The sequence below is a fragment of the Crocodylus siamensis genome, chromosome 5 (assembly GCF_052110815.1).
Source record: "Crocodylus siamensis isolate JL-2025a chromosome 5, ASM5211081v1, whole genome shotgun sequence".
Lineage (NCBI taxonomy): Eukaryota > Metazoa > Chordata > Crocodylia > Crocodylidae > Crocodylus > Crocodylus siamensis.
In genome coordinates this window covers 70,545,394-70,617,482 of record NC_143399.1, presented here as the reverse complement: position 1 = coordinate 70,617,482, position 72,089 = coordinate 70,545,394, and the positions used below count along the sequence as shown (strand labels likewise).

Genomic DNA, 72,089 nt, shown 5'->3' with positions numbered 1-72,089 from the left:
GAAGTGCGGCACCCAGAACTGGAGACAGTACTCCAGCTGTGGCCTGACCAGCACCACATAGAGGGGGAGCAAGACCTCTCTGGATCTGTTAGTGATGCCCCTGTTGATGTATGACGGGGTGCGGTTGGCTCTGCCTATTGCTTCATTGCATTGGCGACTCATATTCATCCTGGAGTCAATCATGACTCCAAGATCCCTCTCTGCCTCTGTGCTGCCGAGAGGGTCAGCCCTTAACCTATAACCATAATGCTGGTTCCCTCTCCCCAGGTGCAGCACCTTGCACTTGTCCTTGTTGAATGCACTCTAATGATATCAGTGGCCAATTACTCAACCAGTAAGAACTGTTTCTCTCAAGTGTGATAGTGTCAGTTATTTTGGGCAATTCATCTGACACAAGTTCTGAAGTAATTGTTCTCTTTGTGAGTCCTTTTGCAGATCAGGGGGTGATATGATTCATGAATACACATAACAGTTAGAAGGGTTTAAATCTAAAGCAGATAGACATACCAGCCTGTTAAAAGAGTTCAAAGCTTCCTGGAACAGGCTGAAACTATACCTGGAAAATTAAGTACTGTTATGAACCAGTTCAGTGTTATGCTTGGGCAACACACATTCTGTGACACTGGTCTGGTTGGTTCCCCAGGCATCCCCTAGTGCATCACTTCTCTCCACTGCTGGAAGTGGATGCCATGGTACACAGCCAGAACTCTACTGCCCTCTTTTTTCCTCTTTTGTTTGCACTTTTATCAATGAGTTCCTTTGCACTCGTTGTTTATTAAAAGGTATCTTTCTAACAATCAGCTGTGTCCTCATTCCTTACTTGATCACATCTGTTCATTTTCCCAACCCCCCTCTGCCCTGGAAATAAAAAAGCATTGTGTCCAAGCATTTTCCCTTGTACCACCATAAGTCAGGCATGCACACAGTAGATTTCAGTCAGTGGCACGCTATGAAAGTTTGTTAACCTCATGTTTAAGGGAGAAGGGAAAGCAATGAAAAAGTGAAACACTCCCATCTGTAGGTCACTCCCTGGAGCTGCACAGTATGGGGACAAAACCTCTCCCCACATTTACCACTGAACTAAGGGCACTCATGCCAGGGGTTTAATCCTGAAGGTTTTATTCTGTGCCACTTAAATTGAAATAGTGGGTCATAGAATAAAACCCTGAGGACTCAGCCATTTCAATTTTTCCATCATGTTACAGTGAAAGGCCCACTCCTTTCCTCCCTCCCTTTTTTTTGTCAGAGCTGGAGCCCGCCTACAGCTTGGGGGTGAGCTGCTGGCGGGCTGAGCATCCCCTGAGCTGTGGGGAGTCCTGGTCCTTCCTTATCCAGTGACAGTGCCTCCTGGGGCTCTGCTGGTGAGCTTCTCCAACTGTTCCCCAAGCTCACCTGGGGAGCAGCACCCAGTGGGTTTCCAGTGGGTGGGCTCAGGGAAGAGTTGGATTGGGCTAGGTGTTGCTTCCAACCTGGGGCAGCATCTGGCCTGCTAGCAGCCCACCTGGGTGGCCCCCGGTGGTGCTTCTTCCATGGAGGGAAAGAACAGGATCCCCCACAGCTCAGGGGACACTTGGGTCACTGGCAGTTCACCGCCCCAGCCATGGGCAGGCTTGGGCCCCCTGCTGCTTCTGCCTTCAGCAGGCAGCTGTTGAAGGGAGAAGCAGTGATGGGCCCAATCCTTTTTTGGGTAAAGCCTACCCACCTTTTCCACAGCCAGGGGGTGAGATGCCAGTGAATGGCCCCTGAGATGCAGGGGGCCCTGGTCCTTCTCTTCATAACAGCAGTGCCCCCCAGGACCACCTGGGTGGACTGCTAATAGACCAGGTGCTGCCCCATCTTAGAGGCAGCACCCAACCCAATTCAACTCTTCCCTGACCCCAAGCTGGAGCAGCATTTGGCCTGTTAGCAGCATGTCTGGGTGGCCCTAGGGGGTATCTCTCCTGCAAAGGGAAGGACCAGAGTCCCTCGAAGCTCAGGTGTCATTCAGCCTCCTGGCAGTTCACCCCCTGGCTGTGGGAGAGGTGGACAGGCTCCACCAAAAAAATAAATGGATCAGGCCCTTGCCATTTCTGCCTTCAGCAGGTACCTGTTGAAGGGAGAAGCAGTGAGGGGCCAACCCTTCTTTTCTGCAGAGCCTGACCATTTCTTCTGCGGCCAGGAGGTGAGGTAATAGCTTCATTGTTGCAATTTGCAAAGTTGCAAACTAAACTACATCCATGTGTTGTTAGTTTGCAATGATGCAAAGTCATTTAAAACTCTCAAAAGTCTTGCATGTATACACTGTGATGGCATTAAGCCACACAAAGTGACATTTCCCCCCCATGTACATGTTAATGGAATCACTTGTAAAAGTGCCCTAAGTGCTCATTCCTGCTCCCTGATGTTGAAGCCACAGCACTTTGCACAATTGTGAAACAATTCCCAATTAGCAACAGTTGGGAATGGTTTAGCTATGTGTCTCTATACCATGTCCTGCAAGAATTGTGAACTGACTCTAATCACTGGTATTTTGGAATGGTTCAATTGCTATGTGTGTCCTCACTTTTAGTCCTTAATTCTTGACTGAGATTATACCTTTCTCTCTAACTTCACATTTTTGGCACAACCTTAGGAAAGTGGTTTCAGCTTTCACAAGTTTTAGTTCATGGTTTGTTAAAGCCATTGCTATTTTCTGAATAATCCTAGATTCCTCTTAGAAGAAAGTTCTGACATGTCCTCAGAAAGACAGCTGGAGGCTACTTAATCTTGCTCCATTAAAATCAAACTTTAAATATAAAATATATCATTGTTCACCTTGAACAGACAAGTATATTCTATATTGCAGAGAGAGTCAGCTGTAGCATGGTATGAGAAAAAGAAAAAAAAAGCCTTTTTTACTTTGCAGTGAAAGCAGTGATAAATTCTCATTGTAATTAATATATTTATTTTGGGAGAATCAAACATTAGGACAGCTACCTCTAGATCAGTGGTTACCAACCAGTGGATCCCAATTGACTAGTCAAGGTGGAGGCTCAGGAGGCACATGTCCTTCTTATGTGTGCACAAGGCTCGGGGCACAAAGCCCAGTGTGCAATGGCAGCTGCCTCTGCCCAGTGCACAGATCCAGAGGGCACATGGTCCTGAGGCCTCTGCCAGGCTTTGTGTGGCACAGGAGGTCTCCTGTCCACCTGGATGAGCCACCTGGACTCCAACTCTCCCCCAGCTCAGCTGGGGCCCCACTCACCCGGGGCCCCACTCACCCGTGTCCCACTTCCTCCCTCACCACAGGGCAGCGGGGTATGCAGGGAGATTGGCCCACTCACCCAACCCAGCCCTGGTGGCAGGGGGCATGACTCAGCCCAGTCACCAGCTGAGCACATGTGTGCTCAGCCCCCTCCCAGACTGAGATTGACTGTTAGAGTCTCCACAATCGGGAGCAGTGGGACACACATGCAGAGCGGCTGGGACACAGGACACACGGGGCTGGTGTATGTAGCAGCAGGAGCCCCCCCTCCATGTACCTGGATGAGTCTTCCAGTCTCTGACCCTCCCCTGGCCTGGCATGACTGGGGCCCCACTCACTTGGTGGCAGGGGGTGCAAGGGCATAGGTGGCAGAAGGGGGCAATGAAGCTTAGTCCCCCTCATATGCAGGGGATCAAAAGGGTGGCAAGGCAGCCTGGCTGTGGGCTTCTGGTGGCTGCAGAAGGGGTGGAGAGGGGTGCGCGTGCAGCAGTGAAGGGTTGAGTGGAGCAGGGGCCAGTGCTGCACAGCTGGGGTGGGAGCAGGATGGAGCCATGAGTGACTTATCTGAGGGGCACAGGGAGGGGGGCACACAGCCCAGGAGGACACAGTGGGGTATGTGCCCCAAGATCTGCATGCAGAGCAGGCTGGGGCTGGGGCAAGGCCAAGCTATTCCTGGTGCAGGTCTTTGGTCATGGAGCTCTCTGGCCAAATGGTAAGGGTGGCATGAGGAGGGGGCAGGGGGTGACAGTGAATTTTCAGGTGCCTGCAGCTCTCCCTGTACCCTGCTCCCAGTACCACTGCTGCCTAGCTCAATAGCCACATGGCCAGAAAGCCATGCCAGAAAGAGCCTGGCACTGCCCCAGCCCCAGTCCACCCTGCCCCGCCACACCCTGCCCTGCGTTGTGGCTCCCCATGTGCAGATCCAGGGGCATGTATCCCCCATGCCCTCCTGGGCTGCGTGCCCCCACCTCCCTGCGCCCTCCCAGACAAGGTCCTCATGACTCTGTCCTGCACTCTCCCTGGCTATGCAAGGCCATCCTGTGCTGCACTCCCTCATTCACTGCCATTGGTTGGGGGAGGGGGCAGGGCAGATCGAGGCCCCAGTGGTGATGGTGGGAGGGGGCACAGGTGGGAGCAGGGGTTGGGGGGAGTGGTACATGTGCCTCCAAGGCCTTCGCTTGTCCCACCACCTGCCCCAGCCAGGCCCACTCCCCACAGCCCCTGCTCCTACCTGTGCCCCGCTCCCTCACTGCTGGGGCCTTGATGTGTTTTAGTTCCAAAGTGCACCACTACCATTTTTTCAGCACTGACACACATTTCACCATTTATACAAATGTATTTCTTATAATTTTCCAGGTATAGAATCTAATTATAGGAGGTTTGCCTTTAATTTGTTCCCCTCCCACTGCTACAGTAGGGAAAATAAACCTAGAGAAATCAGGTAGCCCCCTTTCTCTCTGTAACCCTTCCCCTCATGAAGTTCTTCTCAATGAAGTCCTTTTTCCCTGCACTTTAGTCTCAGACCCTGCTCTCCCAGAATATGTCAGTGCGAGGCAAAACTGAAAACACTGTACAGAAATAAACATATTTGTAGTAACTTGCATATAGTCAAATTACTACAGGTAGCCATAGACTTAGTTCATCCAGAATTGATGCATTTCACCTTTTTTTAAAATTCTGCAAGTTTTTGCACAAGTAGTCCATAGACACATTTTTAAGCAGCATTTTTATATGTGCTTACATATAGGACAACCTATGCATGTTATTAGTCCAAAGCCAAAAGGCTCATTATTTATTATATAGTTCCTGGGGCTGTGCCCCAGAAAAGTCAACAGTGTCTCAAGCCACTAGTGACCCCACAGCTCTGCACTGTTTATTATATGTGTGTAATCTAGAAACACCCCACAAAGGATCCATGTGCTAATAAGCAACCCCACTCATGTCTGGAACCAGGTGTTTTTGTCATGAGTCCTGCCATCCTCTGAAAATTTATGGGCAGATGAAGCACAGGGGAAGCTAGTCTAGCTCTATCTCATGGAGGGTAGGGCCACATTAATCATAAGCAACAAGATGAGAGAGGGGGTGACAGAAGGGATTCTGGGTAAACTGTTTGGGGCACCATTTGGTGATGTTTGCCAGACATTTACAGCTAGTAAAGAAGCAGGAGTCATTGGAAATAGAAAGTAAAGGTGAAACTCCATTGTGGGAGTGAAGCAGAAATTGAAACATATTCAATGTAGTGGCTCACCATGACTTCAAAAAGGGTTAGTACTAAGGAGGAATGAACAATGAGTACTACTATATATTTTGCTAAAATGGGCTGCATAACCTATCCTTGTCGTAAATTCCTATGAGTGGCATAGCTTATCTGCTGTTCTGCTGTGGCCAGATAGAGACCCAGCTTTACTGCCTTGATTGATGCCAGGATTGCTGAGGGGATAGGGATAGAGTGCAAGCATGGAGCAGGGGATAGCAACAGAGGTGGTTTTTGAAGAGGAGTGTGGCAGTTATGAAAGGAAAAGCAGACCAAGAAATGAAAAGTAAATCAGAAAGCAAAAGTGAAAATTGAGAGTCTCTGATGGAGGATGGATGAAGGGAGGAAGGAAAGGTGTGCTCAGATCAGTGGTTTTGAAGGAGGGTTTCCTGAAGGAAGCAATGAGGGAAGGAAGGAAGAATAGGAGGAGAAGAGGTCAGGAGAGGGAAATAAGGAGGTACACAGTGAATGAAGGGAAGAAGAAGACTAGTGGGAGGAATAAGCCAGACCCAAAAAGAGAATGGAGATGGGAGGAACTGAGACAGAGTGGCAGGTAATTTATGCTTGAGAATAAGAACAGCAAATTCTTGAGAATATTCATATTGGAGCTGAGAAGGATTTTTTGAAGACATATGTGGCAGTAGAGAGAGAGAATTTAAAAGGGTAAGATTTATTGCTAGAGAAAAGACAAGAGAAAGAGCAATAATTATTTGAAAGTATGTGGATATGCTTGAGATGGGTGAGACAGAAAAATGGTTGAAGAATTATATATGAAAAGTTATGTATGTTGAGAAGATACATGATAACTATGGTATTGTGGAGAGCTTGAATAGTAATGAGAGAAGATGAGAAGAGTCCCAGTGGTATAATTTACTTACTGTTAGTAATATGAGTAGGGCTACTCCAAGGGTTTTCAATGTATTTTGGACAGCCTAAAGTCTGTAGCATGTGTGGGTAGGAAGGACACGTGGCTGCATACTGCTGGTATACAATATGATACAGATGTCCAAGAAAAGGGCATAGGGCAGTGGAATGCAAAGAAGTACTGAAGTGTTATTTGTGGAGAAGAAGGACACGTACGGGGTGATGTTCATGGCCCTTATCAAATAAAGCTAGAGCTACACAGAAGAAGCAGAGACAGGAAAGGGAAAGTAGGGAAGAAGATGTTGAGTCAGATTATACAACAGCAGCAAAGTTGCCACACAAAAGAAGAGCTGGGGAGGAAAAGAGTGAAATCTCAGTAGTTGAAGCAGCAAACCTAACAACATAGGAAGGAAAAGAGGAAAGATAAGAACAAGTGACTTTGAGACAGAGGAAAGAAAAGGGAAAAAGTAGAGAATGCTACTGGGAGAAGAAGGAAGTGTGGGGACAAAGCAGGAGGAAGAAGAATAGATTCAAATTGGGAAAAGAAAGAAATCACACACTATGAATTTTAGGAAGAATAAGGTAGACAAAGAGAGAGATGGGGAGGGAGACATGTTGATGAAAAACTTATTGAAAATAATGTGGTGTGGGACTAACAGAGAGGGGAGAAGAGAGCAAGGGAAACAGGAAGTGTGGGAGAGGAAAAGGGGAGTCTTTCTTAATATCAAAGCAATAAAACAACTAGCAAAGACTATGGGGATGTGAAGATGGGAAGGATTATAGCTGACAGTGTCAAGCAGCAGCATAGAAGATTTATATAAGTGGTAGAGCTGATTTAAATGGGCAAGCATGGCTTTGTGCATTGCATCTTTACATGTCAGAAGTGTGTTTTCGAGGAAGAGGTGGGTAGAAGTCAAGTAGTGGTGAATGGTTACTTGAGCAACGTGTCCCCCATACAAACACGGGTAAGACAGGGATACCTGCTGTCCCGTCTATCTTTTTTGTGTGCAATGGAACCATTGGAACAGAGAATTCATGATAATAAGCTGATAATCAGTGTGAAGATACCAGGAGAAATTAAATGTACATTATATATGGATGATGTGAACATAATGGCTTAGGATAACATGTCAGTTGAGAGGGTATTGAAGCATACTGAAGACTATGGTGAGGTGTCCAGGGCAAAATTAAACAAGATGAGAAGTATGTTGATGGGAGTGGGGAATTGGGAGAATTTACAGAGTTTTGGCCTGTGCATGGTAGAGGGTGTAATCAAGATCTTGGGAATTTCAGTGGACACTGAAGTGAAAGTAACAATGGTGTGGGAGAAGTTAGAGGTAAGATTGAGACAGATCTTGGGAATGTGGCGTGTTAGAACATTATCTTTCAAGGGTAAAGTGGCTACGATGAAAATGGTACTCTTGCCAATCATGGGAGTACGGTATCAGGGCAGCAGATGAGGAGGCTACAGTGGCAGATATGCTTTTTGCAAGAGGAAGTAAAAGAGAAAGGGGAGTCAGAATGGAGCTCTACAAAGCCAGGGAATTAGGAGGTTTGGGAATGCCAGATTTGGAAAGCTTTGTGTATACTTACTTTATAGGTATGTTGTGTAAAGAGGCAATGGAGCAGGTAGGGAAGACTGCATCTTTCTGCTGTTACCTGACAGAAAGAACATTAAGAAGATGAGGCATGTACAGAAGAGACTGGAAAATACTATGGGAGTGGCAGCTACTGGCCCACTATGCAAAGATGGAGAGTTTCTTAAAGGTAAATAGATTAGAGCAAGTGGGATTAGAGTGCTTGAAAGACTGTAAGAAGGGGATTAATATGATAAGAAAAAAAGACACGATTACAATAGTTGGGGATTTGGTGGAAGGAACGGTGGCAAATGTGAGAAAAGGAGTGACAGATAATAGATATAAAGGAGAATGTACAGCTATCACATCGATGATGATACAGAATATTCTTCCTGTGAAGGGCATTCAGCATAAATGGGGTTTGATAAGATGAGCAGCATGCCCAAGAAAGGGATGTGCAAATGAAGAATCTGTATCTCATATATTTTGGGACTTCCCTTTTTGTGCAAGGGGTATGAGAGGGGGTGCATTGTTTTTTGAGGGCAATCAATATAAACTGTGGCTTAACATATAAAATGGTGTTGTATGGGTTAATGCTCAAAGGACTGCAGACACGGAGACTGAGACCCATACTACTTTGTACAACAGTAGCGATATGGAAAGTGACTTGGTCAATGCGACTGACTTTCACCAGAAGAGAATGTTTGAAGTTTGCCATATACGAACTGAAATACTACGTGGATCAAAATGTGGACAAGATGGGAAAGAATAGAGATGGAGGAAAGAAGAATGATAGCATTTCTTCCAAAAGGACAAAGGGACAGATTGAAAGTTTTTGCTTCTTCCTGGCCTGGGGGTGGTTCATGAGAGGTTAGCGTGTTAATGGTGGAAAGGGGTGTATTAAGAACAAGGTTTTGTTGTAGGAGAGGTTGTCAAATTTTGTGTTAAAGTAATTTATTTTAGTTATTTTGTAATACTACTACTACTACTAATAAAGGTATCCACCAACATTTTGGGCACTATGGGAGGGTGTTAGAGCTTGCTCTGGCCTTTCCAAGTGCTGGCCTCGTATTACAGTATATCTAGGCCCAGTGCCAGCCTGCTATTGCAGTACCTCCAGGTCCAGTGCTTATTCCCTCCTCGTGGAGCAGCTATCTACTTTTTTTAAGCTCCCCGCCCCCAACACAAAAAGTTCAGTATGTCTGCCCAATATGAGCCATGTGTTTTATAGTCATGCTTAATGTCGTGTGCATATAATCAACTACATAGTTGGTTTCCATTACTGGGCACATACTATTTTGGACAGAAGTTTAATGATAGACGAGCTATTTAATGAGGTTTCATTGTGTGCAAGCGTAAGATGAGCTTTTTTCCCCATGCTGATTGAGGGAAAAATGCCACCTTAGATTTGAGTATTTATGGCATCTTTTAGCCTGAATGTACAGAGAAATGATTCATTATATTGAGTAGCTTAATTTAAAATCGTACACACAATCTAAATAAAGCAAAGTGGTAGGCGGCCATAAGGGGCAAGGGAAAATAAACATCATAGTGATGGCCGTGATAAGATAAGCAGGTAAAATGGGGAGGAAAAATCCTTTTGAAGCTTTTGTCAAAAAACATCCTTTTTGTTCCAAGCCAGAACTTTTGGCAAAAGACTATCCTTTCAATAAATAGTTTGTTCTTTGATGAAAAAAACCAGGGGAAAACATTCTTCAGATATTCATAAAAATACCCAGAACAAATCTGCTATTTGTGTACGAAAAGCTCAGATCAGCTCTGCGAGAGAAAAAGAATGGTTTTGCTACTCTAATTCTATATAAAATAAATATTCTGTTATGTCTTTAAGGAATATAATGGTAAATAAATTCTTTACCTCTTTACTGATGAATGTTCTTATATTTGCTTTCTCACTAGCCCTTAATACTCAAGGTACCTGCTTTTTCTGTTGTATTAATTTGACCAACTCTATTGGTTTCCTTATAGTTAGTCCTGATTTACTAAAGTGAGGTGTAAGTGAGGGAGGAATCACTTGGGTAAATTACTGTTTCATCATTATTGTTTTATATATGTTATTATATATACATATGTTATACTACATATACTAATTTGTATAAAATTACAAACTTCTTTGTTTGTTTTTAGTCCTGTCACTGGGCTCCCTTGACTCTACTGAACCACTTTATTTTGCACCCATGCCATCTTGGATTAGTAACACATGCTGTGACAGAAAAAGTCAGATTCTATAAACATTTGCTACCTGAAGCTGTGTGCTAGATGTTCAGACTGCTTTCCAGACTTGGTACACACAAAAGTTCCATTGAAATGAATAGGTCTATTCATATGTGAGGAGAGGGAAAGAGCTATGCAAACCCTTAAAAGAGCTCTCAGTCCATTTATGTATCTTCCTACAATAGTCATCAGTTTTATTTATACACAGCACACTTTGCTATTCTAATTGTTACAGTACTTTGGCCCTTTGTTGTTTCCCTTTCATGTTTTAGGCCCCACTAAGGTTTGTTTTTAAGTGTGTCCCTTACTGAAACAAAGTGCACTGTCAGCACACTACAAGAAAAGTTTTAAAAACAGTTCCAGTTTTCTAAACCTTTATGTACACGAAGAATTTTACTCAAAAGTAGAAGTCAATGAAACTAAAGTGTAATCGCACTGAGATGAAGTGTTATTGGTGAGTAATTTGCCACTAAATCCCAGTTAAATCTTAAAACAGCAAACTTTGCCATTAAAGCCACCTAAATAGATACACATTTTTGAGGTCTGATCTACATATATCAATTTTTTGCAAATCTGTTTCTTCTTAAGTGCAGGAAGCCAAAGCAATTGGAGTATCTCACTATAGCTGTAGATGTATGAGTTCTGAACCTTACTCCAGACTCCTGCCTAATGCCACCCCACACCAACAGAGCTATAAATGTGTACATGGTCATTTAGGTTGAGGAGTCAAAGGCAGTCAGATAAGACAGTAGTCACACATTAGATACATGATTCCCTTTCAGTATTAATCACAGTAGACCAGTGGGACATTAGACATCTGTATTACCAAACAGGGACTACAACTGTGGGAGAGAAGGTATGTACAAATATATTGTAAAGAACATATGACCCCATGGCCTTTTAACTCCTCTCCTTGCTAATATTTGGGATTTATGCAACTCCAATAAATAGTATAACATAAAAATGGATAATAGATGTTAAAAGTGGTGCCCATCATTTGCACTGGTAGGTTTCTGTCATCGGAGGTGAATTAGGAGTGTCCATAATGTGCCGAACAGGAGTTTATCCTGTTTAGTAATATTAATGCCTAGATTAATTGATGTTTACACCTCTCAACATACCAAAGCTCACATGTGAATATAATCTGAGAGAAAGGATCAAAATGATTAACTTAAAAGTGCTGCCTGAGTCAATCTTTTCATGTGCGCTAGTCTTTCTGTGCGTTAATTTTTTTTCCGGTGTAAATAATTATCAGTAATAAAATTGAGAGGAACTTGCATTTGTGTGTAATATTGATTTCTTGTGACAAATGACTATTATGCCTCAGTGCAAGGGGTATTGAGAGGCATACTCATGTGAGGTTTCATCTACTTCAGTATGGTTCTCATATTTTATGAGTCAGATTTCTTGTATTGCTGTTCAATATTAATCATTTCCACATTACAATTCTGAATACAGTTCTTTTTTTCTAGTAAGTTTGAAGTCAAGCATATGTATTCAGATCTCACATCAGGTTGAAAATAGTCTAAGAACTTTGGCATTGACAAAAAAAACCCTCTTGTTTTGCATTATGTGGGCATGTCCAGACGAGTGCACACATGCCTCTTCCAGCACCTCAAACCAGTTTGAAACACCGCAAGAGGCATGCTGAGAATGAAAAGATGTTCCCTGTGCTGCATATTTGCAGTGTGGACTCAAAATGTAATACCTGGATTCAGGTATCAAATAAAAACACCCCGGAAAAAGGTGGCACAGGGCACAGTTCCCCACGGTGCCCTGAGGCAAGGTGGGCCTTGGACCTCCAGAAACGCTTTGGCATCCAGCCAGAGCATCTCTGTGGTCCCCCCCTGCTGCCCTAGCATGCTGCCTTGCATGTGGGGCAAGCTAGGCTGTGACCTGGGAGCTGTCCCCAGTAATTAGGGACTGGAGGGGTGGAGTTGCAGGTGAGGGAGGGCTGTAGATGTGTGGGGGTTGTGTGGGGGTGGGGGAACTGGTTGGGGGACATGGGTCCCCCGAAAAGCCCATGACTCACCCCCACAGCAGCAGTGGCCATGGGGCACTCTGGACTCACTGCGCCCAGAGTCCCCAGCAATGCAGCACGGACCCAATCGCCTCAGAGCTGGCACTGCTTGTGCCACTTGGCCTGGGTGCAGCCTGGTTTGGCATGGCACTGCATGGGGCTGTGCAGGTTCAAGCAGCCCTGGGGCAATTCAGACTGTCACCTGGGGCCCAGCCCCATTCAAAGGGACGCAGGGCCTGTATAAGTAAGACCTGGTTTGGCTCATCGTGTAGTCCTTGTGAGTGAGGCTAGGCCCTGGGTGACAGACCAAGTGGCCTCGTGGCTGCCTAAAGCTACGTGGCCCTGTGTGGTGCCATGCCAAGCCAAGCTGCAACAGCACTGAGCAGCACAGGCAGCACCAGCTCTAAGGCGATCAGGGATGCACTGAGCCACTGGGGGCTATGGACGCAGTGGGCCCTGGGTGCCCCACGGCCACTGATGCTGCGGGAATGAGTTGTGGGGTCTGGGAAGGGAGGGGCTGTGGCGCTGTGGGGGGCTGGAGCACTGTGGGGGGTGCATGAGGGCCCTGCAGATGGGCTTGAGGGCCCTGTGGGGGCACATGTGTGCTATGCAGGGGGCGCGTCAGTCCTGTGTGGGGAAGTTGTAGGACCTGTGAGGAGGACCGTCTGTGTGCTGTGCAGAGGAGGTGCAGGGGACCCACCCCTCCTGACAAGCCTCTCTCACACAGCCTGCCACACACCCACAGTCCCGCCACAATCCACCCACACCACCCACATCCCCAAGCCACCCCCACAAACCTCTCACCCACATACCCGGTCACAAACCCCAAACCTCACCCCCACAAACCCTACACCCACCCACAAACTCCCCCAACTGCCCCACTCCAAATTGCTTTACAGTTGTAATTATATCAATAAAACATTGCCAAACTGGTCTTTCTCTGTATAGTGGCATTTCATTTTAATAGAGGAAGAACACTATTTTGGGTATTTTAATGAGAGAATTGAGGGTTTCTTATCAGAGTATTTGCATTTCATAAGCAGGGAACACCAGGATGTCTGCTGGTGAGACAAACGGTGATACCCATGAAGAGGAGCTTGTCCAGGGCCAGCACTGCAGACCCAGCTGAAGGATAGACAAGGTGGCTGACCTCTTGGCCATTTGGGACCAAGAAGACATGCTTTAACAGTTCAAAGCAGGCCACCACAGGGAGCACATCTTCTGGGTGATAGCTGCCCAGATGGCAGGGGCACCCATTCCAGATCTGGCAGGGGCTCAGCCTTGTGGCCGCAGGTCCAAGGGGGCATATTCTGTTGCAGGTGGCAGCAAGTCACAGCCAGGCAGCAGCCCCCACTGCCAAACTGCTGCAGTGGGTAGAAGGGGTAGGGGCCACTGCAAGTTAGGGCTGCTTCAGCAGTCCAGTTGGCATGAGGAGTAGTGTCACCAGATACCAACTGGCTTGGCCACAGAAACTCCTGTCTATTTGTGTCATCCAATTACTGTGGGTCCTAAGGCCTGCCCAGCTAACTAGTAACTCCTACAGTATGGGGCCAATGGGTGAATGACACACCAAATTTGTGGAGACAACAAAAGCAAAAAATAGAACAGGAGTGATATGAGGGTCAAAATGTGAATATGAGTGCTCCTGAGGGGGACACCAAGCAGGGCCCCCTGGGCCACATCCACCAGTCTCCAAAGATATTTAAGGAGCCAGTGGACACCTCCCAGTGGTGCTCTGCTCGGAAACGCGTACAGACCACTAAGAGGAACATGGCCCCACAGTCCTTGGGCACCTTCTGGGCCAGAGCCTCCTTCCTGGTCACAATCAGGGCCCACTTGGCCAGGGCCAGGAGGAGGCTGACCAGGAGGTCTGGGGACTTGGGGGCGGGGGTCATTAATGTTGTGTCCTAAAATAAAAAGCTGGGGGATAAAAATTCATCCAGAACCTCCTCCTGAGGTTCTGGAGGTGAAGGTGGAGGTGAAGGGGCTACAGCCTGGTGCACTTGAGCACCATGTGCACCAGGGTCTCTATCTGCCCACAGGAGGGGCAGGGCTGCAGGGTGTTGGCAAAACTTGCCACATACATGCCCATGGTGATGGCTCCATGGATGTGGTCCACCAGAAGCGGTCTCCAGTGGCTTGTGGGATAAGGGTGGAGTACAGGCTCAGCCACTGGGGTGCCCCAGCTATGCCCTTGCTAAGCAGGTCCCACCACTTGGTTTCTGCGCAGGACGCAATGGCAGCATGGTGGATCATGCAGCACACAAGTGTGTAGCGGTGGTGGTGATAGACAGTGGAGAAATGCATTGGTTTGGTGTCCTCCAGCCAGATCAGGTAGTGGAGCAGGGATCACTGCAAGTCCAGGCAAGGTACTGGCCCCGTGACAAACTCTGATTAGCTGGAGGACATGCGGGGGAGGCAGGGGCAGGGACTGCCATCACACAGAACTTGGTTGACAAAGGAAAGGGTGTTGGGATGTAAGGCAGATTTCACCTCCCGGACTAGGCAGCAGGTCGCACACATTGTGGGTAAACCCATGTGCCAGACCAGTTCAGTGGGGTCTACCCACACCTGCCTATAGTAATCCAGAAGGTCTCCAATATGGATGACATTACCCAGAGACAGCCTCTGTCACAACCAGGGAACCTCCACCATTGGCACCTCCAGCTGGGGGTTACAGAGGAGGGGCTCAATGAGCAGGTCAGTGCCCTGGGTGAGTGTCACAGGAGACCTGGAGGTGGAGAACAGCCTCCAGGCCTGGACAAGGCCCTGCTAGAACTCTGGCAGCCCTTGCAGGCCCTGCAGGGAGAAGTCCCACAGGCTGAGGAGCTGCCAGTCATACCTGAGCCCCCAGAAGTGGCAGAGGAAAGTGTACCGCAGGTGGCCCCAAGTCATACAGCTACTGACAACATATAGCAGTGACTGAAGGGCCTGTAGGCAGAACATCAGGACCTGACTGCGCAGGCAAAACAGGCCCTGGCCGCCCTTCCACAAGAGGAGGCTCAGAACCTCATTAGTGACCCAGTGCTCTTCTGGCCAAAAAATCTCCAGTTCCCATCTCTGGAGTCTAGCCAGGACCTTGGGGGGCACTGGCATGGTGTGGAAGAAGTGTCAGAGCATGGATAGGACCAGCTGGTTCAACATAAGCACTCTCCTATGCAGGGAGAAACAACACAGCAGTCCCAACCATGCCCAGAGCTGCTCCACTACCCTTGCCTCCAGCTGGTGCCAATTCTCTGGTGGGGAGGGTTCTTTGGGGAACAGGTAGACCCTCAGGTACAGCAGTGAGCCCATGCTCCAGCAGATCCCTCAGAGCCCACCTGCCACTCTTTATCTACCGTCAGGCCAGAGCTCTTGACCCAGTGCACCCAGGCAGAGAAGGCCATGGAGTACAATACCTGGCTGGCCTCCACTGTCTATTGGTCCATTCAATTACCATGGGCTCTAAGGCCCACCTGGCTAACTAGTAGCCTCTTTTCATGGAGGGCTAATAGATTAATGGAACAACTAAAATCTTGGGACAACAAAGGCAAAAGCAAGATAGGACTGATGTGAGGGTCAAAGGTTCAAAATGTGAAAATAACTGCTCCTGAGGTAGATACCGAGCAGAAGCCCCTGGGCTGCACCCACCAGTTCTCAAAGGCATCCAAGGAACCACCAGTGGTGGTTCATTCAGAGCCATGTGTAGACCAGTGAAAAGTGGCCCCATAGTCCTCAGGCACCTTTCTGGCCAGAGCCTCCTTCCTAGTCATGTACAGGGCACACTTGGCCAAGGCCAGGAGGAGGTTGATCTACTATCCTTGCTTCTGGCTCCCAGTTCTGCGGCAGGGAGGTGTCTTTGGGGGACAGGTAGACCCCAGGTAGAGCAGCAAGCCCACTTTTCAGCAGATCCCATGGCGCATGGTTGTAAGTGAGCCCACCTGCCAACCATCACTCACCAAAAGGCCAAAGCTCTTGATCCAGTTGACCCGGGCAAAGGAGGCTGCTGAGTACAATGCCTGGCAGGCCTCCACCCACACCAAGTCGTCCGGGTCCTGAACCATGAGTAGTAAATTGTCAGCATACACTGACAGGGCCAGCCATAATGACGGCTCGCAGAACACCAACCCCACCACCCACCTCAGCAGGAGGACAAGGAAGGGCTCCAGGACCAAGGCATACAGCTGGCCTGACAGTGAGCAGCGTTGATGCTCCCCTTGCCTGAAGGGGATGGACTCTGTCAGGGTCTAGTTGAGCTTGACCAAGCACTCTGCAGAAGTGTACACCTGGAGAGCCAGACAAAGGGATTTTCTATCCAGGCATCTAAGCTGAGCTCACCTGGAGCTTCACAACTCCACTGCAACCAGCAAGCCTCAGGCCTGTCAAAGACGTGATGTGTCTGGGCTTTCCCCAGCTAGGATTGTGCGCATGTGTGTGGTGGCTGGACGTTATAGCACCTTTCATCAGGTGGATCCCTGGTTCTGGCATTTCCTGGGGCTGCTGCACCACTGGCAGTCCCACCAGACCCACTGGCAGTCCCACCTCTTGACCCTGGCAGAGTGTAGTTTTAGTGGTCATGCCTAGGACCTTGGGGCCTCCTCCTTCCCCATAGCCCCATGCCATACATCCAAGTCCCTTCTGCCCTGGCAGCTCAGCAGGAACATGTTCTTCCTCTGCTGGCTGGTGATGCAGTGAGTGCTGCCTCCAACTCTGAGAGAAGTGATTACATGATTTAAAAAAATGAAAAAAGGAGATAGGTGTGGACAGACTGAGGAGGATGGCACTCACTTTGTCTGCACCTGGAGCTTGGGGAACCCCAGCAGTGAGAAGTTCACCTTGAGGAACACCAGCTGCTCCACCAAACCTGAATCCAAGGAGTGGTGGTGAGGTGTCACTACATCACCAGCCATGCTGAACACCCTCTTGCTTGGAACACTGTTCAGTGGACAGGACAGGTGTTCCCAGGCAACTGTGGCCAGATCCAGCCACATCTGGCTACGGCTTGCCCATTAGGCCAGTCACACAGCAGTGGTTCCATGTCCTTGGTGAGATAGGCAGCCACGAAGGCCTGAGCACTACCTGCCTAATGGTGGGGTCTGCTGGTTCTGGACCCCACAATGGAAGCTGTGCCCTTGGCCCACATTGGCAGCATCTGTGGTGGAGAAGGAAAGTGGCTGGTGAATGGCATGCTGGCATGAGACAATGGATCCCCCTCTTCCACACCCCTCCACCTCTGCCCTTCTGCCTCCCTGACTGAGTTCACCATCACCTCTGTCAACTGGTGTGTGTGGGTACTTGGAAGGATGAGGCCATGAGCATCATGAGCTGCCTGAACCCTGGCCATAATTGTCAATTCATAGTGGGTGCATGCTGGTACATGGGCACCCCCTGAGTATGGAGGTGCACCCCCTATGAAAAGGCACTGCCAACAGTGTTGGAGGTGCCTACAGGTGGTTGCTGCTTGTCACCCCCCCCACACACATATACACTGCCAATACCACCAGCAGCATCTGTGGGCGGTCAGCAATCGCCACTGGCTGATGCTGATGGTGGCATCTGCGAGTGGTTTTCAACCCCTGGATGGTGCACACCCCTCCCCCCCACCAATGGCACTGGTGGCATCTGTGGGAGGTCCCCACTTACCGCTGCCACACTCCTGCCATGACTGCTGTGCTTCTGCCACCGCCATGCCCCACCCCCCAGCCTCTGGGGGTATGTGTCATTCACACTGGCTGCTCAATGAAGGAGAAGGGCTAGCCATCCACAGCAAGTATCTTCCCTGTGCTCTGGGTAATCTTGCTCACCTTTGCAAAGTGCCCCCCTTTCTTTTCACCTTTCCCCCACTGTTCCAGGATGGAGTGCCTCTGCTTGGGGAGGCATGGGGGCTTTGGAGTGGGAGAGTGGCTTCCCTTTGGGCATGCACCCACTGGTGCCAGGCTGAGGAGGTTCAAGGGCAAGGGAGTGGTGCCTGTGGAGATGCATCAGCATCCCCGTGGTGCTCATGTGTTTTGTTCCCTTACCATGGCTGGCTTTGGCTCAGCAGTGCAGGCAAATAGCATACATGGGATCATCTGCCAGCTCAAAATGGTCCCAGACCACACTACCCGCTCACTTCTGGGGTGTGGATGCACATGTGGATGCTGCAATTTCCCCCTCTTCAGCAGGCAGAGGCACAGCAACAGGAGGAGTCAGCTGAGTCATTTGCCTCCACACCCTCTACCTCAACCTCCTCTGAAGTGCCTTCTGGGGACGGAGACCTGGCTTTAGGGGAAACGTGAGGGGTGTGGAGCACAAACTCAGATGATTCCCCCTTCTTTCCCAGAATTTCCCTTGCTATGACACTCAGATCCAGATCCAGCTCTTCTTCTGGTACTGGAAGGCTCAGCACGGGAAGTGAAATGGGGGTGGAGAAGACTCTCATGTGTGCTGGTGCTGCTTCTTGTTGTTGTGGTGGTGGTGGGTCGGGTTATGACTGGTGCTTTTGGAAGGGATGCAGACTCAGACACAGGCAGTGGCACTGGCACTGCTCCCCTCTCCTTGCTGCCTGTAGAACTAGTGGAAGCCTCATGCCTGCTTGTTGTAGCAAAGAGGCTGCATCTCAGTTTGGGCGGGGGGCAGGGAATTTACAGCTTTCCCTCTACCCCCTCTTTTGCCTGTCCTTGAAGGCTTGCCATCTGCCTTTCCAATATGCTTCATGGTGTGTTTCATAGTGTGTTTGCCTTGGTGTGCTAGAAAATCTATGTGTTCTTCTGTAATGTTATCTGATTTATATAATATATGTAGATAATTGTATATGTATGTGAATTTATGTATTTATGTAATAAATAAAATACAAATATATAAATGTAGGTATGTGTTCCTATATAAATTCTATGTTATAATATGCAATATATGCTGTACTTTCCTGCACAGTGAATAAAATGCACACTATGAGAGAAAGCACAGATTTGAAAAGAACTAAAATAGACTAACAAAAACAGGATTTGGGGGGAGAAATAAATTGAAAGGAATAAATTAATATAATAATAAAATAAAAGCATAAAGAAAGCAAAAGGTATTGATAAATCCCAGTTGCTAGGCTAGCAAGTAGGAAATGAATGGTAGCCTTTGTTGTCTGACACTGCTGAGCTGCTGGAAGACAGCTCAGTAACTGACCCCAAGGCAGAAAGCAGTCCAGTTCAAACAGTGCTGCTTTTTATGTGTTTTTTCCATCCCTCCCCCAGAGCACCGGGATTGGAAGGACACTTAAGGAAGGATCACAGTTACTGGCCAGCTACACAGTCAATATCAAAGCAGTCCTTCCCCCCTACTCCCCCTCCCTCTCCTTACTTTCTGTTTCCTTGCAAGCAAGCACAGCTTCAGCTTCAAAACTCAAAACATTTAAAAACTTTCAAAATGTTTCAACTGCCCTCATTTCATTTTGAGGCTGTTTCAAAGCCCTTCATTTCATTTTGATTTCACTGTTTCAAGCTCAAAACAAGTTGAAACAATGTTGAAATGAAACAGCAGGTGAAATTTCACACAGCTCTAGTAACTGTGCTTTACAGGCTCCAGCATCCATGCAGACAAAGAAGGCACTAAAAGGCATTCACAAAAAGTCATTGAAAGCCTTTTGCCCTTCAAACATAGCTGCAAGTGTTGATATGTACATTCTCAGAGGAAATATAGATTTTCCAACCATCTTCCTGAGCAGGGACCGAATCAGTGCCCCCTGCCCCCCCCCCAGACCCTCTCAGGCCCCAGGGGAGATGCACCCAGGCCAAGGGTCAGTGAGGATCTAGTCAGGGAACTTCTGGAGGGAGTGGATATATTTAAATCAGGTGGTCCCAACGATCTCCACCCCAGAGTGCTGAAGGAGTTAGCTGAGGTCATTGTGTGACCCCTGGCATGGCTTTATGAACACTCATGGTGCTCTGGTGTGGTGCCAGAGGACTGGAAGAGGGCCAACATGGTTCCCATTTTTTTAAAAAGGAAGGAAGGAGGACTCAGGAAACTAGAGGCGAGTTAGTCTTACCTCGATCCTGGGTAAGCTTTTTGAGAGAATTATCCTGATGCATGTCCATGAGGGGCCGGGGGAAGGTTATGCTTAGGGACTACCAACACAGGTTCATTAGAGGCAGCTCCTGTCAGACCAACCTGGTGGCCTTCTATGACCAGGTCACAAAATCCTTAGATGCAGAGGTAGCAGTGAACATAGTTTTTCTGGACATTAGGAAGGCCTTCAACACTGTTTCTCACCCCATTCTCATTAAAAAAACTAGGGGACTGTGGTGTTGACACCTACACGGTCAAATGGGTCGCTAACTGGCTGGAGGGCCACACCCAGAGGGTGGTGGTGGATGGGTCATTTTTGACCTGGAGGGATTTGGGCAGCAGGGTCCCCCAGGGCTTGGTCCTCAGGCCCGCACTGTTCAACATCTTCATCAGCAACTTGGATGAAGGGGTAAAAAGCACCCTTTTCAAATTTGCTGATGACACTAATATGTGGGGGGATGTGAGCATGCTAGATGGGAGGAATAGGTTGCATTCAGACCTAGACAGGTTACAGGGGTGGGCGGATGAGAACTTGTCAACACTGACAAGTGCAAGGTGATGCACCTGGGGAGAAAGAAGCAGCACCATACCTACTGGCTGGGAAACTCTCTTCTCATCAGTGCAGAGGCAGAGAAGGATCTTGGAGTCATTGTTGATGCCAAGATGAACATGGGCCGGCAGTGTGTGGATGCAGTCAGGAAGGCCAACCATATCTTGTCATGCATCCACAGATGCATCTCAAGCAAGTCCAAGGAGGTGATCCTCCTCCTCTATGTGACACTGGCCAGGCCACAGTTGGAGTACTGCATCCAATTCTGGGTGCTGCACTTCAAGAGGGATGTGGACAACATGAAGAGGGTCAAGAGGAGGGCCATTCACATGATCAAGGCAGGCCCTATGAGGAAAGGCTAAGGGACCTGAACCTGTTCAGCCTCTACAAAAGAAGGCTGAGGGGGGATCTAGTGGCATGTTACAAATTAGTCAGAGGTGACTAGCAGGCATTGAGGGGAGTCCCTGCTCCCCTGAGCACTACCAGGAGTGACTAGAAATAATGGTCACCAGCTGGCAGAGGGTAGATTCAGACTAGACATCAGGAGGTGCTACTTCACTGTCAGGGTGGCTAGGATCTGGAACCAAGTTCCAAGAGAGGTGGTGCTGGCTCCTAACCTGGAGGCCAGTCACAGAAACCCAGCTGGCTAGCCTCATACTGTGGCACCCTGTCCCATCAGCCCCCACTGCAACACATGAAGCAGAAGGCCAATGTGTCCCACTGCAAAGTGCACAGACAGATGGCATACACTGTAGCACAAAGTAGCAGCACAGATTTGTGCTGCTACTATTTGTCCTGCTGCAAATGCATGCCCCTGCTCAGGTAAACATGGTCATTCTGCTATTGGGGTTCCTATTTCCATGGGTCTCCCTCCCCCTGCAACTGAGCTGGAAGTAAGCACTCCCTAGCTGTCAGCCATGTGAATTCCATGGCTGGACCCAATGTCTAGAAGTCATGATCGGGGTTGTCTATAGACCCTTGCATCCGTGGCAATGCATAGGGGGTGCATGCACAGGCACTGAGAACGCTGTTGCACCTCCTGACAGGCCACACTCAATGCTTAGGTGATGGGTGGGGGGGTCAGGTTGGAGCAACAGTGCCCCTCTCCCGTGAGCACTGGCCGAGGGGGCTCCAGGTCAAGTACCACTGGCACTTCTGGAAGCACTGCAGCCACTTCTAGGAGCACCGTGGCCACTTACTGGGCAGCGCGATTGGCCATGGTGGGACCCATCCCCCAGTTGGCAAGATTGGTCGTGGGGGGACATGCCCCCCCCCTCTGGTTGCTGACTGGACACTGGGGGGCCACATGCCCTCCTTGACTGAGGTGGCACCAGTTGCCCATGCCTTGCATAGTGTCAAGTAGCAACACCAACCAGGAAAGTGTGTGGTGAGACCATGCTGGATCTGCACCATGTTCACAATCACAGGACAGTGCCAGCTGGTTGGCATATGTTTTCAGGAGAAAGAAAAGCTTTAGGAAGAAAAAAAAATCAAAAACAGTTTGTCTCCCCTGGCCCAAGCACACCCTTTTCTCCCCTCCCTATGTTTAAGAGTGTGGTTCAGCAGCTCACATTTACCAAAGAAAGCAGCTTCCACAGGAGCAGCTTGCCCTGTCCTAGTCCAAGCTCTCCCTATATTCCCTCCTTGTGATAGGAGGCCAGTCTAGCAGCTGGCAGTTACCAAAAAAGCAGTTTCAGCAGAAGCAGATTGCCTGGTCCAGTCCACACACTCTTTCCTTTCCCTGTGCCTGGGATGCCAGCTCAGCAGCCAGGGGTCATCCCCACCCCCTACCAGTCCCCATGGCCACAATATAGCTTGCACAGAGCCATAAAAGGTTGACACAAGCATCTTTTGTTGGCACCAGGCCTACTCAGCATGTCTACCATGTCCAGTGCCTCCCTCCAACACCCTCAACAGCAAGTTGTGTTCAAAATATTTAATCATGAACCATAGGCGATCTCTCTATGTGGCACTATGCCAATCATCAGCCTAGACTCTGACAAAGTGGTCTGCCAGTGCATTTCCGTATACACTACTAGGCAAGTGGCTTCTGTATGACAATCTGTGGGCATAGTGCTGTGGCTGATGGGGGCTATTACATTTTGACTGGTCATTGGTTAGGAAGGGCCTCTCTCTAGGTCAGGGGATTTTCAACCTTTTTAAACACGTGTACCTATGACCTAAGATATGAAGTCTGCTATTTCATCAGGATACATGAGATAAAATTTTAGCTGGAAATAGTCCCATTGACATCAGAGGGACTCAGATCTTACCCATGTTAAGTTTCCATGTTTCACACAAGTTTCCTTTGATTTTTATCCTTTAAATAGAATTGATTTAATTATTGCTGCTTGACAACAGGAATATCAGAATATTAGTTATACTGTTGTGAGATTCTATTTTTAAAATCCATTTCAGTAAATTATATATTCATTTAAATGCCTTAATGTGTGTGAAACATACAATCTGATTTTATAAGAACAGTTTCTACCTACTACCTATTTCTTGGAGCACATATTTTTATTAATAAGTAATGTGAGGCTAGGGGCTAAATAAATTCCTAGAAGTTCTTTCAAGTTCTTCAACAAAATGCGGGTATGAATTGCATACCTGCTATGTAATTTCAACAGGCTTTTAAATGAAGTTCTTTAAAAAATAAATCTGCTTTCTCTCTTTCTGTCCTTCCTGTGTCTCCTGAGTTAAGGTCTGCCCAGGAAAGGCAGTTCTGCATAACAGAATTGTGTAAAATTAAGAAGTCATAATATATTTTCCATGAGTGATGAGTAGATGTAAAAGAAACTTGTCTTGTTTGGATAAAAGAGACATATATATAAAGTGCTGAGCAGATAAGAAGTATAATATAATTTACATTCATTAAGAATTGTAATTCTTTAGTTATATTCAATGTGCTTATAAAGCCTGCCTGACTTAATACAGTGTATGAGACAAAACAATATGCTACTGATTTGAAAGGTCCCAAGAATAAGGCAAAAACTAGACAGCTGTATTAGGTAGTATGATGAAATTACTAGTAAACAATGCAATTTAAAAACTCTAAATATATAAACAAAATGCTTTATCGTTTATTGATAATATAGGCCCCCAGTTCAGTTAGCTGCATAGCTTTAATCCATAAATGGTCCCATCTAATTTAATGCCACTATTCACATGCTTAAGCTATCTGCTTCTTGAGCTAGGGGTGACCAATCTGTGGCATGAGTGCCACAAGTGGCACAAACAGCCTCTTTGTATGGCACGTAAAAGATCAGGGAGGGGACAGGCAGCACAATATCAGATAGGGCAGGAAGCAGAAGGCAGAGCAGCAGATCAGGCAGGGATCATAGGAAGTAGAAAACGGATCAAGAGATAGGGCAGGGAGCACACTGTAGGGAGCAGAAAGCAAAGCAGAAGCTTGGCATTAGAAGGGGATCAGTGGTGTTGGGCACTTGTACATGTGATGAGGGCTTAGTCCCCTAAATTGAAATGGTGGGTTTTAAATTGCAATTATTAAAAACCCCTATTTCAATTTAGGGACTTCCATCACTGTTACAGCAAACAGCCTAATCCTTTTTTGTTCCTGCAGAGACTGTCTGCATCTCCCATGGCCAGAGGACAAGCTTCTGGCAGGCCACACTCCTTCCCTCCATGGTGGTGGTGCACCCTGGGGCTGCCCGGGTGGGCTGCCAACAGGTTAGATGCTGCCCTAGCTCAAGCTCAGGGAGGACTTGGATCAGGCTGGGTGCTGCATTTGCTCGCTAGCCACTCGCCCAGGCAGCCCCTGCGGGCACTGCTACCACAGAGGGAAGGAGAGGGGACCCCTACAGCTCAGTGCCTATTGGTAGCTGACTCCCCAGCCATGGGAGAGGTGGGCACGCCTTGCAGAAAAACAAAGGATTTGCCCCAGGTCACTTTTTTTTTTTCTGGTGGAGCCTGCCTGAGCAAGCTGCTGGCAGTCCACACAGCTCCTATGTGGTGGGGGAGTCTGGCCCGCCCGGCCCTTCCCTCCATGGTGGCAGCACACCCTGGGGCCACCATGGCAGGCTGCTGACAAACCAGGGGCTGTCCTAGCTCAGAGACAGCACCCCGCTGGATCCAACTCTTCCCCAAGCCCACCTGCTGGAAGCCTGCAGGACGCTGCTCTCCAGGCAGGCTCAGCAAAGAACTGGATTCAGCAGTGGAGTGCTGTCTCTAAGCTGGGGCAGCCCCAGCTCACTAGCACCCCATCTGAGTGGCCTTGGGGAGCCCTGCTGCCACTCAGGGAAGGACCGGGTCCCCCTGCTGCTCAAGAGCTGTGTGGCCTGCTGGCAGCTTGCATGTGCAGGATCTGCCAGAAAAAAAAAAGCAATAAGGGGCCCAACCCTTTTTTTTTTCATGGTGTCTGCCCATTTCTCCCATGGTTGGGGGTGGATAAATTTCCAGTGGGCCATGAGCTGCAGGGGGCCCCCATCCTTTCCTCTTTGATGGTCGTGACCCCCAGAGCGCACCCTACCCAATGCAACTCTTCCCCAAGCCCTAGCTGGGGCAGCATCCAGCCTGCTAGCAGCTCACTTGTGTGGCCCCAGAGAGCACTGCCACTGTGGAGTAAAGGACTGGGGCCTGATGCAGCTCAGGGGCTGCTCAGCACACCAGCAGCTCACCCCCCAGCAGTGGGAACTGCTGGTAGGCTCCATGGGAAAAAAAAGGATCAGGCCCCTCACTGATTCTGCCTTCAGCGCGCCTCTTCTCCTGGAGGGGTGGGAGGGATGTCAAAAGGCTGCAACATTACAAATAGCTACGTTGCAAACTTAACTACATGGGGATGTGGTTTAGTATGCAATGTAACAAACTAATTTAAATAATAAAAAACTCCACATATGTACAGCATGACACAGGTAAACCGCAAAACCTAGCAATCTTTGTCATGTGTACAAGTGCCCATTATTATTATTGTGGTAGTATATGTAAGCCTCTGGTAAATTATATCCTCATTGTGCTAAGTGCCTTGAAAATCCTTATAAGCCTATTATATGCAAGTGATACCAAAGTGATGTAGGAAAACTAAAAAGCAAAGGAAACAAGAAAAATGTTTAGTCATAGTATCTTGCTTCAAAGTGATGATGACAGTATATTTACTTCAAGTTATCATTATGTCAAGGGTTGGGGGAGATGGTAAAAAAAAAGCAAAATATAATTTTGCATGGTGGGTGTGAGTTGCTTCATGTTGTACTTCCTCTACCAAAAATGGTACTTTGCCAGGTTAAATTCCAGTCTTCAATGGCAGCGCTTTCTTTTTTTTTGTAGGTAGCTTAAAAACACAACTACCAAATGTGAACACATTTGTAAAATGTATTTTACATTTGAGCAGAATCCTCTTAACTGCAGAGAACAGAAGGCTGATTTTAAAAGTCTGTTTCCACTCAAGGATTCCAACCTTTCATTTTGCAAAGCCTTCTGGGAATACTTTTTGCCTGGTGTGCATTCCAGTAGCTTTTTTATTTCCTGTAGCTGTGTCAAAAGCAGTAATAGCAAGTTTAAAGAATGGAACAGGTTACCTTATAATATATATACCATATGGCTTTGCAGCCTCCGTTCTTCATTTGTTTGGAAATGATTGCAGAGGATAATAGTGACTGTGTTCACTAATTGCTGTCCCATGTGCAAGATCCATATAGCTGACGTGGATAAATCCATGAAGAATTTAAGCTTTCTTTTCAAAATGTATTATAGATCATTATATGATCAAAGTAGCTTATTTGCAAATATTTAGAAAACTCTGGCTCAAACAGCAATGCCTTTTGGATAAGCATCAACTCCATACAGTATGTATGTGCTTTGAATTATTTATTGCTTATGTTTTTAAATCCGCTTTGCTGGAGAAAAAATGTCATATTTTGCTTTCACTATTTTTTCTGCAGTGTACAGAGCTCCACAGTTTGACTATCTAAACTGACTCAGAAAGAAACATTGACAAGCTGGTCATTTACAGAAGTAGCAACACATTTTGATCACTATCGATTTGGAAGCATGTATGTATAATGTGCTTCTCCTGGATCCAAGATACGTATTATTTGCAAGCACTATTAAAATGTTTCATTACATGGAGTTTTTAAAAAATAGTGCAAAATGTTAACAACTTTTTCTAAATTATTACACGATCCACTGTTGTCATGTAAAGTAATTTCCAATTGATCATAAACCATTGCATTTGTTTTTTAGGAACATAACTGTGTAGAGTATCCAGTAATATAATGTATAGTTTAAAAGGCTTATGTATACCACGGGAGCCAAAGTGTTCCCCCTTAACGTGGATTTTTATTTATTCTTCTCTTTAAACTGTATTTTTTTTCCAGTGCATGATATAAGTTATATTGGAGTATCACTTTTTGCAGTACATAGTGTACATTTTTGAGTTTTTGGCTCTCCAGAGAGAGTTTTTCTGACGGTTGAAGTTGGGGAGAAGCAGAGAAGAAATTTTAGCATGTTTCAAGTTCTGTACAGCATAATTGCAGGATAAACATTCACAGTGCAAAAGGGAAGGACCAAATAAGAGACAACACTTAGGAGAGTTTTTACTGGGAAACTTAAATAGAGAAAAGAGGCTGAGTAGCTAAGAAGAAAAATGCGTGGAACAACCCTGTATTTATTAATTTATTTTAAAAGTTGGCAGGGCTAAAAAGAGAGTTTGGTGGTCCTAAGGAAGTAGTTAGGATGAGGGAGGGTATTTGTTAAGAGTTCTGGGTGAAGAATATTTTGGGGGTTTTTTTATTTCTTTTTAAATTTAAAACCAGAGCATGGAGAATAAAGTTCAGGGATAGCACCATGAAAATAAACAAAATCTTACATTTATAACACATCTTTAATTCAGACAAACTGCCAAAGAAATCTACAACTGCTGAAGTGTAGCTCTGGGAGAGAACAAGGCAGGCTTTTAAGACCAATACAGCATTAACCAGCGAGGGTGGGAAACTGTGTATCCGGATATTGGTGGGAGGAGGTGAAATGATTTCATGGCTACATAGATCCACGCTTGTTAACTGGACCACACTCTCTGGCATGGATTTCACAGTCATGATGCTTAAGCTAAACTGTTCTAACTTCTTCAAAAATGTAACCTCTTAGTGTTTAAATCAAAGAAGAAAATCAGTCAGTTGTTTTTTTTTAGTCTTCTTGTATGGTACTCACTAGACAGTGACAGGATCAATAGACTAATATTTCAAGCAAGGGAAGACAAGATCATGTTTATACTTTTAGTATAATTTTATTGTAATTATTTATTCCTAAAATACCCCAAAATATAGTAGGCATTATGCATAGAATGATATTAAAGGTTTCTTGCCTAAAGAATTTGCAATTCATATAGGTAACCCAGAGAAAAAAAGGGGGAAGGGAAAAGATAAAACAATATTTTTTATGGGTTCCCTCCGTCCCCAATCTACTTACATTTTTCCTGTTGTTTTAACATGTTCCCAACTTTGACCAACTGGCCAATCTCTAAGAGCCTATTAAATTTTTCATGTCACAATTCAATTCTTATTTTTACTCTGGGGGGTTGTTTTGTTTTATTTAATTTCTTGTCCTGTCTTGTCTTGAATGGACAAGATAAAAAATGAGGTCTGAATATTAGGTGATGTAGCTACATATGCGCTGAACTGCACAGTAGGTTAATTTGCTGCAGTGTAAAGCATCACAGTCTTCACACATGGTACTATTAGACCACAGCAAATAAATTTTCATTGATGTAAGATTGTATTGTCTTAACAGGGGCAGTACTATCTTAACAGAGGTGAAAATAACTGTGCCTAAATGCACATGTAAAGGCTGACCTGGGTATATATTGCACCTGGTCAGCACAGGCAGGAGGGGGCAGACCCCTGCCTGCCTGCAACCTAGCCACAGGGCTTGTCACGCTGGGGCACTCTTGTGCCCCAGCCAGCCTCTCTATCACACAATGCTGCCTCTCGGAGCTTGGGGTTCACCCCCTGAGCATCCAGCCAGCCCGAGACTATTCACCCCGCAGCTCAAACTGCTGCAGTCCTTGACACAGCATCTGCATGTGTGCTCTGGACTGAAGCAGCTTGAACATCTATATATACCATTAAGGCACCATGATAAACTCTAGTGTAAACTAACTGGAGTTTATTACATCACTTTAATGACACGCATAGATGCACCCAGTTTGTTCTTCTTTACTTTTCTCTTCCACATTGTTTACCACAGCAGTATTTGTTTCCTATCCCTCTATCCTTCTTAGTAACATAGAAAAAAAAGACAATAGTATAATGGTAATACATTTGAATAAAATTACAGAGAATGGTTGCCAGACTAATGATAATTGGAAAGGCCAGATTAAAACAGCCAGTCTGAAGGTGCAGGTGAAGTAGGTTAGTAAATGGGAAATTGAGGCATGGGAAATTGAGGCAAGGGAAACAGTATAAAAAATGCTTCCCACATCCTCAAACTGAAGGCAAAAGAGGACAGAGAAAATTTGGCTTAGGGATGGCTTGTTCATATTGTTTGGGTGTAATAGCCTCAGCTTGCAATTATAGTAAAAGTTGTTGTTCAGTTTGGTTTTCTTGGGTTATTTAACCTCAGCTGGTGGAGAGTTGATTCCATCCTAATTCTTTTATCCTACCTTGACTGAAGCACCTATTTTATTTTTAAAGCTCAACCAGCTCTTTGGTCTTTATCACAATAATGTTAACCTTTCCCTTTGTTCTTATCTCAGTTCACATTCCACAGCCATCATTAACGCATAATTTGTTACACCAGAAATGATAAAGAACACTAGATCTCAAAACAATAGGATTCTAATTTTCTGCCTTAGGCTTCAATTTTATAAGACAATACATGTACATCTTGAAAAGGAGGAAAATAGGAGAGTGTAGTTCTCTTCCAGAAATTCAAACAGCTCGTTATTGTTGTAGTAAGAACATAATATTCCCCATCTGAACTAGGATACAATCACATTAATCAGTATAAGTAATAGTAACAAATAAGTGAAGAAATTACAGCCAGTGGGGACATCTACATGAAACACTAGCAGTGCAGTAGCCTAATTCTACTGCACAATAGTGTGCAAAGAAAAAATCATGCTAATACTCTACTGCCTAGTTAGCGCAACTAAAAAGCCGTTCACTGGTGCTACTGCACACTAGAGCCAGTTACTGCACTTTGATTTAGTACTTGGTTATATAAGCACTAGATTGAATACACAGTACCTACAGTGCATTAATGAACATGTAGTCATGCCCAGTAACAATGTACAAGACCTCCATCAAAGAGAGTAAAAAAGTCACAGAGGATAAAAGAAAATATATTTGTTGCCTGATTTCTGAAGCTTAATCAGAGAGCACAATTAAAATGCAGTCATTCTTTCACATCAGGCTGCTAGGCCTAGGCTATAATTTCTGGGTCTCTCTTGACTTCTCTATGACCATGGGTGACAATGGAATGAAAAGTGAAATGAATTGCTTCGAACATTAAATGTGCAATATTGTACCAGTGAAGTGCATGCCATAATGTTGCTGCTACCTTTTCAGATTAGAAACAGAAACACCTTATTTTCTAAGGGTTAGACATGTCCTATCCTCCAGTTCAGAGAAGACCAAAGATGTCTAGGGAGATCAAAGCCACCTGGTCTAATAGTGGGATTTGTAATAATAATTTCATTATTAAGGGGTGAATTGAACCAGTCTTGCATCTGGGCATCTTGGATGTTAAATGAGTCTTGCTCAAGTTGAATTGCTATTCTCCAAGCAAGATGTCTAGATTTTAATCTCAGATGTGGTGGATTTAAGAAATCTTTGTTTATAGGCAGATGTGGGTTATTTTTTATTTTAGTCCATAATTAAGTTGAGGCATTTTTTCTTCTCAGTTGGAGAGGATGTATGTTACTAAGATAGGGAACAATTGAAGAAGCATGGATCAGATTGTTCCTGTAATGATTCACATTGATTGGTTGAGTTGTATGTTAACCATGTCAGTATGAGCCCTGTTTAACTATATTGGGGCACAGTATTCTGCCAAAGTATAGGCCAGTGCTAAAGCTCTTGTTCTCAGGATTGTTCTCTGTGCAGTGAGAATGGCCTTAACCCTGAAAATGGGGAATAGCAGAGAAGACATATGTTTTCAGGAAGTTCAGTATGCATTTTGTGGTACAGATCCATATCCATCATTTTCCAATAGCTCCAGATAGCAGCAAGTACATATGCATGTCCATCATAGTTATAGGGTTATTCCCTAAGTGCCTTCCTTCAGTTGTTAAGCCTTGTACCCTTGCATATCAAAAATTGGGCTTTATGTAAAAGAGCTGTATGATTGCTCAGGGCTCCAGTATGAAACTGGAGAGAGGCCTGTTGCAAGTCTCTGGGTTAGGGTAAGAGGGGAGAGCAACAAGGGTGATGTCATGGGGGATGTCTTCAACAGACCATCAGACCAGGAGGATGTGATGGATGAGGCTTTCTTTAAACAGGGAGTGTATGTTTCCCAATCATAGGCCCTGGTTCTCATGGGGGACTTCAATCACCCTGACATTTGCTAAGACAGCAATATGACAGTGTACAACTAGGTGTGAAGCCAACTGGAGAAGCCAACTAGGTGTGCTCTTCTTGACCTGCTAATCACAAACAAGGAAGAATTGTTGGGGAATGTAGTAGTGGATGGCGACTTGGCCAGAAGCGAACACAAGATGATTGAATTTGGGATCCTGAGGAAAGAAAGGAAGAAAAGCAAGAGTATGGACCCTAGACTTCAGAAAAGTAGGCTTCAAGTCACCCAGGGAACTCATAGGCAGGGATACCCTGGAAGGTCAGTTTGACAGGGAGAAGAGTCCAGAAGAGTTGGCTGTAGTTTAAAGAAAAGTTACTGAGGACACAAGAGCAAACAATCCTGATATACAGAAAGGACAGCAAGTATGGCTGAAGACCAGCTTGGCTTAGCAGGGAACTCTTCAGGAAGAAAAAACACAAAAAGGAAACTTACAAGAAGTGGAAGCTTGGATAGATGACTAGGGAGGAGTATAAGACTATTTCTCAGGCATGCAGGGATGAAATCAGGAAGACCATGTGCAATTGGACTTGCAGCTAGCAAGGGACATGAAGAGAAACTAGAATGATTTCTACAAGTATGTTAGTAACAAGAGGAGGATCAGGGAAAATATAGGTGCCTTAGCAAATGGGAGACGCAACCTAGTGACATGGGATGAGGAAAAGGCTGAAGTATCCAATGCCTTTTTTACCTCAATCTCCACAGGCAAAGTCAGCACCCAGAGTACTGCACCAGTCAGAACAGTTTACAGAAGAAGGTGAGCCCCAGGGGGTCAGGAGCAGTGGGGAGAAGATGGACACAGGCGCACGTGTGTCCTTCCCACACGTGTGCCTCCTTTCTGGACCCGGAGCGGAGGAGAGTGCAGCAGTAGCAGCGGCAGCGGTGAGCGGAGCAGCTGAGGGGGCAGCAGCAGCTGATCCCCCTAAGGTAAGTGGGGCTGAGGGACTGAGGGGCCGGCGCAGCTGAGCCGGATCTGGAGGGGAAGCCCCCCGGGTCCCTCTTAGCCGAGCCAGTAGGGAGCCGCGCTCCCGAGCCGCGCGAACAGAGCGCGCAAACAGGCGCGGTCTGTAAGAGCGCGCCGGTGTTTGCGGCGGCGTTCGTGCCGGCGGGCGAGCAGGCGGGGCCCAGAGGCTGACCCCTGCTCTGCTAGTAAGGGCAGCAACTCCTGCGATGGTGTCGACACGGAGTTCTGCCAGGGCCCCTGCCCGGGGGGCGCGGCCTTCCCGGGGCTTGTCCGAGGCCTCCACCCAGACAGAGCCCTCGGGGGGGCTGCCGTCCTCCAACCCCCTGGCCTGCGGGAACTGCCCGGCAAGGTCTGGGGGGGCAGGGACTGGGGACTCCTGCACCTGTCCTGTAGGTATCCGCCTTAGGACCCTGGAGGAGTGGGTGCAGGAGCTCCTGGAGGAGGTTAGCAGGCTGAGGGGAATCCGTGAGGCAGAGGAGGAAATTGATAGGTATTTTCTTTCTCTGCAGGGTGGTACGACAGAGGAGAGGGCAGCCCGGGATGAGCCCTCCACTGCTGAGTGGCAGACGGTCTCCCGCGCCAGGGCTATTAACCATGTTGCGGCACCAGTTCCTCCTGTCCATCTGGAGAACAGATATGAGGCCCTGGCAGCCCTGGAGGAGGAGGGAGCAGTGGAAGATTCCAGGGAGGAGACTTTGCGCACACAATGTCCTGTGCGGGCGGCGGGAGTCAAGAGGCCTAAGAGGAGGAAGCGTCGCGTCATCGTGATTGGTGACTCCATCCTGAGAGGTACGGAGGGCCCCATCTGTCGCCAGGATCCCTCAGCACGTGAGGTCTACTGCCTGCCCGGAGCGAAGATTCAGGATGTGAAGGGGGTGCTCCAGTCCATCATCCAGCCCACCGATTATTACCCCATGGTCCTTGTCCATGTGGGTACTAACGATGCGGCCAGGAGAGCCCCTGATTGCCTGATGGAGGACTACCATGCTCTGGGAGGCGTGCTGAGGGAGATGGGCGCACAGGCGGTCTTCTCTTCCATCCTGCCAGTGAGCGGTCGAGGCAGACGTCACGAGATGTGCATAGCGGAGACCAACTGGAGGCTACAGGAATGGTGCTTCGAGGCGGGCTTTGGCTTCCTCAGCCATGACCGGCACATCGTGATGAGAGACATGCTGGGATGGGATGGGCTCCACCTTTCCCCTAAAGGTAAGCATGTGTTCTCTTCCAGGTTGGTGAACCTCCTTCGGCAGGCTTTAAACTAGGCTCGTCGGGGGAGGGGGAAGATGAGGGCGGAGGAGATGATGAACTACCAGGCCCAGCAACAGCCAGCGAGCCCAGACCAATGGTCAAAAGGGAGAAACAGGTAAGTGATGGGGGACGGGGCATTGCTGAGACTAGGGGGTCAGTGGGCACAACCGTTGGAGGCCTCAATTGCCTCTACACGAATGCTCGAAGTATGGGGAAGAAGCAGGAGGAACTCGCCCTCCTCCTAGCTGTCACCAGCCCTGACATAGTAGGGATCACAGAAACGTGGTGGGACTCATCGCATGACTGGGCGGTGAGGGTCAAGGGCTATAGGCTATACAGGAGGGACAGGATAGGAAGGAAAGGTGGAGGAGTAGCACTCTACATCCAGGAGGAATATACTTCCTCGTTAATTAGCAAGGGGGTGGGGGGGGCACTCTGAGGTGCTCTGGGTTAGAGTAAAAGGCAGTCCAGGGGAGAGAGACTTAACGGTGGGAGTCTACTATAGACCTTCCAACCAGGGAGAAGAGCTCGACCAGGAATTCTTAGGTCAGCTCACAGAGGCAGTGAGGGCTAAGGATGTGGTCATCATGGGGGACCTGAAATTCCCAGACATCTGCTGGGAGGAGCAGTCAGCCAAGTCTGATCGCTCACGTCGGTTCTTAGCCAGAGTGCAGGACCTCCATCTAACCCAGGAGGTGCACAGTCCCACCAGGGGAGACGCCTTGTTGGACCTGGTGCTGGCCACGGGTGATGACCTGGTGAGGGGGCTGCGGGTGATGGGCCACCTGGGAGACAGTGATCATCGCTTGCTGGAATTCACCATCCAGCGTAAGGTGGCAAAGGGCTGCAGCAAGGCAACAGCCCTAGACTTTAGGAGGGCTGACTTCAACAAGCTAAGGAGGATCGTTGGGGAAGCGCTGAGGACCCAGAGGGGAAGGGAATCAGATGTTGAAGGTGAGTGGTTGCTCCTTAAGGAGACGATCCTCCATGCCCAAAGGGAGGTAATCCCAACAAGGGTCAAAGGGAGCAGGAGGGCACATAAACCCCCATGGCTCACTAAGAGCATCCGGGAATGTCTCCTTGCTAAAAGGGAGGCATATACCCAATGGAGAGATGGGGTCATCACCAAGAAGGACTATGTTACAGTCGCCCGAGGATGTAGGGGGGCAGTCAGGAGGGCCAAGGCAGAGATGGAGATAGGACTAGCTTCCCGGATTAAGGACAATAAGAAGTCCTTCTTCAAATACATAGGGGGTAAAAAGAGGGTCCCGGGTAATGTGGGGCCCCTGCAGGACACGATGGGCAACTTAGTCATCACGCCAGATGATAAAGCTAACATATTTAACGATTTCTTTGCCTCTGTCTTCCTAAGTAGGGACCAGTTCAGCCACCTCCCTGCTGGGCCCCCCTCGGGCCCCGGGAGAGACACGCCTGGGCCAGGGGTTAGCGAGGAGTTAGTTAGGGTACTTCTGGAGAGGCTGGACGTGTTCAAGTCTGCTGGTCCGGACGATCTTCACCCTAGGGTTCTACAGGAACTGGCCGAGGTCATTGCGGAACCCCTGGCGCGGCTCTATGAGCACTCGTGGTGCTCTGGCGAGGTGCCGGAGGACTGGAAGAGGGCCAATGTGGTCCCTATCTTCAAAAAGGGAAAAAAAGAGGACCCGGGAGATTACAGGCCAGTTAGTCTTACCTCAATCCCGGGTAAGCTCTTTGAAAAAATTATCCTGGCACACATCCAGGAGGGCCTTGCGGGGGAATGCATGTTCAGGGGCAACCAACATGGGTTCATCAGTGGCAGGTCTTGTCAGACCAACCTGGTGGCCTTTTACGATCAGGTCACCAAATCATTAGACGCAGGGGTTGCTGTGGATGTAGTCTTTCTGGACTTCCGGAAGGCTTTCGACACTGTCTCTCACCCTGTCCTCATCAAAAAGCTGGGAGACTGTGGTGTCGATGCCCACACGGTCAAATGGGTCGCCAACTGGTTGGAGGGCCGCACCCAGAGGGTGGTAGTGGATGGGTTCTTCTCGACCTGGAAGGACGTGGGCAGTGGGGTTCCGCAGGGCTCGGTCCTCGGGCCCGCACTGTTCAACATCTTCATCAGTGACTTGGATGAGGGGGTAGAAAGCACCCTGTTCAAGTTTGCTGATGACACTAAGATGTGGGGGGATGTGGGTGCACTAGAAGGGTGCAATAGGCTACAAGCTGACCTTGACAGGTTGCAACGGTGGGCGGATGAGAATAGGATGGGGTTTAACACTGATAAGTGCAAGGTGTTGCACATGGGGAGGAAGAACCGGCACCACACTTACAGGTTGGGGAACTCCCCTCTTGCCAGCACGGAGATGGAAAAGGATCTTGGAGTCGTCATTGACTCCACGATGAACATGGGCCGGCAGTGTGGGGAGGCAGTCAAGAAGGCCAACCATACCCTGTCATGCATCCACAGATGCATCTCGAGCAGGTCCAGGGAGGTGATCCTCCCCCTCTATGCGGCACTGGTCAGGCCGCAGCTGGAGTACTGCGTCCAGTTCTGGGCGCCACACTTCAAGAGGGACGTGAACGATATGGAAAGAGTTCAGAGGAGGGCCACTCATATGATCAAGGGTCAGCAGGGCAGGCCTTATGAGGAGAGGCTACGGGACCTGAACCTGTTTAGCCTCCACAAGAGAAGGTTAAGGGGGACCTTGTGGCCTGCTACAAACTGGTCAGGGGGGATCAGCAGGTATTGGGGGAGTCCCTGTTCCCCCGTGTACTGCCAGGAGTGACCAGGAATAACGGTCACAAGCTGGCGGAGGGTAAGTTTAGATTAGATATTAGGAGGCGCTACTTCACAGTCAGGGTGGCTAGGGCCTGGAACCAGCTTCCAGGGGAAGTGGTGCAGGCTCCTAGCCTGGGGATTTTTAAAAGGAAGTTAGATGAGCACCTTGCCGGGGTCATCTGACCCTGGTGCTCTTTCCTGCCAAGGCAGGGGGTCAGACTAGATGATCTACCTAGGTCCCTTCCGACTCTAGCTACTATGAAACTATGAAACTATTTTAGTCTGCAGAAGAGAAGACTGAGGAAGGATTTGATAGCAGCATTTAACTACCTGTAGGGTGGTTCGAAAGAGGATGAAGATAGACTGTTTTCAGTGATGGCACATGACAGAACAAGGAGTTTCAAGGAGAACAAGATCTCAAGTTGTAGCAAGGGAAGTTTACATTGGATATTAGAGAAAACCTTCTCGCTAGGAGGGTGGTAAAGCATTGGAATGGATTACCTAGAGAGGTAGAGTCTCCATCTTTGGAGGTTTTTACAATCCAGTTAGACAAAGCCATGGCTAGGATGACCTAGTTGGGGATGGTCCTGCTTTGAGCAAGGGGATGGACTAAAATAACTTCTGAGGTCCCTCCCAACCCTAATTTTCTAGGATTCTATGATTCTACGTTTATGGTGGAAGTTCTCCTTGAATTTGAGTGCAGTACATTATTTATGCCAACCAAGCAACAGGTCAATCAAGGATTTCTTCCCTTTAGGAGACAGTGACTAGATGTATATAAAGCTGAGCAGCTGTCATAAAATAAGTTGATTCAGGAAACAAAACAAAGCATTAGAGAAAAATTATTTCAAAACAATAGCCTACCATTTTTGGTCAACCAACTTCATGCTTGAGCAAGTTGGATGGGCTTCCCTACTGAGTTACAGAAACAACTTACATTTTTATAACTTACATTACATAGATATCTTGGAGTTCTTGGGTCTCAGCTCTGGATTCCTTTTGTTCTGGGAATCTGTCTCCAGTTCATTTCCTGACCAAGGAAAAATCTTTTTTTCCACATTCCCTGTGTGAGAATGAGCCGAATTGCCATATTGGTCAATGCTATTTTGTTAGAGCTGTCAACTTTCATGCATAATACCTAATGTATAATACATACACACACACATACACATATACATATGCATACACATATGTACATACACATACATACATACACATACATACACATACACATATACATACTGGGGTACAAATCCATATTTACCACTGAATGTGCACACATTCTTCAGTGTTCTTTCCAAAAAAAAAAAATTGTCCAAACTAATGTGAGTGTTACATATCCTAGCTAACTTATATATGTACTTATACTATGTTTCTTGCAAGACATTACTCATTAACTGATCAATAGCTTCTGCTTATTCCATATGAAGTATCTCAACCAAGAAATACAAAATAAAAATGAACAATGCACAGTAGCCAGGTAACTGTTTAGATTAAAGCACATTCCTAGAAGCATATGCTGTCACCTGGATATAAAGGATATTTTCAGTTTTGATAAAATGTATCCAGTTAAACTGTAGATCACAAAATGAATATCTAGTTGCACCAGAAACTTAATATAAACTAGTGGAGATAAGTAATATATTTCACACACATACTTTCTGTAGCAACCCAGAAGAATCAGAACATAGATGTACATGTTCAGTTTGAAAGTCTGGCACTAGGTTAAGAATTAAAAGGCAGTACTACAAATAATTGGATCCATTAGCTTTTAAGAAGGCAGCAAGAAAACAAAACAAGTGAAATCAAAGCATGAGGAGGTGGGTTGCTGGGCAGCTCAGCTGAACAATGTCTGTGCCTCACTAAGGGAATGCCTGTATCTTCCATGCAAGCCTATTTTCTTGGGTTTAAAAACTGTTTGTTTTTAGATTTTCTTAACCAATTGCCTGACTTTACTTTGTCTTTGCCCTAAGAAGAATGGAATCCAATGCCTCTGTCCATTTCCCTTGCTTTTCCCTTGTTCAAAAGGGTGTAAAGATCATATTTGTTTACATCCTGTCTTTCTCTTCTTGTTCAAAAGAAGAAAAGACCTGTGTTCATTTTCAGCCTAGCTGAAGGCTTCATTCTTGCTCTGTCCCTAAAGGGGAAAGAAGCAGAGACTACTGAAGGATAGAAAGGAGCTGGGAAAGCTTGGGGAGCTGGTTCAAATATAGGACGAAAACCGGTCTTCAAAAAACAAGGTTGGTTAAAGTACCCATATGCCTTTAAGAACTAGGGACACAAACAGAAGGCCAAGACTCACACCCCTTTAGAACCTTGTGAAAAGATTAATAAGATACTGTTAAGGTTTACTGTAGCACAGGGCTGGGCAAAATGTCAGATCCAGCCAGCAGCCAGACTCCATTTCCCAGCAACCCCATCCCACATGACTGAAGCCAGTCTCCTTAGAGACCCCAGCCACAGTGCAGAAGGCTGGGGTTGCCATGAAGACTGGCCCCAGCCACTGTGGCAGGGTGTGCGGCAAGGCAGGGCAGGAGGCTTCTCCAGAGCCACTGGGATCCTGCAGCTTGGTCCGGAGCCAGACAGAGCTGAGATCTTCTGCCTTCAAGCTCAGGGAAGGGGCACACAGGCAGCAAATTGCAGCTCTGCCTCGGCTCGGGACCATGCTGGTGCCACTGCAAGGAGCCAGGGCAGAGTCACAATCTGCTGCCTGCGGGCCCCTGCCCTGAGCATGCAGGCTGCAGATCATAGCTCTGCCCTGGCCTCAAACTAAGCTGCCCCCACCACGATAGTCCAGGGAGGACTATTCTGTAGTTGCTCGGAGATTTAGGCGGGTAGTTAGGAAGGCCAAGGCAGAGATGGAACTGGGACTAGCTTCCAGATTAAGGACAATAAGAAGTCCTTTTTTAAGGGGGTAAAAAGAAGGTCCCGGGTAATGTGGGGCCCTTGCAGGACGCGTTGGGAAATTTGGTCGTCACACCAGATGGCAAGGCTAACATGTGTAACGATTTCTTTGCCTCTGTCTTCCTAAGAAGGGACCAGAACAGTCACCTCCCCGCTGGGCCCTCCTCGGGCCCCGGGGGGAGGCACACCTGGGCCATGGGTTAGCGAGGATTTAGTTAGGGAGCTTCTGGAGGGGTTGGACATATTTAAGTCAGCCAGTCTGGATGATCTTCACCCTAGAGTTCTAAAGGAACTGACCGAGGTTAGTGCAAGTCCCCTGGCATGGCTTTACGAGCACTTGTGGTGCTCTGGTGAGGTACCGGAGGACTGGAAGAGGGCCAATGTGGTTCCCATCTTCAAAAAAGGCAGGAAGGAGGACCCGGGAAACTATAGGCCGGTTAGTCTTACCTCAATCCTAGGCAAGCTGTTTGAGAAAATTATGCTGGCACACATCCAGGAGGGGCCAGCAGGGGACTGCATGATTAGGGGCAACCAACATGGGTTCATCAGTGGCAGGTCCTGTCAGATCAACCTGGTGGCCTTTTACAGTCAAATCACCAGATCATTAGATGCAGGGGTAGCAGTGGATATAGTCTTCCTGGACTTCCGGAAGGCTTTTGACACTGTCTCTCACCCCGTTCTCATTAAGAAACTGGGGGACTGTGGTGTAGACACCCACACAGTCAAATGGGTCGCCAACTGGCTGGAGGGCTGCACCCAGAGGGTGGTAGTGGATGGGTCCTTCTCAACCTGGAAGGACGTGGGCAGTGGGGTTCCGCAAGTCTCGGTCCTCGGGCCCGCACTGTTCAACATCTTCATCAGTGATTTGGACGAGGGGGTAAAAAGCACCCTGTTTAAATTTGCTGATGATACTAAGATGTGGGGGGACGTGGGCACACTGGAAGGATGCAACAGGCTACAATCAGACCTTGACAGGTTACAAGGGCGGGTGGATGACAATAGGATGGGTTTCAACACAGACAAGTGCAAAGTGATGCACCTTGGGGAGGAACAACCAGCACCATACCTACAGGTTAGGGAACTCCCCTCTTGTCAGCACGGAGGCAGAAAGGGATCTGGGGGTCATCATTGACTCCAAGATGAACATGGGCCGGCAGTGTGGGGATGCAGTCAGGAAGGCCAACCACACCTTGTCATGCACCCACAGATGTATCTCGAGCAGGTCCAGAGAGGTGATCCTCCCCCTCTATGCGGCACTGGTCAGGCCACAGTTGGAGTACTGCATCCAGTTCTGGGTGCCACACTTCAAGAGGGATGTTGACAGAATGGAAAGGGTCCAGAGGAGGGCCACTCGTATGATCAGGGGACAACAGGGAAGGCCCTATGAGGACAGGCTGTGGGACCTGAACCTGTTCAGCGTCCAAAAGAGAAGGCTGAGGGGGCATCTTGTTGCCTGTTATAAACTAGTCAGAGGGGATCAGCAGGCATTGGGGGAGTCCCTGTTCCCCTGAGCACTGCCAGGAGTGACCAGGAATAAAGGTCACAGGCTGGCAGAGGGTAGGTTTAGGTTAGATAGCAGGAGGCGCTACTTCACAGTCAGGGCGGCTAGGGTCTGGAACCAGCTTCCAAGAGAAGTGGTGCAGGCTCCTACCCTGGGGGTTTTTAAGAGGAGGTTAGATGAACATCTTGCTGGGATCGTTTGACCCCAGTACTCTTTCCTGCCATGGCAGGGGGTTGGACTAGATGATCTACTCAGGTCCCTTCTGACCCTAGAAACTATGAAACTATGAAACAAGATCCCAGGTGGGAATGCCCCACCACAAAATCAACAAAGCTCCCTGCCCTGCTCTGCCCTGCCAGCACAGCTAGGGCTTGTCTCCATGGCAACCCGATCCTTGTGCAATCACAGCATAGCTGCAGCTGGGGTTTCAATGAAAACCAGGCCCAGCCATGTGGGCAGAAGCTGCTGGGAAAGGGAGTTCACTGCTAGCCAAATCTGGCCCAGGGGCTGGACTTTGCCCATCCCTGCCATAGCAGGACATCACCTCCACAGGTGGCTGTGAAGCCCCTGGAGGCCAAGAAAATTTCTTGCACCCTCCTTTTGGGGCAGTCCACACTTCCTGCTCCCACCACACATTGCTGTAAATTATTATTAAAGTATGGGAGGCTGCCCTGAACTTACACTAATGTTCCCCAGGTACTGGGGGTCAACACCTAATGGGCTGATGGCATGGCCCTATGCTATTCCCCATACCTTGTATGTGTTTTGAGTCACAAATCGGGTGGGACGCTTTTCGCTATATCTCTAAGCCACTTCAAGCCTTCCTTCCCTTGTTGGATTTTTAGCATTCCTGGCCTCTGCCCCACTACTCTGGCTGGTCCTATAGCCAAGGCCCACTGTTCCAGATATGACTCCTGGACCCAAGTCCTGGTCTTACCCTCTTGGGCATCAGGCCCCTGGCTCTTCTCTCCATTTGACTTCAGGCTTCGGGATCTGTGAGTCCACACTCTGCCCATTTCCAGCCTCTGGGTTCTGTGGCCCCATGCTTTGCCTCGCTCCAGGCTCTGCACCTGCTCAGCCTTGATCCTGCCCCTCTCAGGGCTCAAGGCAAGCATGTACCCCTAGGACATTAATAGGACTACCCCTTTAGTCCCAAACCCAAGCCACTGGTGTAACTTAAAACACTTCAGCCTTCTGCTAGGCACCCAAACCCTCTCTGGGCTTAACATAAAATAAAAAACCATTTGCTTGCATAACAAGTCTCTTGCACCCTACCCACAAGTAACTCTTCCATGTTCCCAGGCCTGCAGAGCTTCTTTCTTCCAGTCCCCCTGTGGATTCAGGGGCCCTGCTGTGCTGCTGTCAGGATCTCCGCACTCTACAACTCTCAGGACTTGCCTTCCTGTCTGGCTCTAGCCCAGGCTTATATAGCTTAGGCCTGAGTCCTCTTACAGTCAGGTGACACCCCTGTCAATTGATCTGACTACAGGGCTGTCCCTTAACTGCCACTCTGTTGGCTGCCTGCATTACAAAGACTCTGTCCTTAAAGGGGCCATGCCACTCTTCAGTAAAAGGCTAGGGTTTCTGTTACATTTACCAAAAAATGACATATAGTTTAATTTAATTAGCAACCATGAGAAATACAATGAATGCTTATATGAAAGTGGACATGACTGAAAAGAGTCAGGGTCTATAGCACTGACTGCAATATGGAACAATGCTTGTCTTACACCAAATTCCTTGACCTAGGGAAGGGGTTCTCAACCTTTTTGGATCAGTGTACCCCTGGTGGGGGGGGATGGGGAGGTGGGTGGTGCCTGCGTGGCAGCGTGGGATGGTGCATGGTGGCACATACCCCTGGTTGACAACCTCTGACCCAGGGTAAATCTGTTTTCTGCTGATTCTGTGCACAAGCAGAACTTAGAGTATTACTAAAGTGAGAGTTGGGGAGTTCTTTCAATCTATGTCCATGGAATAAAAATGGCTCTCTATCACCCATTTTCCTCCTCACACACTTGATTTACAGGGCATTCTTGGAACGGCAGCAGAAAAGGAATGTGCAGGACCAATCTATGCCATGTGAAAATCACATAACTTAATGCCATGCCCAACTTACAGGCATTCAGTGTAATTACACAAGTTCAGAAAGTTCTGACAGTAGAGAATCCCACTGCTCAATAAGAGACTAATTTACCAATTTCTTAAGTACTTCACAACCCCTCTTTAATACAACATTTCTGTCTCCAATTGCCAAGGTATTTCTGAAATGTACTTTCTGCATCATTTTGTGGTTGGAAGGAGAGCACATTCATAACCTAAATATCCAAATGATGTATCAGTTCTCTTGAAAAAACTCTAGGAGTGCAAATGTTAATTGACAATGACAGTCAGGTCATTTCAGCTGAAGTTTCACTGTGCACATCTGCATTACAGAACTATACTTCTTCCAATCATTCGTTTCTTAAGTATCTTAACAGTAGGTGCGTATTGTAATATATGCAACTAATTTGTGTTGAACCCATCAATTATTATCTTACATGGCTTTTTAAAGAACAGTTACTGTTTTTAAGTAAAGGCATTGGAAATACCTATTTTTGAAGATTTTTTATTTCTGTACTGTGACGTAAGAATCTAAGTGTCTACTTCGGCGTTCTTGTAGGGAACGCTTTGGAGGGCTTAGTGTGAGCACCTTTTGCTGTGGACAGTTTTATATCAGGACATCTAGATGTTCTTTTCATACCAAGGGAAGAACAATCTTGGCCTAGCAGCAGGCCCAAGACTCTGACCTCTGATTGATTCCCAATAATATCATGTTTCATTATATTGGATGAGTGTTAATCCCCAGGTTATGTACTACATTTTTGTTACCATTTATTTCTAATGTGGGACACTGCCTAGGAGCAAAAACAAGGAGGCTTTGAAGGAGCTGAAGACAGAGACATCAGGACTCTCAGGAATGACAGAGAGATCTGTGCTAGGACTCTTTGAAGTGGAGAGGGGCTGTTTGGGACATCAGCGCTATGACCTCCCTCCCCCCCAACCTTTGAAGAGCCAATCCCCACTTCCCAGGAACTGAGTAAAAAAGGAGCTTTCTGTGGTAGGAGTACTAAAGATAGCTGAGGAAGCTAAGGTCAAAGAGCTAGGGTCTTGAAGTCAAAGGTTTGCCTCTCTAAAAGTTACATGAGGTCTGGCTTCTGAGGGTCTTTTGGGAGGGAGACCAGACAAGGCTTGTTTTGGGAGTCCCAAAGCACAGCTTCCCTTGAAATCTGTGACATTGCTCCTCCTCTCCTCTCTGTTGCTCCCTCTCTCCATTTTTGCAGCTGACAGAATATTTTGTTCTAGTTCTCAAAACAAAATTTAAATGATTGCTGTGGTTTGAAACAGTAACTCAATGGAATTAGTCTCATAGAACACAGTGCATCTGTTTGCAATAATGTGGTAGTGAAGTTCTCAGAAAAAATATTTGTCTTTAAATGCCTTGGTAATTTCTTCCGAAGACAAGTATTGAAATAAAGGATCTTCCTTTCAATTTTATGTCCAGAGCAGAGTGATGAATAGGATGGTGAGACAGGTTTCATAGATTTCATAGACATTAGGGCTGGAAGGGACCTCGGGAGATCATCGAGTCCAGCCCCCTGCCCAAAGGGCAGGAAGTCAGCTGGGGTCATAGGATCCCAGCAAGATAAGCATCCAATTTACTCTTGAAGGTGTTCAATGTAGGTGCTTGAACCACCTCCACTGGCAGACTGTTCCAGACCTTGGGGGCTCGGACAGTAAAGAAATTCTTCCTTATGTCCAGCCTGAAACGGTCTTGCAGGAGTTTGTGACCGTTCGACCTCGTCATCCCTTGGGGCACTCTGGTGAACAAACGTTCCCCCAGATCCTGGTGGTCACCCCTGATAAACTTATAGGTGGCCATCAGGTCACCCCTGAGCCTGCGCTTTTCCAGGCTAAAGAGTCCCGTGGCTCTCAGCCTGTCATCGTAAGATCTGTTTTCCTGACCTCTGATCATGCGCGTGGCTCCTCAAGCTTCTCCACATCCTTTTTGAATTGTGGAGCCCAAAACTGGATGCAGTACTCCAGCTGCAGCCTCACCAAGGCCAAGTACAAGGGGAGAATGACATCCCGGGATTTGCTCGAGAAGCATCTATGGATGCAAGCCAGCGTTTTGGTCACTTTACTAGCCGCAGCATCGCACTGGAGGTTCATGTTCATCTTGTGGTCAATGATGACCCCCAAGTCTCTTTCTTCTGTAGTGCTATCCAACGTAGCACTGCCGAGCCTATAAGGAAGCTGCAGGTTTTTCCTCCCAAGGTGGAGAACCTTGCATTTTTCGGTGTTAAACACCATCAGGTTCTCGTCCGCCCATTTGCTGAGCTTGTCCAGGTCAGCCTGGATCACCCGCCTATCTTCTGGCGTGGATGCTTTGCCCCAAAGTTTGGTGTCATCGGCGAACTTGGCCAGTCCACTCCTGACTCCAATGTCCACATCATTAATGAAGATGTTGAACAGGATGGGTCCCAGGACAGAGCCTTGAGGGACCCCACTGGTCACAGGGCACCACGATGAGTGACTGCCATCAATTACAACCCTCTGGGTCCAACCATGGGGCCAGTTTCCCAGACAGCGGATCGTGGTGGAGCCAAGGCCACAACTGGCCAGTTTGGCCAAGAAGTGATCGTGGGATACCAGATCAAAGGCTTTTTTGAAGTCAAGATATATGACATCAATCTCTTCTCCCTTGTCCAGGTGATAGGTCACCTGGTCATAGAAGGAAATGAGATTGGTCAAACAAGACCTACCTGCAACAAACCTGTGCTGGCTCTCCCTTAGAATGTTAGCCTGGGCCAGTCCATCAAGGATGGCCTCCTTAATAAACTTTTCTAAGATCTTCCCCAGGATAGATTAAGATCTTCCCCAGGTTATATTAATTCTACTTGGGATTCCACCTGCCTAGGGGCAGGGAGACCTCAATGGTTGTAGGTGTAGAATAGCCAGCTTTTCTGTGTCCATCAGAATGCTTTCAGCACTAAGGATGTGTTGGAGTCATGTTATGGCAGGGAAGAGGAAGACTATCAAATAACTTTTTAGTTGTGCTCAGCTGATAGAAAGTACTTTGGAGATCATTGCTCACCCAGATCTGAGAAGTCCATAAGTTAACTTAAGTGTGCTATGAATGATGCTACAGAGCTCATCAACCATCTAAAAAAAGTCAGAAAAGCCTGATGGGAAGAAACATTGAAGTCAATTAGCTTCTCACACTCCAGCTGGAAAGTTTGGCAGAAGATAAACCAGCTTACAGGAAGAAACTAAGTGTAAGCAAGTGTGAAGTCAAAGCTGATGCCAGTGCTGCTCAACTTGTGTGTAATGGTCACTACATCAAACCTGACAAGGAATTCACAAGGCAGATAAAGAAAGAAGTTAAACAGCTCTGATAGACTCATGGTCCCAATGCTCACTTGTTTGGAGAGTTAAGTACTGAGGAAATTAAGGCAGCCCGTAAGCTTTTAATGACCAACAAATCACCAGCGCATGATGTCTACATGCTGAATTTCTTTGTAACTCTGAGGAGATGATGATCATTTGGCTTTGTGAGTGCATCTCCAACTGCATCAAAAGCAACAAGATCCCTCACATTTGGAGAAAGGCCACAGTCACTGCAGTCCTAAATACTAACAAGCCCAAGGATGATGCAAAGGGCTATAGACCTAGTTCCCTCATGTGCATTCCATTCAGGCTACTGGAACACCTTATTTATGCCCAAGTCTACCCATAATTTATCTGCAAAAGCTTAAGGAACAGGCTAGTTTTAGACCCAAAAGGTCAACAGCAAAGCAGGTAACTCTCCTTACTCAAGACACTGAAGAGAGCTTTGAGGCGGGGAGAAGGTTAATGCTGTATTGGTGGACCTCACTGCTGCATATGACACTTTTTGCTCCATGCCCTCTACTACAAGCTCCTCCAAAATGATTCTCAGCATTATTATGCTCATGCAGTTTCACTCTCAAGACCATTGATGGACAGGAAATCTTAAGAATGGTGTCCCACAAGGCTCGGTACTTTTTCCGTTGCTTTTCAACATGTACATTGTCGATCTGCCTGACACCCAGTCCAAGGAGTATGGCTATGCCAACAACCTGGCTCTCATCAAATCAAGCAAACAATGGGAAGCCATTGAATCCATTTTGACATCAGATATGAACACCCTCTCTGAGTACTTCCATAAATGGGTCTCCAGCTCAGCCTTGCTAAAACAGTGGAAACATCCTTCCACCTAAATAACAACCAAGCGAAGAAAGAAATAGAAGTCAAGACTGGTGACTAGACATTTGAACACTGTTACACCATTACTTATTTAGGAGTCAAGCTGGACTGGACCCTTACTTACCGCCAGCATCCAGAAGGGGTTCAGGGTAGGGTTAACAGCAGAGGAGCTCTTATCTGTTGCCTTGTTGGCACCACCTGGGGTGCAAGTTTCCAAACACTTCACACCTCAGCTTTGGCTCTTGCATATGCTCCAGCTGAATACCGTGTATCAGTATGGGGCTGGAGCATGCACAGTAAGTTATTGGATTCCAGCCTTAACAGCAGCATGAGGACCATTACCAGATGCCTTATGCTAACCCCAATTGACTGCTTACCAGTCCTCTCAGGCATTCCCTTACCCACCACCCTCCCCAAAATTCAGAGACAAGTTGCTACTCTGGTCCTCAAGATCCAAGATCCAAATCATTCTTTGCACTCCAGCCTAGTAGCCACAAGCCAGAAAACCAACTACCACCTGAAGTCTCAGATCCTGTTCTCCACTGAGCTCAATAAGCTCATCAAATCTGCAGGTGGCACATCACCTACAGAATGGATTTCCCATCAGTGAAGTAGGACATATAATGCACAGGAACTGTGACTAAAGAGCTTCATCCCCAACAGAGCTTCTGCCCCACAGAATGGCAGCTTCCGCATAAGGCCTGGGCTGCTCTTAACCATCTCAGTATGGGCATTGTATGGTTTAAGGCAAACATGCACTCTTGCGGCCTCTCCAAATATGCTGACTTCAGCTGTGGTGCTCAAGCCCAGATGGCTGACTACATCATCAATGAATACCATTATGGCTCTCCTTCAGGTGTCCAAGGTCTTATTGATATTGATCATTCTATCTGTTCCTGACTTTCTGGCTCTGATGCTTCCAACATGTGAGTGTGGTGACACTTGCGAAATCATTATCAGTGTCCTATGACTAGGATAGACGGAAAATCAGTCACATAGCCAGCTCTCTAATGGTGTCGAATTTCTGTTTCACTGGAGTAGATAATCTAGCCTTCAGAATTTGTATTATAAACACTTTGAAAAGATGGCTTCTGGTGCTACTGTTTTGACACAGAGTGCTTTCTATTTGTTGTTCACAATTATGAAATGTGTATGCATCATGAATCCAAGAGGTGCTGAATACCTGTACCTCTGATGGGCATGAAATGAGGTAGAGGAGCTTAGATTAGTTTTGTGCTGGAAAATTTTGACTTGGAGTCTGATCCTAAATTCTTCAAGTAGATTGCATTTGGCTTCATAGGCGATTGAGTGATTAAAAAAACATTTGTCATCATCTACAGCAATGTGTAACTAAAAATGGCAATGTACAATATTCCTTTTGCAAACGCATTGGTCAGCAGAAACTGATGGTTTTGGTTACACTGTAGATTCTAAGTGACTTCAAAAGGATTCTCTTCTAACCATGCTTCAAAAAATTTAATATCTAAAATACCAGGCAGATAGCTCTTTCTCAGAAGCAAGAGCATAGCCTAGAATTCATTTGCAGACATCTGTAAAACACATTGCTATGGAATGGCAATGGAAATGATCCATAACTTGATGTGGCCACTTTTTCTTTGGAAAGACCTTGTTATGGAACATAGATGTGTCACTAAATATAGTGACACAAAACATTGCTTTTCAGTAACTGTGCTCCGTGTAGTCTAAAAACAAAATATAACTGCATGCCAGACATTTTTTTTTGTTTCAAGTGAGCAGTTGTTTGATTTATACAGACATTGTGATTAGGCTCAACTCGGTAGCTAGAAAAGCAAGGGAGGGGGGAAAAACAAGTAAGGTTTTTGTGTTGGCTTTTTCTTCTGCATGCAATAAACCACCCACAAATGTGTTTGTTTCCAGAAGATTTAGCGTTAAAAAGGTGTCAGTATTCAGCACATTTCTTAATTGTACCTGGCTGCTTAGTTTTAGTCATCTACAGTCAAGTGACAGTCAAGTACATTTCTGTAGTGGAAAATGCTTCTTTACCCATTTAATTTAAAATGTTACATGAGTAGAAATGAAAACAATATGCATGTTAATTTATTGCATGTATAAATGACAAATATGCTAGCAATATAAAATAATTATTTAAAACAGTACAGACTAATAAGTTTCTAATTTCAGGCATATTCTCAATAGTGATGTCAGAAAAATCCTCTAATTCTTCTGAAACATAATTTCCAGAGTCAGTTTCAGGACTATCTCAAGCACCTCTCTATTTTATTATTGTGGAATATACTTAAAGCCAAATCTTACAATGATCCTGATTGTGTCCCTGTGGGACAGTGTTGGCTATTTGGTTGGCTCATTTCTGCCTTGAGTATTTCCCAGTTTAAAATATTTTATAGTGTCATAGTTTATAAAACTAATCCTGATCTCTTTTATTGCTTTGCCCACAAAGTTTGTTTGAATTAATTCCTGTTTGACTACATATCTTTCAGGAAAACATTTAGTCTCGATTAGAAAATTTCCACCAGTGGAGAATATGTGACCCTTGATAAACTGTTCCAATGATTAACTCATTCATTATTAAAAGTTATAAGTTGTTTCTAGATGAAATTTGTATAGCTTCAACTTCTGACCATGAGATTATTATTACACATTTGTCTGTTGCAAATTTGTGTTCCCTGTGTCAATTCTCACAGACTGATCAAAATTCTCTTTGATAAACTAAATAGAATAAGCTCCTAAGATTATAACTACATGGCATGTTTTCCAATTTTTATTCTTTTTCCATAACTTTTTTTCTGAACCTTCCAAATGCTCAATATCCTTCCTGAGTGGAGGGCACACTATTCCAGTATTGATTATACAATAGCCAAATGCAGAGGTAATATAACTTCTCTTCTCTTAATCAGCACTCTCTTGATTGTACATCCAAAGTTTGCATTAGCCCTTTCAAACACAGTATCGTGTGAGAAGTATATCTTCAGCTGCTTTGCTATTGTGACCATCAATTCCTTTTTAGAGTCACTGTTTGCCAAGATAGAATACCTATAATTATGTCCTGCATTAATTACTCCTAAAGGGATGATTTGCCATTTCTATGTTAAAATGCATATTGTTTGCTTGTTTACCAAGTGAACTATGCCACTTTGTAGTAATGCCCTCCTCATTATTTTTTATTTCCTCAATCTGTTGTCAGTCAGTCTTTATCAATCTTAGTAAACATACTTTATCGGTCATGATTTTTTTTTCTTCCAAATCATTGGTAAAAATGTCGGTAAGTGTTAGTGTCAAGAATTGATCCCTGAGAGACCTCAATAGAAACAAACCCATATGAGTAAGATTCCTGTTTGGAACTATATTTTAAGACCTATTAGATATATTTTAATCCATTTAATCTGGGCCATACTCATTTTGTGGTTATTTACTTTCTGAATTGAACTGTGTAATGTATTATGAATTAGTTATTATATATGGCACTATTTCTTTAAATGTGGTTACACTCTGTGCTTCCTAAGGCACCATGTTTTACTCTCAGTTTTGGTTTCTGATCAGAAAAATTAAGATACCAGCCATGTGAGCTGTGTGGTACCCTCTCTACTAGTTTAATCTTCCCATCACTATGGAGCCACAAAACAACAATTTTGGCAACAAGGATGAGGTCTTCATTTGGGTTGGTGCTTAGAGCCACAGTCTAAACCTTTCCAGATGAGTAACAAAATACTTTTTAAATTATTTTTATATGCACTGAATAGACTTCATATGAGCACCCAGTTAGACTTACAATGGCTGCTGTACTCACAGCAAAAAAGAGTTACCAGAGAAGTAAGAGTAGCTAATGATAGCAGGAAAAAGTGTATGCAGTGCAATCACTTTGAAGTGCAGCAGAGGAAGATGCCAGAGAGGAAAAACAATCATTTTGTATTGCAGCCTAGAGTAACAGAGCTTGCAGCCTTTACAGAAGGCATACTGTCGGCAGGAAGAGCCCAAGTGTGAATAGATAAAAAAAGAAAAGAAATGGGTACTCATATAGTCCATTTTTTGGCGAATCTGATAAAAATCAAGAGACACGGATAGTGTATATCGAACATGGGGAGTGTATAATGGCTACATCTACATGAGATCCTGACTGTGCAGTCATTACTGTGCAGTTATTTAGTACTTGTACAAACAAGTGCTAAATGACTGCATAGTAACCAGAGCCACTGAGCGGTAGTGCTGCTGAATGGCTTTTTCATGACACTGACTCCGCAATAGCCTGATATTACTATGCAGTAGTGTTGCATCACTCTTTCTGCCACGCAATACTACTGCGCAGTAGTCGTGGGCTATTGAGCAGTCAGCTTCTCATGTAGAAATGGCCAGTGAGTCGCAATATTGGTAACAGTGATAGGTTCCAGAGCATACAGCTCCTACAAAGTCTTTTGACTCCAAACCTGCCAGAACAGGCCACTTATGCAGAAATCACTGCAGCAATGAAGGAACATTTTTCACATACCCCGTCAATGACTGCAGAATGGTACTGATTCCCCCAATAAACCCAGGAGAGTGGGGAGTCAATAACTGCTTTAAAGAAGTTGTCAGAACACTGTCAGTTTGGACAAGTATTGAGCGATGCCCTATGAGATCAGTTTACCGCAGGGTTGCACGGTGAACAAACCCAGTGGAAATTATTTACCATGTCCACTCTTACATTCACCAAAGCTGTGGAAATAGCATTTGTCATGGAAACTGCTGAAAAGGCTCCTAAGAATTTGGTATAGACTGAAAGTTGCATTGCTTGAATCAACAAGACCAAGAGGCTCAGAAACTGGAGAACTTTTCCTGGGGTCACTGTACGCATACCATGCACACTGAAAGGGATTGTTGGGCAGATCAGGTCAGTTGCAGGAAGTAACAGAAAAAAGGATGCGTTGCTGTGGCCTGTCACATAGTTAAACAAAGGCTAATGCCTTTGAGCCATCTTTCCAGGACAGCATCTGTCGGGAGGAACCCAGCAGGGGACGTAAGTCTAAAACATATAATATGGAAGAAGACTAGTGTTCTAGTGCCACCGACTAAGACCTGGGTTTGTATGTACTATCAGAAGCAACTGTAAGAGACAGTGTCTGGGTTACATCCTTAACTGAAGGCATCCATGTATGAATGGTGCTACAAGGGCTGCTGTTTCCCTGATACCTGCATCTCTGTATAACCAGTGTTTGTCACAGGTACCTTTAGAGACAACCTCTATGTTTCAGAAGACTTACACTGGAGAAAAGATAGTCAGTCCATTTACCCTTGTATGTGATTGAAGGAAATTATCCACTGTTGTTTAGCAGATCTTGGCTAGAGAAACTAAGAGAGAATTGCAACAAGATCAAGACCAGCAGAAGACCTCAAGGCTTTCAAGAAATACTGTAGAAGCAGTCCAATGTTTTTAAAACAGATTTTGGATGGATAAACGACATCCTAATGCAGTTCAAAATCAAGCCTGGAAGCCCAGAGTTGTATCATATACTCTATGACACCTGTTGCAATTTGATTTGGACTGTTTGGTATACAGTTGTCACCAGTTGCACACAGTGAATGGGCTATACCCATTGTTCCAGTGATGTCTTGGTTCAAATTTGCGGTGACTTCAAAATGATACTGAATCTGGGTTTGCCTGCTCTCCAGTACCCTTTGCTTTGCATTGAAGATTTGTTTTCTGATCTTAGTGGAGGAAATGTTTTAGTAAGTTGGATTTGAGTGGGCACGTCTACATGAGATGCCACAATGCATAGTAGTCCATTCTACTGTGCATTAGCACTTCATGACAAAAACTGTGCTACTGTGCTAATATGCAGCAGAATTAAGCATCTCAAAAATGCATATTAAGTATCATAAAAATAATGGTTCACCCTTATCACACAATAATGTGCAGTAGCAATGTACCTTTATGTAGTACTTCATATTAGTAGTACTGAACTTAACGTGCAGTAGCAAAAGTGAATTAATGAACATATAGATGCGCCCACTAATGTCTACCTCTGAATAGAAGTGGGTTCTACATCTCTCAAATACTTCACAATAAACATTCAAAAAGAACTATGCTGCTATAATAATTTGCCTTTTGGAATTACATCTGCTCCTGTCCTCTTCTGGAAAGCCATGGATGGAAACTTAAAAGGCCTGAAAGGAGCACAATGCTATCTGGATGACAAACTAGTTACAGGGAGAGATAGGGACAACCATTGTCAGAAGCTTGATAATGTTCTTCAGTGTCTAGAAGACCATTGTGGATTGTGAGTGTGCGGTGATAAATATGAGTTTTTCAAGTCCTCTACTGAATACTTTTGGCATGTCATTGATGCATGCCACAGGATTAAATAAATCAATAGAGAAAAATAAGGAAATCCTTCAAGCACCACCACCAGGGAATGTTTCACAGTTATATTCTTTCTTAAGATTGCTTAATTATTATGATAATTTTTTTCCTAATCTGGCAACAGAATTGGCACCTCTACATGAACTACTGCAAGCAAAAAAGAAGTGGAAATTGACTAGAGAATGTGAATGTGGATTTAAGGAAGCAAAACAATTCTTAACATTGACTGATGTTCTTACAAATTCTGATACTTCACTTCAATTGCACTTAGCATGTGATGTATCTCCATATGGAGTAGGCACAGTCCTTTCCACATTTCTTGATGGCACAAAGAAGCCAACTGCTCTTGCTTCTGAAAGGAATTATGCACAGATAGAGAGGGAGGCTCTTGTTATTATCTTCGAGTATGGAAGTGTCATACGGTGAGGGGAAAAGAGCCAGGCAAGAGGAAAGCCATGGGAAACCCAAACAAGGGACACTTACCCCAGATGCAGAAGGAAGTTGAGCCAGAGCAGGGAGCATGCTGCTAGTGTGTTCTCCCTGTGGACTGGTGGAAGGAACATGCAGAAGAGTATTTGCAGCCCTGGAGAAGGGCAACCAGAAGGATTCTTCATCTGGCTGACTGAGGCAATGCCAGAGGCCTCCTCCGCTGACAGCATCCCACAGCCAGCAGCCAATGAATAAAATGGACCCACCAATCAGAGTAATTTGAAGACCACTGATAAGCCTTGGGATACATTGAGGCAGGGAATCACTTGAGGACAGCTGGATGATAAAGCAGCTGAGTTTCTGAGAATCAGTCTGTGAGTTCAGGGGCATTGCCCCGTTGCTTCTTTTTTATTCTCTTTTTTTTTCTCTGTTGTTTTTCTTTTTTTCCTCAGGGGGATGTGGGGCGGAGATTGTGCTTCCCCCACAGAGTGCCAGAGAAAGTAGCCAGAAGGAGAGTTCCCCTTCTGGAATGTGCTTAGTGGTCCTGATCCTAAGGAAACCAGGTAAGGTAGAAACCCAGGGGAAGGATTTTCTTTCTTTTTTTTTTTAATGAGTTGAATTCATCCCTAAAGGGACTGACCCAAATTGGTTAACCCAGAAACCTAGGAGGCTTTTATTTCATTTGTTTTGATTACCTATTTAATTATTTGATTGGATCCTTAAGAGACTGAGCTGAACCAATTAACCCAGGGACTGGGGATGCATTGAGTTTATTTTTATCCACTTGATTATCTGATTAGGTTCTTAAATGGCTTACCCAAACTAATTAACCCAGGAATCTTGGAGGAATTGATTTGGGGTCATATGTCTTATGGACTTTAGGTGGATTGATCTTAGTTGATGGACCTATGAACCAAGGAATGATTGACTTAAAAATGACCTCAGGGGGCCCAAATGAATGGGTTTAAACTCCCAGATAGTCACTTGTCAAGCCAGTGGTTAGCTGTCAGTGACATTGGGGGCAATACAAAATCCAAACCCCAATGGGTATCATCCAGGACATGGTAAGGGTGGGGTATGAGGGGAGGCGGAGCCCCACAAAGTAAACCGTATGAGAAGACCAGCCAGGATCCCTGCAAGCCCCATATCCAGTTCCCAGTAATTTAAAGAACAACAAGAAATGGCAGGTGAGAAAAGAATATCAGAAATTGGTGAGGGTGGGACTGTCTGGGGCCACAAAGGCTTGCTCTGGTAAGATGTTGGTTAGGCATGGACCATGGCCATACAGCATATCATTGTGGCAGATATTTTCCACTATTCACTGATCCCCAGCCATTACTTTCTAATTTTGAACCAACACAAGGTATGCCTTCCCTAGCAGCAGCTTGTCTGCAATATTAGAGCATTATTACTTTTTGTGCTTTCTCATACATTTTGCTCTATCTTTGGAAGTCACTGGGACAAGGAAGGCATGTAATCCCATCTGCATTGTTGTACCCCTTTTCAATACTGAATATTGAAAAGGGGCACAGCAATGCTGATGGGATTTCATGCCTTTCTTGTCCCAGTGACTTCCAAAAGGAAGATACCACAAAAGTATTCTATTTGTACTTAATGAGCCCTGTTACCTATGCACACATTAAGAAGGAAACTTCTAAGGATAGCATTATTTCTCTGGTGAAAGGCAGGGTTCTACAAGGAACAGTATTAAACTACAACAACCTTCAGCTGACACTTTTCATGTCATGTTGGTCAGAATTATTGGTACACTAAAGTTGCCTCTTGTGGGGGATGTGAGTGATCATACTAAGGTCACTCCAAAAATTTGTTTTGTCAGCTCTTGATGGAAGGCATCTTGGTTCTGTGAGGATTATAGCCTTAGCCAAGAGTTCTATGTGGTGGCCAGGCATTGATCAGTACATTAGGACAGCAAGATGCTATACTGCATATCAATATAATGAAAAAGATCCTGAACCAGCTTGTCTGCACCTTTGGTCATGACCTCAGACTCTGTGGGAATGTATTCATTTGGAAGGCCATATATATTTTAGTAGTGATTGATGCACACTTTAAGTGGCCAGAAGTTTTTTCAAATGCCTTCTTTTATAGCTACTGAAACTATTGAGCACCTTCATGTCTTATTTAGTTACTTTGGACTACCATTGCAATTGGTGAGTGATAATGGACCTTAGTTCTGTTCAGAAGAATTTAGGAAGTACCTCATTTCCAATGGAATTCAACATAGAAGTTCTGCTCCTTATCATCCTGCTACAAATGGACTAGCTGAACATTTTGTACAAACTCTCAAGCATGCATTATCAGTCAATCAGTTTGCCATAAGTATTTATGAAAGGGCAGAAGGGACTCTAAATGTTAACTCCCTTCCCCCTGCCTACCTCTGCAAAGGCAGCACACAGGAGCAGTGAGTCAGGATTACCATATCATTTCCAGAGCAGCCTCGCTTTCTGGATTGGCAGAGAGTGGGCTGAGACAGATATTTCTGCCTCCAGTGAGGGGCCCAGAGGCAAGGCTTGTAGTACACCAGAACCAGATGCTGAAGTGACCTTTTTTTACAGGAAGCAGCAGGCAGCTGGTAGTGCTGCTGTATGTAGCATTTGGAGGAAAGTTGGTTCCCCACAGCAGTTTGCAGGTGATGCAGGGGCAGACAACAATTATTCCTGTGAAGAAGAATACAAAGTACCAGTAGATCAGGCAGAGGTGACCAGCAAGGTGGTGGAGAGGGTAAGGGACACAGGCTCTGGGTGCCTCTCACACTGTTTCTCTGTGGAGGAAGGACTGGCATGGGGTTCAGCCCCTAGGACTTTTACCACTCAGAAAAGAAGCAGGGAGCAAGAGGGGGCAGTGGCCAGTCACCAGGTGCCCCTGGTGATGGGATGGGGGAGGAGCAGCAAAGAGCCAGTGGGCTAGAGGTCTGCTCCCCTGTCCCCAGCAGTGAAGACTACTACAGCAAATTGGATTCACAAAGTACAACCTCCTATGAGGGAGTGACATATAACAGTGGTTGTTGCCCATCTTTCATCATAGATTAGCTGGATTGAGTTATATATTTTCCCAGAATATACCTGTCTGGAGAGAGGCAGGTAAGAGTTGGCTTTGGGACAGGCTACTGCCAAGGACTGCTGTTTTTACCTCTTTTCCAGTGGGGCAACACCAATCAGCCTTAGCAAGAGTCATGGAAGTGGTTCCACTTCCAGAGGCTGGAAGTGGTTAGGGTGGGCTGAAGGGAAGGTTTGGAGCCCCATGAAGAAGTCAAAGTGTTGGGCCAGGAAGGTCACCTGTGGGGAACTGGCTCCCTGTATTACATCAAAGCAGGTGAGAAGAAACAGCTCCCAGGAGACCCAGGTTACATTTGCTAGGTCCTACCCTGCCACCAACAGTGGGCTGAGGGCCAGCTCAGAAGGGCCTTATAACACCTATAAGCAGCGTAGTCTTCAACACAAATTGGATCATTTCTTACTTATCACAACGCACCCCATGCTACTATGCAGAAATCACCTGCTAGTCTTTTGTTGAAAAGATCATTGTGTACTTGTTTTCACCTTTAATGTCCTGATGTTGCTTACCAGATACTCAGAGCCCCAAATAAACAAATTGATTAATGGTATGTGACTTACAATCACTCATTCCAAGTAGGGAACGTGGCTTGGGCTCATCATAACTCTGGTAGAGGAAATTGGGTATGTGGGGAACTCACTAAATGTATGTGGTCTGTTTCATTTATGGTTCAACTGTCTGATGGTACTTCATGGAAAATATATATAGAGCAGCTACAACCATGACATCTACAGAAGTCTGAGGAAGCCATATTTGGATGTCCAGTTCCTCCGGTAAAGCCTCCTCCAGGTACCAATTTTGATTGTGCTGATATAGTGGAAGAATCTGAAGTGCCAAACACTAATGACTCTTTACCACCAGCTGATCCCATGGGACAGGGCAATACCACTTTATTCTCATCATGTTATTCTCAGAGGAAATGAAAACCTGTGGTGTGCCTTTATCTCTAAATTGTCTAGGTGTGCTGCAACCTGTTCTCTCAAAAATAATGAGTTAAATAACCATAGTTATCCAGCAACCTTGGGGCCCCTTGCTGGTCCTATCCAGCCAACAAATGACATGAACAAGAAATGCGGTCCTTTATTTCAGAACTCATACACATTGCTCAGCTGTACTCATAATGCGTGATTCTGTATAAGGGATAATGATAAGGGATAATAAGATGGTGAAAGTGATGGTGAGTAAGGGATAATAAGATGGTAAACTTTAGGAGGCATTTTGCCTCCTGGAAAATACACTATCATTAAGAAGGTTGCTGTATGCTTCCCACCTCCCTATCCCTCTAGTTCTACCTGCCAATTTATTTTGGGTGGCAAGGGAGAGGCTATAACTAATGTGTTTTGGATCCTGGGTTCATAAATGAGAATGCTTCTTGAATGCTTCCTTCTTCTCACCCTTCCTTAAGTATCCAAGCAATGGATGCATGGTTCCGTAATCACTTAATGTTAAGGAGTCAGCTTTGTTCAGCATCTGAATTCTAACTCATTAGCATTGTGCAACACAGGCTTCTTCACAATGCAGCTTGTCCTCCTATCATTTTTAAAGGTACAGCTCCCCATATATTCATATCCCAGCAAAATACAAGAGTATAATTATAAGCCAATTAAATATACTATAGAATCTCAAATACATACAAATGTATGTTAAATGTAGAGTAGTCCTTTTTGGACTAATTCAGATATGTGTAAGTTTTCATAAACTACACTTCATTTCATTAGATGTGTGCTTTTTAACATCCCACCAAGCAAGATGTTGCTTCTGAAAAAGTATGCATCTCTTAATTAGTTTATAAAGGGCAATTCTGCCCTGCTTTTTGCCTGGATTCAGACTAACAACCTCACATTGACAGGTAATGTTCAATTAATCTCTCAGGTATCTATCCTGCCAGGTGGACCTGAGGCTCTCTTCTGAGACATTAGTATCACTGTTGTCAGGTAGCAGTAAATTTGTTGATTCTGACTGAGCACATCTACATATGCACAGTTACTGTGCAGTAACCTGCGCATGATGCAGGTAGCAAATTTATATCCACTAAGTTACTGCACAGTAATGCATATGTAGATGTGTTACTGTGCAGTAATATGGGAGCTTCCCAGCTGGGTCTGCCCAGCCACTAGAGGGCTAACTAGAGCCCAGCCCCAGGGCTCCTGCCTGGCCCTCCTCTCCTGCTGCTGGGCTGGGTTGTTTTCTGGCCTTGGGGTACACACTTCAGTGAACCAGCAGCAGCTGTTTGTGGCTGTAGCACCCCAGCAAGCCCCGTGTACCCCCATGGACAGCCCATAAGCTGTTTCTGGCTCTATCTCACTCCAGAGCTGCTGCCACAGGTAAATGGTGCAAAGGGCTGCAGTTTGCTGCACCCCCTGCCCAGCCCTGTGATCCCACCAAAGACAGTACCTTATCCCCACTGCTGCTTACGCCCCACCTATTTCTCTTTGCAGGACTATGGTGAAACGCCTTGGCTGCATGGCTGTGGTGACATGTCACTGGAGGAGGGAACCTTCGGCCTTCACCATCTAGCCCTGCACTGCTCCCTGGATGATACACCCATTGACAGCCTGGGAGCCCTGGCCAGTGGTTGCCTTGACGTTGGCCCCATCCTGCAGCTGTCCACAAGGAATGCCCTGCCATGCCACCACTGGCTGCCATCAACACTAGCTCCTCCCCAGGGGAGGCTCTGGTGGGGTGACAACCCCCAGCCCATCAGAGGCTACAGACACACATGGCAGAGCTGGATTCCACCTGGCATGGGGAGCCCCACACGGAGCCACCAGCCTCACTGGACCCAGAACCATGGTAAGTCCTGCACTGGATGGGGCAAGCCCTCCCAGCCTCAGTACCCACCCCCACCCCTGCCACTGTCCCTTGCCCCAGTCCCAGCCCTGCTCCCCACTCCTTGCCCCAGGCACCTCCCTTGAGAGTCCCCCAGCAGGGAGGACAGGGGCATGACCAGCCTCTCACCCCAGTTCTCCAAGAGGAGCCCTGCATGCCCTGAGCCCAGGTGCTGGGGTCTTGGGTGCCACACAGCAGACCAATGGGCCTGAGGGACAGAGGGGGAAGGGGTCAGTGGGGACTGCAGCTGCAGCATCAGGTATTGCTAGAAGCCTGGCCTGGCCCACCCTGGGAAGGGGGCAGGGAGACAAGAAGCCTGTAGCCAGCCCCTGGGTAGTAAGCAGGGACAAAGGCCTCAGGTAGCTTCCACCTTAGCCCAGGCCTGCCCAGCCAGCTTAGCATGTCCCTGGGCACCTGCACACAGCCAGTCTCCAATCTGAGGCCAGGCAATGCAGGGCCCCTGGACCAGAGCATCGTATCTCTCAAATGTTGCAAACTCTTACAAAAGCTTTCTGTCACTTGCCTTTGCAGGACCATCATCTGGATGTTGGGGAGAGACTTCAAGGTCCTCAGGCTTTCTGCCACCTGCTGCTGGTCCCCTCTGGAGCTGCTGGCTGCACCAGCAGTGCAGCCATGATGGGACCTACCTGCTCCAGAGGGCTTGATGGTGGACCAGTGGGCATGGAGGGTGGAGGACTTTGCCCAGGAGGTCACCCAGGAGGAGGCACAACTCTCAGCATTCTAGGCCCACTAGGGTGAGCTGGCTGCCCTGGAGCGGTGGTGCATGGAGCTGCTGGAGCCACAGCTGGCCACCTGGGGGCACCCTACAGAGTCTGTGCCCATGCTCCCCATGCCTGGCCTCCTGCCCCAGCTCTGCATGGCCCCTGTGTCCCACCTACCACCCTCCAGCAGGCCTCCAGCAGTCCTCAGATCCACAGAGAACTATCTGCAGCTTGGGTGCTGACCATCTGCTGCTGGGCTCTCCTACCTGGGCAGCCCCACCCCTCAGCCCCTCACACATGGACTTAGTGATGGGATCAGACACACTACCTGCTGTTTAAGTTTGGGGAATGGCGCTTTTATTGTTGGTGGGTAGGGAGGGTGTTGGAGGGGTACTGTGTGTGGGGGAGGAGCTGTGTTCATTGAGGGGGGAGGGATGGGTGGTTTTGTTGTATTAATAACGTTTGTACTATCTGACCTATATGTGTGTCCTGCAGTGGTGTTGGGGATGGGCAGGGGGTCAGGACGGGTGTGGACAGTGGGGCAGATGGGCTGCAGTGGGGAGTGCAGGAGGAGGGGGTTGGCCAGAGACTCCCTCAGCCACTGCCCTGGACCTGGCTGCTGGGTGCATGGCTGTCCTGGGGCCTGGGCAGGGAGGGCCTGCTGGCACTAGCAGGTCCAGCACTGTGGCCAGCAGCAGCACAAGGCCCTGGTCATTGCTGGCAGGGGCCAAGCTGGAGCAGCAGGGCACTGGGCATTGTTGGTAGGGTGGCACAGAGAGGCAGGGAGGCCATGGAGAAAGCTGTTGCATGCTGCCTTTGTTCTGGGCATGCCATTCCTGGGCAGGGGAGGGGCTGGGCAGGGATCAGAGGGTAGGGGTGAGCTTTTAAAATGGCCTCAGCATGGCTGCCAAGTGCTGGCAGCTTTGTGACCAGAGGCCACAGCGGCATATGGCAGGCTGCTCTGGCATGGGACTAAATCTAGTCCCAGTTTGACTGCACACACAGATACCAGCCCTATTCCTGCTTACTGTGCAGTAAATGCATATATAGATGTGCTTATTGTGTCATACTCTGAGCCTCATCTTAGTTTCATAGTTTAATAGTTTGTAGGGCCGGAAGGGACCTGAGCAGATCATCTTATCCGACCCCCTGCCATGGCAGGAAAGAATACTGGGGTCAAATGACCCCAGCAAGATGTTCATCTAACCTCCTCTTAAACACCCCCAGGGTAGGAGCCAGCACCACTTCTCTTGGAAGCTGGTTCCAGACCCTAGCCGCCCTGACCGTGAAGTAGTGCCTCCTGATATCTAACCTAAATCTCCCCTCTGCCAGCTTGTGACCGTTATTCCTGGTCACTCCTGGTGGTGCTCGGGGGAACAGGGACTCCCCCAATGCCTGCTGATCCCCTCTGACTAGTTTATAACAGGCCACAAGATGCCCCCTCAGCCTTCTCTTTTGGAGGCTGAACAGGTTCAGGTCCCGCAGCCTGTCCTCATAGGGCCTGCCCTGCTGTCCCCTGGTCATATGAGTGGCCCTCCTCTGGACCCTCTCCATGCTGTCGACATCCCTCTTGAAGTGCGGCGCCCAGAATTGGATGCAGTACTCCAGCTGCGGCCTGACCAGTGCCGCATAGAGGGGGAGGATCACCTCCTTGGACCTGCTCGAGATGCATCTACCTCAGCCCACTGTGTTTATTGCCTTGGTGAAGACCATAGAAGACCATAAATTAGCTAGCTAAATGCATTACTGTCAAAAGGTCTTGAGAGTATATCATTTATCTGTATATCTGTTTCCACCAGATCTATGCAATATTTATATTCAATTTGTAAATCACACACTTTTAATTCTGGAAAGTGTTATTTGTCTTTGAGAATAGCCATGGCCTGTTTCAACTAAATCTGGATTCCCGTAAATAAAAACCTGGAACTTTCTATACCATGGACCAAGGTCCAAGCTATTTCCTGTCTGAAAACACTGGAATTCAGATTGCATTGGCATGTTACGTAAAACCATGGGCTTCTACTTTGACCATACAAGTCTAATACCCCTATGTCAATCACTTCCTTTGAGGCATCCCTAGACAATTCAGCTTTGTGGGTACTGTCATGATTCCTCAAAACTGGGCAAAATGGTATGTACCAAAACCCCGCTTATCTATCAATCTATATAAAAATATTTGTCATCAGCCATTTTTCACAGACTCCTTCCTTATCCGTGTTACTTTATACAGAGTGAAAAAATTTCCTTTTCTCTGTTTTTATTTAGTTCTTTGAAGTCCATATAAAAGTGAGAGGTTCAATATTTTTTCTTCCTACAGTTACTGGGAAGTGTTCCCACTCTCGATTTTTCTATTTGCCCTGTGATTCCCAGAGCACTAAACTCATGATGCAGTGTACTCCCTGCAAGCAATTAAGGGGCTGTCATGTTGATAGTAGAATGTTGTGCACTTATTTGTCTTGGTAATATTAAAAAGTATATATTTTTCTCCGCTTGATATTTACAGTATCAAAGGCAGTAGCTATTACATTCTAATTGTTACACATGGACAAGCCAGGAATGAGACAAATGTGGTCAAACTGCTTCTGATGGAGGAAGCAATATTAAATGGGGGAAGCAATATTAAATGGAGGAAGCAATATTAAATGTTCCCCTTTTGTAATGTTTCCACCTTTTCCAAGAGGCGCTAAAATACATTGTTGTAAGGATAGGTCAATAATCAGTTTAGTTCTACAATCCTTTCAAAGACTTTCTTTAAGGCTGCCACTCTGCTGGGTAATACACCCATGAATAGGTGCAAACTTCTTTCTTTTCTTTTTTTTTTTTGCTGGTGGGTGCTTGGAGGCATAAAAAGAAAACCTCCAAAACCCCAGCCCTTTAGTTTTAACTAGGCACATTCCCTTAATGAGCCCTGAAAATGCCCAGAAGAGACAGAACATTACTTCTACCTGGCTCTGCAGAATCTGTAAATTGGGTACTTTATGTGGGGCTTTTTTGGCACTTTTATGTAATAGCTCATTGAATCAGTATTAGCTAAAAATGCAAAAAGCTTGCTGAAGCGCCTGATCTTTACAGATTCTGCAGAGCCAGGTTCAAGTCACACGCTGCTTCTTCTGCTAAAACATGTTTTTTATATTTTGTTTTAATATTTGCAAGTGGCTCCATGGGTGCTGAGCACCCACTATTTTTTTTCAGTGGGTGTTTGAGCCCTGGAGCACCCACAGAGTTGGTGCCTATGTGCGCATGTCTAATTTATCAAAGGGATTAGGGAAATGGAAGTGACATATTGTAAATGCTTGTTAATCATAAAGTTGGCCAGGCAGCAGGCCGGGGTCTGTCCTCCAGCTGCCTGGGCTGACTGGGTGCAATGTATGCTTGTGTCAGTATTTACACATGCATATAGGTGCAGTTATTCTCACGGCCATAAGATAGTACTGTCCCCGACAATACTATTATACAGTGGTGAATATTAGCTTGCTACAGTCTAATAGCATCACACATGTAGACTGCAATACTTTATACTACAGCAAATTATTCAACTGCACAGTTAAGCACACATATAGATACACCCATAGGCTGCATCCGCATGAGCGTGGATGTTTGTTTCCCCAGGGATAAAAAGCAGTGGTACAGCTTGTGCCACTGCTACTTGTCCCTGGGAAATGCCTATGCCATGTGCCTTCTGGAGTGTGGCAGATTATCTTGGGTAGGTAGTATGGGAGGATGGGGCCAGCAACTGTGCTGGCTCCAGCAGTCTCACCTGGGGTCCTGGGAGCCTTAGGGAGCTACTGCCGCAGCAGAACCTGGCTGGCAGCTGCAGCATGGCTCAACACACGCCCTCCCTCCCACTACTACATTGCAACATGGAGAACACCTGAACGTGTGGTGTGTGGTGCCACAGATGTGTCTGCAATGCCACATACCACAAGCCATGCTGGTCTAGATGCAGCCACAGTGTCCAGAAATAGAGCTTAAGAATTTATAATAATATAACCTAGTGTATTATGAAGTCTTAAATTTATTATAACACGCTGCAATCCATGTAGTAAAAGTCTAAAAAAGTTATAAGATTAGTCATCTGTTTTAAATATATGGATACTATATTTTTTAAATTACAATCTGAGTATTTAATTTATAGAATAATTATAACCAGATATTTGTTTTTTAATTTTTGTAACATTTTGGGTGTAAGCATCACTGCATTTGTTTCATGGAGTTGAAGGAAATCATTCAGATATACACATAGATGTGCACACACACAACTTGCTTCAACTGTTCTTTCCAAAGGAAATTAATATCTAACAGGAAAGCATTATCAAAAACTGACACAACACTTTCTTAAATCTGAATAAGCCTGATCCAAAACTCATTTGAAATCAATGGAATTATTTCCATTGACTTCAACAGGCTTTGTTTTAAACCTTAAATGCATGAGCAGTACATCCAATTGGCAAGGAAACTTGTTTTCAGAAAAATGAATGTCCAAATAGATATATCAAGTCCCCCACACCCCACCCCCATCCCTCCCTCTCTTCAGACCTTTGACACTTCTTAACAAACTATTTCCCTAGAAGTATTATAACCAGTTTTGTCTATTCATTTTCATAGCCACTAATCTGCCTACGATCTAAATGATGCAGTTTTGCTGGAATGGAAAATAAATAAAATTTACCACTTTGAAAATTAAGTCACATTAGATCCAATTTCCTCACAAGAGAAATGAAATACAAAAATGGATTTTTAATTAAAACAATATTTTCCATGATAAATCTATTGCAAAGCTGCAACAGCAACTGAATTAGGAATATGTTTGTTTGCATTCTTATTGTTTAAGTTTTCATTGCCTATTAATTATGCTCTTTACATATAAAACTAAGTTTCAATCTTAATTGGTCATTAATAGAAATGTCCATACTCTCTTTGTCTCATACTCTGCTGTCATCTTTCACTCCCATTTTCATTTTAAGGATCATCATCACCTCCTCTCCTTTCAGTGTCAGGCTATTTTTAAGCCTTTCTCAGAGGCACTGGGTGTTAGCTGCAGCCAAAGTGGGGGATTTTGATTGGTGTGACAATGCTTCTGCTGCGACCAAAGCCAGAGGTTCCTGGCTAGAGGATCTTGCCCCTCCATTCAGGGTCAGACCGATCACTGTTTGGAATCAGGTAATAATTTTACCCTATCAGATAGGTAGGGACGGTGGGGGTGTTTGCCGTTCTCTGTAGCAAGTAGATGTGTCACTCTACTTGGCATCACTTCAGCATATATTAACAATCTTGGATAGAAGCAGGACATTGGCTCCTGTGGTTCCCCTGGTCTATCTATAGCAGGTTAGGGTCTTATGTCTTGTGTTGTGTCAGGGATGGTGGTACTTTTACCAAGAGTTTAGATTATGGTTGTATGATATGGTTTGGATAATACTTTCTTCAGGCAGAAGGTTGGACTAAATGACCTCTGGATGTCCCTTCCTGACCTACTTCTCTATGATTCTATCATTAACATGTTCAGGTAAATTGGACAAATGCTTTTTAATGAATGTCACTGTAGTTAGGAATTTGTTGACACGGATTTCAAAAGATCAGATCTCAACATAAAATAAATAGATTAGACACCTAGTGTTCTGTGTTTTACTCTTCTGTGCATAAAACAAAATCCAGAATAAATAATTCTGCATTTAGAAGAAATGTCTATATAGCCTGACAAAAGGCTCTGTGAAGCTTGTACACATTCCAGAGCACTATCAAGTAGCTCTGCTAAACTTTTTGTCGATATTCAAATAATCTGGGAGAATTCCCAATTTACTCAGAACTGCAGCAAAGGTTGATGGGGGAAGGGTGGCTCTGCACACATCTCAGCTATCCCTGCAGGCTCCCTTAGTCTTCCTGGCAACACAAGGCAGCAATGTACAAGGCAGGCCTGATTGACTGATGCAGACTGCCCATGGTCAGCCTGTGTTTCCTTGTAGCACAATGTGGAAATTGTGAAAGAAGTGTGTTGTGCTGCCTGCTGAAGCAGTAGAGTCCAGTGAGATAGACACTGTCTCCCTGGGGAAATCTGGGGGATTCTGAATGGCTGTGTTCTCTATTGAGAGGTTCCACTGTACTCTTTACTGAGAGAAGCATGTATGTACAGGCATTTTCTTTACCAGGAGAAACTCTCCTGGCAGTGATTTAAACCTGGTTGTTCCCAAGATATGTTTCTCCTGGAACAGCCATTTTTACTCTGGGATAAAAAGTTTGAACATTTGTGCACTCATGGTATCTCCTGGAATAGCAATGGCTCCCCCAGGAGAAACTGAATATTTGTATGAAGCCTATATATATATACACCAATGGCTGCTCTTTCTCTCAGTGAAGATTGCCAATACTTTGCTGTGGGTATGTGCAGGTTCTGTAGCTCCTTCCTTCAGTCCCCTTCCTTCCTGCAGATCACTTCAACTGAATTGGCCCATTTATTGTCAACATTGAGCCTATCTTCAAAAGGGGCAGGGGGTAGAGCCCTTTTCTACAAACACAAGAGCTAAACCAAACCCCCTCAAAGTCCTGTTCATTTTGATTTTCTTTTCATATTAATACGTCCTGAACAATCTTTGTTTTTATATGCCACTTGAAGGCAGTGTAATTTTCTTGCAACAAATATAATTGTCCACACTGTTACCCTTGTACTTTCTGTAATCAAAGATATGCCAGTAAGTAATTCTTATCACACCAGAATAAAAAATAAGAAAAGGAAAAGTATCATAGCAAGTAACTAACAATGTGATCAACTATGGAAAAGGTGAGTGAATATGAGGATTCACTATTCACTGGTATGGGGAAAAGGAATTATTAATTTCTGAATTTAGACTCAAATAGATTTATCAAGCAGTACTTATTAAATTATCCGCAATTCTTTAAACATGGTGATAAGCTTACTGGTTGATTTTTTCAACTTCCAGTTCTAAAAAGGACACAGCACATTTTGTTTTCTCAATCCAGACCAACAGACTGAAGTAAAAGACTTTATGGATAGCAGTAATAGAAGTTCTTGTAAAATTGGAAAGAAAAATAGAAATGTTGATTCTGGCAACCAAGAATGTATGTTTAAAATATGATCTTTCAGTCAATAGATGGACAAAATCAAAAGTGGTCATTCTAGCCAATCAAAAACTTCATTGATGTCATCTGTGTCCCTTCATCTTTGGAGGTCTTGAGAAAAAAATTGCTATATTTGTTTTCTTTAAAAAAATACATTTTTTTGATTAAAAATGCATATTAGAGCAGTGCACTGAACCCTGCTTTATTGTTCTGTGACTAAAAATTTCAAATGCAATTAAATGGAAATGATAACCTCCTGAAATAGAAGAAATAAAAATAAAAATAAAAACTTAAAAACTTTATATATATATATATATAAACTTTTGCCATTTCTAGGGCAAAAGTTTATTACCTACATAAATAAAAAGTGTCAGAAAAGATCACATATCCATAGTAAATTTGGGTTAGAAAAGTTAGAGGAACACAATAGTGTGAAATACTAGAAGACATACACAAAACACTTTCAGGGGGTAAAATGTCATGCAAGACTTCTAAGTTTGCTGACTGCCTTTTTTTACAAAGAACTGATGGACAAAGAAAAGATGCCATCAGAAGAGTTGTGAAATCCTTATAGACACCTGACAATGGGCATAATAGGAGGTCAATTCATTTCAGCTGGATCAAACAACTGGCTATTAATATATGGGGCAAGAGTGATAAGTGATGTTCTTCTACCATGGTTTTATTACCATCTAAATATCAATATCTGTTTTACTGCAGAGTAGACTAATCAGTTCCACAGTAAAGCATCACAGTCTACACATGCACCAGTATTTGGATACAGTAAACTAATTAACTCAGCCATTGGATTTTACAGTCAGGGACAATACTGTGTTATGGCAGAGTGCTTAACTGCACTGAAACACACGTGTGTACAGTGACTGGCCAGGGACCAGACTCCTGGCTTACACATAGCCACATGGTTCTGCATATTCTGCATGCTCATGACCCAGCCAGCCCCTCCTCAGCCCAATGCCACACCTGGAGTTCAGGACTGAACCCCTTGCCACATGTGGACCTGCTCTGTCCTGGATCAATCTGCTGCTGTCCTGGGTGCACATATATATGCTGTGCCCAGGAGCAGTTCACTCCAGTCAAAGTGCTCCAGAGTTTTTGGTATCATGTTAATTGCACATGTAGATGCACACTCTAGCTGTGTCAAGACAAGTGAGCATGTGCCTATTGTGACATCTCAAAGCAGTTTGAGATGCTGCAGGAGTTATGCTAGGTACAAAAAAAAAAAAGTTCCCCTTGCTGGACTCTAAGGTTGATACTAAGAAATCCCAGTATCAAAAAAAAACACTCTGGAAAAAAGCAATGCGAGGCATTGACCTGAAGCGTGCCTCGAAGTAGCCAGAGCCTGGGTCCTCCAGAGAGATACCCTAGCACCCAGCCAGAGCACCTCTATGCCTGCTGTGTGCCCCTGCTGCTCCAGCACGCTGCCTCAGCATGCTGAAGCAAATAGAAGTGGGGCATGGCTGGCAGCAGTGTCCCAGACCCAGGCTCTGTCCCAGGTAAGCAGGGATGTGAGGGTGGGGAGACAGTGTGGGAGGGGTGGGTACCCCACCCCCCACATAGCTTATAGCCCCACCCCACAGCAGCAACAGCCATCATTGGGCCAATGGGGTGCTCATGGCCTACTGTTGGCAGAGACCCCAGAAGTGTGCAATGCCACATGAGACCCAAAGGATATATGTGTGGCACAGAGCTGGCCCGGCTTGCTGGCATGTGCCATCAACCAGGACTGGGCCAGGTCCTGCCATGACTCTGGGCTCCTGACATTGCAGGCAGGAGCCACATGCCATCTGGGCAGGAAGGCTAGTGACTTTGTGTGCCCCATGTGCCATCAAGCCAGGCCAGCTCCATGGAGACAGAATCTGGCTTGGCCCAGCTGCACGTATCTCCAGCTTGTCATGCCAGGAGCCCTGGGTGACAGCAGTAGCTGACCCGGTTATGTTTGAAAGTATGTGCCAGCAGACTGGGCTAGTGCCATGCACCATATGGAGCTCCAGGGTCTCAGGTAGTGCCACATCCTGCCAGAGGTCTCTACCAGCAGCGGGCTATGAGCACCCAATGGCCTGCTGCTGCCTGCTGCTGCTTCTATGGGGGGGGGTGCACCATGTAGTTGGGGGAGCAGAGGATCTATCCCTCCCACACAGTCCCCTGACCCTCACACAGTCCCCCACAATCCACCCACAAACCCCACACTCCCACACACAAACCCCACACCCACAAGCCACCCCCACAAACTCCCCATCACTACACACATACCCACTCACAACCACCCCCACAGTCAACCCACCCTCAAAAACCCTACACCCACTCCTAAACCCAGTCACAACCCCTCCTAAATGCCCCCCCAACCCTAACACCCTCCCACACACCTGCTGGTGGGAGCCATGGCTGCAGGGCCAACTGCCACACTTGATTGCTGCCCCATGCCCACACCAGTGTTGGGAGATGCAGCCCCAGCATGGGGGGTTCCTGGTCCCAGGAACCACTTGTGGGGTATGATGTATTGGGGGTAGGGGTGGAAGTGGCAGCAAGTGTGTATATGTGTGTGTGTGTGTGTGTGTGTGTGTGTGTGAGAGAGAGAGAGAGAGAGAGAGAGAGAGAGAGAGAGATGGATGTCAGGGATGCAGGAGTGTTCTGGGTAGGAGAGGACACCAGAGCAGGGCATAGAGCCCCTCTGCCCCACTAGAGCATCCTGTGCAGGTGGTGGCCAACCTGGAAGGGAGAGAGCTTGCCCAGCTCCGTCTCTAAGCCCCAGCTGAGGGATTCTCAGGAACAGCATGGGGATCTCTGTGGTCTGGACACAGGCACAGGGAGAAAAACAGCAAGGGCCGGCTCTGCTCAGAACCATAAAGCAGTAAGTGGGACAGCTGCAGCTGGACTCATGTCCTCGTGCTGGGATGGAGCTGCTGCTGGAAGGGGACTAGTGGGGGCCAGGCAGGAGCTGTGGGTCACGAGTGAGAGGCACTGATGGGGCTGTGGGTTGGGAGTGAAAGTCAAGGGCATGGACAGGAGCAGGGCGCTGGCATCCCAGTGCTGCTTATCACCCTACATCTTGGTGAATGTAGGGGACAGGAGTAACTCTGATTTTTCTATGATAAAAAACCAAAAGCAAGCACTAAAATGTGTAGCTATTTAGAATTCATTTTATTAGGATGGTTGAGGCACCAGTAGGCTCCCAAATTGCTTAAAATTTTTAAATATTTCAATAAAACATTGCCCAACAGATCTCTCTCTATATAGTGATATTTCATCTTAATCAGGAAGAAAGTGGATTTGGTGTATTTTAATGAGAGAATTTTTTTTTTGGGGGGGGGGGGGGGTTATCAGGGAATTTGCAGTTTTTGAACAGGGAACACCAGGATCCCTGCTGGTGAGACAAGTGGAGCAAAGGAGCTTGCCCAGTGCCAGCACTAGGAACCAAGCTGGAGGGCAGACGAGGTGGCTGACCTGGCCATTTGGAGCCAGAAGGACACACTTCAGCAGTTCAAAGTGGGCCACTGCAATGATCAAATCTTCCAGGCGAAAGCTACCCAAATGGCAGAGTGAGAGCACCAGAAGACATGAAAGAAGTGCTGCATGAAGGCCAACTGTGCATCCACAGCCCACTGTTAGCTGGCTCAGATGTGCAGGAAGCTCTGGGGCAGAGCCCGTACCACAGCCTAGATTACCATCCAGTCTCCCTCTGGGTCTGGCAGGCATGCAGCCATGGGGCTGCAGGTCCAAGGTAGCAGATGTTGTTGCAGGTGGCAGCAGGTCATAGCTAGGTATCAGCCACCACTGCCAGAGTGCTGCAGTGGGTAAAGGGTGCAGGGGCCACTCTAGGTTAGGGCTGCTTCAGCAGTCCAGCTGGCACAAGGGACTAGTGTCCCAAAATACCAACTGAGCAGGCCTCAGAAGCTCCTGTCTATTTGTATCATCCAATTTTCATGGGCCTTATGGCCCACCCAGCTAACCAGTCGCTCTTACTATATGGGACCAATGGATGAATGACACAGAAAATTCTGGGGACAACAAAGGCAAAAAACAAGACAGGAGTGATGTGAGGGTCAAAGAGTCAAAATGTGAATATGAGTGCTGCTGAGGAAGACACAAAGCAGAGCACCCTCAACTACACCTCCAGGCTTCAAAGACATTTAAGGAACCAGTGGATGCTGCCAGTGGTACTCTGCTCAGAAATGTGTGTGAACCAGTGAGAGGAACACAGCCTCACAATCCCAGCCAGAGCCTCTTTCCTAGTCATGTACAGGGCCCACTTGGCCAGGGCCAAGAGGAAGTTGACCCAGAAGTCCCGGGACTTGGTGGGGCTGCAGATGGGGTTTCCAAAAATAAAAAGGTGTGGGGGGGGATCAAATTAATCCAGAACTTCAGGAGGAGGTTCCAGAGGTGGAGGTGAAGGGACTTCACCCTAGCACACTCAAGTGTCATGTGCGCCAGGGTTTCCCTCTGCCTGTAGAAGGTGCAGGAGACTGGGGTATTGGTAAAGCTTGCCACATACATGCCCATAGCAATGGCTCCATGGAGGCCCCATCACCTGAGGTCCCCAGTAGCTTCTGGAATAAGGGTGGAGTACAGGCTCAGCCACTGGGGTGCCCCAGCTATGCCCTCACCAATGAGGTCCCACCACTTGGTTTCTTAGCAGGACCAGGAGCAGCATGATGGAACTTGTGGCACATGAGCATGTAGCAGTGGCGGTGATGGATGGTGGAGAAGTAAAC

At 46.4% G+C, this 72,089-nt stretch overlaps 1 protein-coding gene across 1 annotated transcript; it reads left to right on the top strand.

The window, feature by feature from the left end:
* The first annotated feature begins 31,911 nt into the window (after positions 1-31,911).
* LOC149864214 (uncharacterized) lies at positions 31,912-67,048 on the top strand. Its single transcript, XM_090049763.1, has 7 exons — positions 31,912-32,014; positions 32,108-32,184; positions 32,731-33,427; positions 54,115-54,225; positions 56,239-57,526; positions 59,176-59,530; positions 60,098-67,048. The coding sequence occupies exons 1-5, from the start codon at positions 31,912-31,914 to the stop codon at positions 56,367-56,369; spliced, it is 1,119 nt and encodes a 372-aa protein (XP_089905889.1). The 3' UTR covers positions 56,370-57,526; positions 59,176-59,530; positions 60,098-67,048.
* The last annotated feature ends 5,041 nt before the right edge of the window (positions 67,049-72,089 follow it).

Bases quoted from the DNA above. Each gene is read 5' to 3' on its own strand.
- LOC149864214 (XM_090049763.1), top strand. From the start codon at position 31,912: ATGAGGAAAAGGCTGAAGTATCCAATGCCTTTTTTACCTCAATCTCCA. The intron at 32,185-32,730 runs GTAAGTGGGGCT...CTTTCTCTGCAG, and splicing joins CAGCAGCTGATCCCCCTAAG to GGTGGTACGACAGAGGAGAG. The intron at 54,226-56,238 runs GTAAGGTAGAAA...CTTTTTTTACAG, and splicing joins CCTGATCCTAAGGAAACCAG to GAAGCAGCAGGCAGCTGGTA.